At 46.7% G+C, this 71,687-nt stretch overlaps 2 protein-coding genes and 1 long non-coding RNA gene across 3 annotated transcripts in view; all 3 read left to right on the forward strand.

Moving 5' to 3' along the window:
• The first annotated feature begins 13,630 nt into the window (after positions 1 to 13,630).
• LOC142046277 (GTPase IMAP family member 1-like) lies at positions 13,631 to 40,917 on the forward strand. Its single transcript, XM_075062047.1, has 3 exons — positions 13,631 to 13,672; positions 13,856 to 13,994; positions 40,097 to 40,917. Exons 1-3 carry the CDS (start codon positions 13,631 to 13,633, stop codon positions 40,915 to 40,917), a joined length of 1,002 nt encoding a protein of 333 aa, XP_074918148.1.
• An 857-nt stretch (positions 40,918 to 41,774) lies between these two features.
• LOC142046286 (uncharacterized) lies at positions 41,775 to 42,418 on the forward strand. The gene is made up of 3 exons (XR_012655151.1): positions 41,775 to 41,882; positions 42,131 to 42,174; positions 42,365 to 42,418. It is a non-coding gene; the product is annotated as an uncharacterized LOC142046286 (long non-coding RNA).
• A 23,592-nt stretch (positions 42,419 to 66,010) lies between these two features.
• The window catches only part of LOC116828000 (GTPase IMAP family member 8-like), a 30,223-nt gene continuing 24,546 nt past the window's right edge, over positions 66,011 to 71,687 (forward strand). The window contains exon 1 of the mRNA XM_075062108.1: positions 66,011 to 66,462. Coding sequence (XP_074918209.1) covers positions 66,096 to 66,462 — 367 coding nt within the window. The 5' untranslated portion in view covers positions 66,011 to 66,095. The remainder of the gene's footprint in view (positions 66,463 to 71,687) is intronic.

The following is a 71,687-nucleotide window of genomic DNA, read 5'->3' on the forward strand; positions in this document are numbered from 1 at the left end:
TCCTCCCTTGGTTTTCACACCTCAACTGCTAGAACAGGGTCTCATGCTCCCTGATGAACTAACCTCGTTATCTCTAGCTTGCTTGCTAGCAATATATACCTGCCCTGGAAATTTCCACTACATGCATCTGACGAAGTGGGTATTCACCCACGAAAGCTCATGCTCCAAAACGTCTGTTAGTCTATAAGGTGCCACAGGATCCTCTCCTGCTTTTACAGATCCAAACTAACACGGCTACCCTCTGATACTTGACACTATGGAAACTGACAGGAGAACGCTGCAGAGCAGCCGGCCACTGGGGCAGGAAGGACAAATGGACCCAGGGATCAAACTCCAAACACACTTGTAACCCCATCCTGAGCACAGTGCCCCGTAACAGTCTCCCCAGTGCTGTATGCAGAGAGCTTGTCCTGCCCATGGCATCTCACTGAGCTGAAATGGCTGCTTATAACCGTCTGGAGAAAGACTCATAGACTTTAAGTCAGAAGGGACCATTATGATCATCTAGTCTGACCTCCTGACAATGCAGGCCACAGAATGTCACCCACCCACTCCTGGACAAACCCCTAACCTATGTCCGAGTCCTCAAATTGTGGTTTGAAGACCTAAGCTGCAGAGATCCTCCAGCAAGTGACCCATGGACTCATGCGTCTCAATGCTCCTGGTGAGCGAGAAGAAGCAGAGGGCAGGAACTAGCCGTGTAAGTAAAACGCTTTCCTGCATCATGGACCAGTGTCCTTATTACTGGCTTCATCATGTTCATATTCCACTTGTAAAGGGCTTTCCTCCACTCCCCATCCCCTCTGGGATCACTGCTGGTGTTCCACCACCTTGGGAACCATCATTAGTCCTTTGTAATACTAAATACCCCATTCGATGCTGTCCCTGATTCTGGCCATTTTCCTCTGGACATCATCTAGCATCATCTCAACTCCTTCCTTTTGACAGGAATTATTTCTGTGCAATATGATTTAGCTGCTTTGTGCCAAGGGATGAGGGTAGAGCCAGCTGGTCACTGTAACCTTGTCTGTGTGTTTATGATTTCCCGAAAACAGAACGTGTTCTTCTAAGCATTCGCTGTGCACCTTCCCCAGCCCCATCCACGCACATGGGGCAGCATCTGGCTGAGGCCTGACTCTGCACTTCAAAGTTAGGTCAACGTAGCCACCTTGCGTCAACCTAGGTGTGCAAGTGTTCACTTAAATTTGTGTCCCACCAAAGTAAGTCCCCCATTACAGGAACACAGTCACAGCAGCGCTCGAGCAGTGCTGAGCCAGGGTCAATTGACGGAGGTCGACGCAGCGTGAGTGGAGACACCGAGTTACTTGTCGACCTAACCCACGGGGGGGATGAACTGCGGGCTTGTGGGAGGCCACACCCCATTCATGGCTGGCCTGCTCCTTCTGCCTGGGCTTTCCCTCCCACCCTCTTCCCCCGATGGAGCCCGGAGACTCCCCCACCCTCCGCCATCCCCGGGCTGCCCAAGCACTCCACCCTGGAGCACGCCAGCAGAGCGGCCCATAGCCATGGCCCCAGGGCAGCAGGGTGGGGAATGAGCAGCACAGCCTCCCCCTCGGCCCGGGAGTGAATGCAGCTGAATGCAGCCCCCAGGCCCCAGATTACCAGATGGGTGGCAGCGCAAGCCCCCGGCTCAGCCACCTGGACTCCCTCTCTGCAGACTACCCCATCAGCCCCAGCCCTGCCCCTGTCAATCCCAGCCCAGGGCAAGGGCACCTAGGCCCTCCCCAAAGTGGGCTGGAGGTTCCCGCATCCCCCCCCAGCCTGAGATGGAGGCAAAAGCAGCCCCCTGCCCTGTCCAGGCCCCCACCCAGGGCAGGTAGAGGGTCCGCGAGTCTCTGGCCCCTCACAGCTGCCTGCCCGGCTCTTACCATGGCTGGGCTGCAGCACCGAGCCCCTCCTCCCCCCTCAACTGGAGCCTGATTGGGGCAGATGTGGAGCCGCATGTGGAGTCACAGACCTCTACTTGCCCTGGTCTGGGTGGGGGAGCCTGGGGGGCTGGGACATGGATCCACTCTCAGCCCCTCCTCCCCCGCACCCCAGCAGGTGGAGGGGTCATCGCAGTTTCCACACAGGTGCCCAGGCTCCCTGGCTGGTGTCCATGCCAAACAGGGACGTGTGTGCCGTCCTTTGCCGCACTGAAGGTCGGGTACCCCCCATCGCTGCAAATCCATCCACATGGGCTTTGGATCTGTCACAGCTCAGCAGTCTGCGTTCCTGTCTCCACTGCGTGCAGGTTCTCAGGGGTGTATGAAGTCTTGTTTCATTATAGCGGCAGCTAAGGTTAAGACTCGCTTACTGTTTAACAGAGAATTTTCTAAGTGCTCTGAAATGTACCTGCTGAATCAGATTGTCTTAAAAACTGCTGTGCCTCCTGCGGGTGCCAGGCAGGGTTAGTGGTCCATATTTGGGATTTTTGACTAAGAGGGTCCTGAGATGAAGCCTCCTATAAATCACATGACATCTCAATTTCCTAGCACTCACAGTGTTTTTTTGTTTGCCTCTGAAACTCAAATGGCTCGGTTTCCTCTCTCCCTCCCTCCCACCCCAACCCCTAACCCCTAACCCCACTCCCACGCCTCCCCCTCCCCCCCAGGTGTTCTCACCATCTTTGGATTGATCTCACCGAGTGTCTGCCCCTTTCAGGAAGCAATAGTCCCAAAATTCTTCAGGCTAAAGTTTGGAACTACAACATAGGTGGAGCCAAACTGACATACCAAAGAGAGTCAATGGCACATACGCTATAGACCCATAAGCCTTACAGCTCCTCCTGGCAAATTGGTTGAATCACTCATGAAAGAAAGAACATCAGGAAGGTCACGATCCCAGTGGCGTAGCCAGGTTCTAACATCAGGGGGAGCGAACACATAAAAAAAGGCGCCTCCCGACATATCAAATTACACCTCTACCTCGATATAACGCGACCCGATATAACAAGAATTTGGATATAATGGGACAAAGCAGTGCTCCGGGGGGCTGCACATGCACCCAGTGGGACAGCCCCTCTCATCTCTCCTGAGGGGGCTGCTCTGCAATCTGTGGCCCCCGGAAGCAGGCAGCACACAGGAGCGGCGGGGGCACAGTCCCCCGCATAAGAGAGACAATCGGACGGAGATGGGCAGGGTCTGCTGGGGGTTTGCATGGGGGAGAGGGGGTGGGGGGCTGCACTGGGAGACCCCAATGCAGCAGCTAGCCACGCTGGCTCTGTGTATCATGAGCCACTCAGGAAAAGGAGACAGCAAGAGAGAGAGGCCAAGGAGGAGGTGTCCTTCCCCTCCCAGCTGGGTCTGTGAGTCCCTGATCTCAGAGTCTCAGTGCTGCAGGCCCCCAGACCCCAGGTACTGGGCTGCAGTGCAAGCTAGAGGGGCTGATACAGAGAAGTCAGGACCAGTCAGAGCACTTCCCATGTCATCATGAAAGCTCACTCCTGGAAAGCTGGGTGAGGTAATATGGGTGTGTGTGGGGGGGTAAATATATATCAAGGTGGGTGAGGTAGAATATTTTATTGGACCAGCTTCTGTTGGTGAGAGAGAGAGACCGACCCCCTTCTTCCCCAAGGCCCCAGCCTCTCCTCCTCCCCAGGAGCCCGGCTTGCTGGAGCTCAGTTCTTTCCCCCTGCCCTCCCCTCACTGATTAGCTGTCTGTCCCGCTCCTGCCGGGAGACAGCTAATCCGCGAGGCAGGGAGGGGGCAGGATTTATGCAGCACACTAGGGAAGCCAGCAAAGCCTGCCTGCAGGAGCCCAGCTTGCTGGAGCTCAGTTCTTCCCCTCCCCTCCCTGCCACGGGTTCAGCTGTCTCCCTCCTGCTGGGAGACACAGCTGGGGGGGAGGGGGGGAGGGGGGTATGCAGCACGCTAGGGGATGCCAGGCAGGCCAAGCTTCAGAGGAGAGCGTGGGCCCCGCTCCTGGCACCATGGTAACCCTGCCTAAGGCTCCACTTTTTTGAAAATGTGCTGCTTCCCCTGCACCTCTGCTTCCCCTGCACCCCACTAGCTACGCTACTGCATGATCCTATAGGGTCTAACCAGCATGGATTCTGCCAACCAGCATCGTGTCTCACTAGTCTCAGAATTCTTTGCTTTATTGACATGTCCCCTGGACAGAGGAGAGCCACCGGAGCCTGCTCTGGCTTTCTTCCTCCTAGCCATTGTTTGATCCACGATGACCCTTTGCCTCTCACCCCACGACTGCTTAGCTTGTCTGGGAGCCTCCTGTGCAGGACTTTCTCGAAGGCCCTTTGGAAGTCTGAGTGTCTGTGCACACGGCAAAAGCTGTGCAGGGGCTCCCCTCCCCAAGCTAGCTTGAATCCAACCAGCGCAGGTAACAGTAGCTGTGTAAACAGTGCAGTGCAGCCCTCAGAGGGGCTAGCGCATAGAGTCCACACTCCCAGGCCATGCCACACCAGAGGCCACCTTCCATCATGGCAAAAGGTTCCATGCTAGGTCCTGTGTGGTTTAACATATTTATTAATCATCTGCTCAGGGCTGGGGGTGAGCAGGAATGGAGCAAAATCTGCAGCTGACAAAAAGGTATTTAGATTAGTCAGGTTCAGAGGGGGCTGGAAGGAACTCGAGAGAGACCTAAAGAAGCTCTAGGAACAGTCAAAGAGTAAAGCTCACTGTTGATAAATGCAGAGTGATGCCCACTGGAGGGAAAGATTTAAACTCCTCAGACACTTTGCAGGTTCCTAGGCTAATTGTACTGACTCATCAAAGGGTCCTGAGCGTCACTCTAAGCAGCTCGGTGACGACCTCTGCTCAGGGTGCTGCTGTGGTCAAAAAACCTAGCAAGACGTTAGGATCCATAAGGAACGGGCTAATGCAAAGAATATCACAGTGCCTTTATCCCAACTGACAGTGTGGGATAATGGGATATTGTGGGCACTGGTCACCCAATCTCTAACAGGCGATTGCAGACCTGGTGGGGGGCTCAGAAAGGCAATGAGAATAGTCACTATCCCGTGTAGTTTTAATTCAAGCTGACAAATTTGGGGCAGCATATTAAACCTCGTACTTCTGGGCTTAAGCAAAGCTCTGTTAGAGACTAGGATGAGATGTATCAGCCTGGGCAGAGGAGGGGCAGGGATTGTCCCACATCTGCTCCTTGGGAGGTTCTTACACCTTCCTGTGAATCATGAGGGGCTGGGCTTTGTCAGAGACAGGCTGCTGAACTAGATTGCAGAAAAAGGGAGCTGAGGACAGAGTCTTCTTTCAAACTGTTAAATGTCCCCAGTCACCCAACCCCAGACCCTGGGGTTTCAGCACATGGGGAAAGAGAGAATCTATCAAATGTTGCAGACTTGGGGAAAAAGCTGATCAATTTGACTGCAGCCCGATGGGGGAGAGGTACCAGCACTTTAGTTCTCCGGTTCACACACTGCTCTGTTTCCGATGCTGGGGCAGGTTGAGAGCTGTCAGGTTACCAAGTTCCTATAAAGCACATCTGGAGTTCAGAGTGGTTGCCATGTGGTCGCTTGCTAATCAGGTTCCAACTCCACCCCACACAAATTACATACATCAATAATTGATTCTATCTCTGTTTTTCCATAAGCACTTAGTTTCAGTTTTACTTTCTATCGGTGACATAACAGAAGCATCCCTATAAATTGCTCTCAGTCCTGTCAGAGCCCCAGTAGCCTAGCAGGACAGCACAGCAGTTGGAAGGGGCTCCAGAGGCTGCAGGAGGAGGTTCTCCAGGCACACAGGTATTGTTGGCTGATTGTCCTATACTTGGTTGCAATGTCTGACTAAGGAATTTGTATATCTGAAGATCTGTCACTGAAAATGCTCCTGGGTTACAGGAAGAAGTATTTGACTGGCAGATCTTTCTCTGTGTCTTTCTCTGTCTGTCTGTACAAGATCCAGCTGACACCAATTCCCAAGAGAGATGGAATCACCCAGAAGGTGATCCTTGAGAGCTTTGATTGAACTTGGTTAATAATCTCATGCTAATCTGAAAGCATCTCAATACATTTAGTATCTTTAGCATCATATTGCAGAGGATGCCCTCCTCTATAAACATGAATTTTCATAGTGTTCAGGTTTTTCTGGTCTATAGGTCATTACCTGATGATAATTACAGCTGGTCAGATATTATGTGTCAAATGAATGATGAACTTGTCACATTTTTGGTTGGTGAATCACTCCCAACTTCTGCAAATCTATTCACGATTTGTAAACTATTCCGAATACTCTGGATGAAATGCTTTCTGGCAGTGTAGGTGTTTGCAACCTCTTCACTTTGAATGTTATTCATTCCAATAGGTTTTCAAAGAATATTCATTAGTGCTAAAACTCATTGAGCTTTTGTGATTTGTGAACTTTTCAATAAATAACCAGCAATTGTCTGAATACTTGTAACGAGTGACATAACATCATGAATCCTAGCCAGCTGAAATTGGGGCTTTTAATCAAAGCTCTGAAATACCCCCGACCCAGCTATCTTGGAGACCAGCTTCTTTAAGATGGTACCCAGGTATCAGGTAAACTCAGCTGGGAAGACCCTTATGTTGCTGAATCTATACTAGTAGCTGAAAGCCCCAGGCTGTCACACAAATGTAATTTGTAAAGTCATGTGTAGAAAAGCCAAAAATGGTTGAAAACTTAAAAATTGGACCATAACAGACTGTGAATCCCAGTGAGAATTGAACTGGGTGATATCTGGAACAAGAGAAGCTCTCAGCCAGGCTCATAGGAGTTTCCATCACTTCACATGGGCTCAAACATAGAGTCTAGATTTCAGAGTGATGTCTGAAGCCATGGGAAGTGGGTGAAGGTCCCCAGCCCACCTTTTCTGCCTGTGGCCCTGCCCATGATCCACCCCTGCTCTACCTCAGGCCCCACCCCTCCTACTTTTTCCCTCCTCTCTTCCCTCACCTCCTTCCAACCAAATCCCTGAACCCAAATGAAGCAAATGACATTTGAAAAAGCACTCCGCTGCAATTTCTTTCTAAAGAAAATGGAGAATGTTTCCACTGCAAGTCAGATGGTGAAGACTGGACATGCAGAAAGTACATAATTAAAAGCACTAAATTTGGAAATAAAAAATGTCAGTCACAGGTTTTTTGATATACTCTGAAGTTTGTCAGAGATTTATTTGCAAAAAGTTGGTAGCAAGCAGAGCTGTAACTAGGTATTTTTGCGCCTGAGGCAAGAATATAAAATTGCACCCTTCTACAGGGCTGACTCTTCAGCGGCAATTCGGCAGCGGATCCCTCAGTCCCTCTTGGAGGGAAGGGCCTGTCGCTGAATTGTTGCCAAAGAATGAAGCAGAGACTGCAGAGCCTGTGATTTTGGGGGGTCATCTTATGATTTTTGACTGCGTGGGCTGGTAATGTTGCTTCCAAGATGGTCTTCCAGTCCAGTTCCAATCCAGAGAGAGACTCACAGGTTAAGAGACGAGGGAGGAGCTGGATATCAGCAGTGGCCACTAAGGATTAGCAAGTGTCCTGAGAATGCTGGGAGTTCAAGTCTGCAGGGCAGGATCAGGGGTGGCAGGTTTGTAGAAATTTTGGCGGTGCCCAGAACCTGCCCCCCCCTACGCTCTAGGAGGGAGTTTGGGTGAGGGAGGAGGTCTATGGTGAATCTGTTTTTTCACTTCAACAGGTGGGTATTGTAGTTTTAAGAACGCTTGATAGAGATCTTTGACTGTTCCTAGAGCTTCTTTAGGTCTCTCTCGAGTTCCTTCCAGCCCCCTCTGAACCTGACTAATCTAAATACCTTTTTGTCAGCTGCAGATTTTGCTCCATTCCTGCTCACCCCCAGCCCTGAGCAGATGATTAATAAATATGTTAAACCACACAGGACCTAGCATGGAACCTTTAGCCATGATGGAAGGTGGCCTCTGGTGTGGCATGGCCTGGGAGTGTGGACTCTGTGCGCTAGCCCCTCTGAGGGCTGCACTGCACTGTTTACACAGCTACTGTTACCTGCGCTGGTTGGATTCAAGCTAGCTTGGGGAGGGGAGCCCCTGCACAGCTTTTGCCGTGTGCACAGACACTCGCTTCCCCTATGGTGGGTACGGGGGGCGGCGGGGTTGCCATCACGTGTGGCCTCCCCTGCTGCTGCCCCTCACTATAGCCTCACTGGGGATGGGGGATGGGCTGCCCCTTGCCCAGCATGGGGCAGGAGTGAGGACTGCTGGGAGGGGTCACAAAATTCACCCAAGCCCTAGCTGCTCAGGTCTAGGAAGCCCCTCCACACATCTCCCCTGTGGTGGGTGGGTGCTGGGGGGAACTGCCATCACATGTGGCTTCCTTCCTCCCCTTCTGCCCCTCACTCATGCCTCACTGGGGATGGGGCTGCCCCCTGCCGAGCACTGGGCAGGAGTAGGGGCTGCGGCGGGGAGAGTCAAACCTCACTGAAGCCCCAGCAGTTGCTCAGGTGAATGAGGTCCACTTCAGATGTCCATTTCCTGGCCGGAAGTCCTCTTGGCGTCTCCTCCAGGTGGGTGCCGGTGACGGGAGAGAGGGCTTCCAAGCACGTGCGTGCCTCCTTCCCCCTCCTCTCTCCCGTTCCCCCTCCCGAGGTGCTCCAACAGGCTGCCAGCTGCTGCTCTCTATAGCCTTAGGCAGAAGCAGCGGCAGGCAGCCGGCAGCACAAGCAAGGAAGAGAGGCACCAGCTGTTTTTTTTTTCAGGCAGGGAAGCTCGGAGGGGTAGGGGAGGGGGGCGCTCCAGGCAGGGCCTGAGGAGAAACCCAGCTCCAAATATTGGTGGAGCACAGCCAGTGATTTCCCTACACCCTTCCCAGGGGGGGTGTACACTCCCCCCTGAATTTCCTCAACACCCCCCCTCCCAGTTTTGTGAGCTAGTTACATACCAATTTAGTGACTGTTTGGAAATCTGAATTTAAACTGAAACATTAATACACACTTTAAAAGCTTTTACAGTGTATGATAAAATATGTGTATCTGAAAAAGTATAATAGATTTGAAAAGTACGAACACAGACTAGCTTCCTTGCTTCCTTATGCAGCTGTTGTTTTTTATGATGTCAGTGCATTCATTTCGATGATGTTGGCCAACCTAATAATTTCAAATGATGATTTGTAAGCAAAGTCTAAATGAGCTCTCCCTGACAGCTAGTGATGAGCTGGGGCTGGGGAAAGGCTTCAGGGCCAGATTATATTTACATTCACACCTAATCTAGCCTAGGTATCCAGCAAACAGAGCTGTGTTGTCCAAGTGATAGATTTTGGCTGGGGTGGGTTACAAACCACTTGAATGTGGAAGAATGGGGGGATGAAATGTTGTTCTTATTGTATGAGTAAAGGGCAGTAGAACTGTACTTAGCCTGTGATGATTTGAAGGCATCAAGAGAGAGGTGGGGACCTGTCCCTCTCCACTGTTTAAAGACAGAGCTGATTAGGCTCCATAGATAGTCTTTTGTTCTGTTAAGTGACCACTGCAGCTGAAATCACTGACAATCAGGTCTAAGTGCTTAGTCCTGTTGTGGGGACAGTGTTCCTGTGGTACAAGTGTTTTGTGTAAGAGACAGCCCAGACTGCACTAGCAGCGAGAGAGGTTCCTGCACTGAGAGCTCAGCTGAAATCACTGAGAGCTGGTGGAACCTCAAGAGACCAACTCACAGAGGTCACAGTGGCAGGTGGCAGCAAGAAGGTGACTGTGCAGGGCCATTGGCACAGAGCAGTGGAGTGAACGGTGGCACAACGAAACAGACGTGGCCAGAGCGAACAGTGAGAAGCTGGAGGAACAAGCAAGATGCTTCTTGTCCCCCACCTGGAAGGTGTACTCACATGAAAGCACCTCTGAACTCTGAGTCTACTCTCCACTGACCAAGGACAACACCAGTGAGTGGAGTGTGGTGGAGGGAAAAGTGAAGGGCATGTTAAATAAACATTTGTTTGTTGGACTATATTTTAGTCACTTTGCTCCAGAATGCTAGATTTGTGACTGGGAATGGAAACTTATATAAATATGTTTCCTAGTAGGCCAAGATTTTAAAATGCATTATTTGCCAAGGTTGTTATCTCACATTGTTGCTATCTTGGGAGGTCATTATGTTGGGGAGTTTCTGTACTAAACATTTTTATTATTATAATTAATTTTTACATAAGAATGGTCATACTGGTCAGACCAATGGTCCATATAGCCCAGTACCCTGTCTTACAACAGTGGTCAAGGCCAGGTGCTTCAGAGGGAATGAACAGAACAGGTAATCATCAAGTGACCATCCCCTGTTGCCCATTTCCAGCTTCTGGCAAAACAGGCTAGGGACACTCAGAGCATGGTGTTGCATCCCTCCCCATCCTGGCTAATAGCCACAGATGGACCTGTTCTCTAGAAATTTATCTAGTTCTTTTTATAATCCTGTTATAGTTTTGGTCTTCACAGCATCCCCTGGCAAAGAGTTCCCTGGGTTGACTTTATAATGTGTGAAGAAGTACTTCCTTTGTTTTTTAAAACCTGCTGCCTATTAATTTCATTGGGTGACTGCTAGTTCTTGTGTTATGTGAAGGATTAAATAAAATTTCCTTATTCACTTTCTTCGCACCAGTCAAGATTTTGTAGACCTCTATCATATCCCCCTTAGTCATCTCTTTCTAAGCTGAAAATTCCCAGTCATTTTAATCTCTCCTCCTGTTTCATACCCCTGATCATTTTAGTTGCCCATCTCTGTACCTTTTCCATTTCCAATATATATATTTTTAGGATGGGTGACCAGATCTGCACACAGACTATTCAAAGGTGTGCACATACCATGGATTTATATAGAGGCAATGTGATATTTTCTGTCTTATTATCTATCCCTTTCTTAATGATTCCCAACATTGTTTGCTTTTGTGACTGCTGCTGCACATTGAGTGGATGTTTTCAGAGAACTATCCACAATGACTCCAAGATCTCTTTCATGAGTGTTAACAGCTAATTCAGATGCCATCATTTTGTATGTATAGTTGAGATTGCTTTCCAATGTGCATTACTTTGCATTTATCAACATTTGAAATTTCATTTGCCATTTTGTTGCCCAGTCACCCAGTTTTTGAGATCCCTTTGTAGCTCTTTGCAGTCTGCCTGGGACTTAACTATCTTGAATAGTTTTGTATCATCTGCAAATTTTGCCACCTCACTGTTTACCCATTTTTCCAGATGAATATGTTGAACAGTACTGGTCCCAGTACTGACCCCTCAAGGATACCACTATTTATCTCTCTCCATTCTGAAAACTGATAATTTATTCCTACCCTTTGTTTCCCATCTTTTAACCAGTTACTGATCCATGAGAGGACTGCCCTCTTATCCCATGATGGCTTACTTTTCAAAAGTCAATTTAAATTAAATACATTTTTTTACATTTTTTTTTTTTTTAGAATCTAGATCTGTTATGTGTTTGGTGTAACTTGCATTTTCCTTATGTTAAATTTGCATTATCCTAACAAAACATTTACTTTATTCACTTTCTTCACATCAGTCAAGATTTTATAGACCTTAGGCATATTCCACATATCCCCCCTTAGTTGTCTCTTTTCTAAGCTGAAAATTCCCAGTCATTTTAATTTCTCCTCCTGTTTCATACTCCTAATCATTTTAGTTGCCCATCTCTGTACTTTCTGCATTTCCAGTATGTCTTTTTTGGGATGGGGTGACCAGATCTGCACACACTATTCAAGGTGTGCACGTACCATGGATTTATATAGAGGCAATGTGATATTTTCTGTCTTATTATCTATCCCTTTCTTTAAAAAGCAAAGGTTTCAGAGTAGCAGCCGTGTCAGTCTGTACCCGCAAAAAGAACATAAGTTTTGTGGGCTACATCTGAAGAAGTGAGCTGTAGCCCACGAAAGCTTATGCTCAAATAAATTTGTTAGTCTCTAAGGCGCCACAAGTACGCCTGTTCTTTTTGAAAAAAGCAAACAGAATGCTGGGAACCATTGGCTGCCGCTGCACATTGAGTGGATGTTTTCAGAGAACTATCCACACTGACTCCAAGAGCTCTCTTGAGTGTTAACAGCTCAGACTCCTTCATTTTGTATGTATAGTTGAGATTGTTTTCCAATGTGCATTACTTTGCATTTATCAGCACTGAAATTCATCTGCCATTTTGTTGCCCAGTCACCCAGTTTTGTGAGATCCCCTTTGTAACTCTTTGCAGTCTGCCTGGGACTTAACTAGCTTGAGTAGTTTTGTACCTTCTGCAAATTTTGCCACCTCACTGGTTACCCATTTTTCCAGATCATTTATGAGCATGTTGAACAGTAATAGTCCCAGTACTGGGTACCCCTCAGGGATACCACTATTTATCTCTCTCCAGTCTGACAACTGATAATTTATTCCTACCCTTTGTTTCCCATCTTTTAACCAGTTACCGATCCATGAGAGGACCTGCCCTCTTACCCCAGGATGGCTCACTTTACAAAAGTCAATTTAAATTAAACACATTTTTAAATGTATATTTTTTTTAGAAATCTAGACCTGTTATGTGCTTTGGTGTAACTTGCATTATTCTTATGTTAAATTTGCATTATCCTAACAGAACATTTACTTTATTCATCTCTCTTTTATATAGCTCATTGGTCCTGACACCCCCCACCCCCATTTCAATTCCTGGGGAAACCACTGAGCACAGCCCCCAGCCTTGAATATTCCTGGTGCTCCAGCACCACAAACCCATATAACCTGCCGCCCCTGTCTTTGTGGTGAAGTGTCTGCAGTGAGATCGTTCTGTGCAGGGATCTGTAGCAGTCCAGCTTGCGGCTGGTTTTAATTTGTTGCTCCCACTGACTGGCCTGGTGTGTTTCAAGGGCTGGTCCAGCTTTTCATTCCGATTGTTCGCTCTGCTGCTTGGGGCTGGGGTCGCTGAGCCCAGGGAAGATGATAAATAGGGGAGTGGATCGTGTTTTCATGTGGGTTTAGTTTTCATTCCCTAGCGCTGTGCAGGGGGCAGTGCGCCCGCTGCTTTGGGTGTGGCTGCACCAGAAGTCAAATATCCGTTCTCTGTCTCACCCAGCTGTGATGTGCAGTTGCTGCTGCAGGGTCCAGTGCTCAATGGAGCATCGGCGGGTGTAGGGAGCTGCCACCCTGGAGCTCTCCGCAAACCGCACTGGGGGAGGGAGCTGCAGCATCTGTTTGCTGCCTGAGAAGACCCTTATGTTCCAGGCTTAGTGCATCTCCTGCTTCTTTTCTTGCTGGGACTCCTGCACCTCTCCTGCCCGTTCCGCCCTTCTCCGCGCTGTCCGCCAAGCAGGAGCGGCGCCAGGCTTTCTGGCGCCCTAGGCAGAATTTGGGGGGCGGCACTTTGTGCGCTCCCCATGGGGCGTGGGAGCTTCCGCTTCCACTCCCGTCGCGCTGCCGAAGGACCCTCCGCCCAAACGCCGCAGGCGACAGCGGCAGTTATTGAGCCGCTCAATTGCCCGCCGCTGTTTCCCGCAGCACGTCGGCTGAAGGGCCTTGGGCAGCGCGACGGGAGCGGAATCGGAAGCTCCCGCGGGCCCCATGGGGAGCGCACAAAATGCCGCTCCTGGCACCTCGGTTTGCAGAACAGGCGGGTGCTTTTCCTGTGGCCTCCCAGCTCCCTCCAGCCTCTGCAGCGTCCTCCCAGGCTGCTGGGGTTTGACAGGACAGGTCCACCATTACAGGGCTGTGTCTGTTTCGTAATGCGGTTCCGTTTTACTCCGGATCAGACGCAGCGCTCGCAGGTAGACGGCAGGTGCTGCTGGTCCGGGCACATCTCTCACTTTTCAGAGACCTGGCTGGCTCACCGGCCCCTCTGCTTTCCCCTCACCCGGACCAACGGCAGAAGCACAGAATGAGCTGAACTCGCGCTGTCTTCCTGCGAGCGCTGCGTCTGATCCGGAGTAAAACTGAAGCGCATTACGTAGCCGAGACGGCGCAATACATGTGTGTACTCGTCCTGTTCGAACCCCGGTAGCCTGGGAGGACTCTGCAGAGGCTGCAGGGAGCTCGAAGGCTACAGGAAAAGCACCCGCTTGTTCTGCAAACCGAGGCGGCAGCACAGAGGTATTGTTGGCTAATGTGATTTAAACTTTGCTCTAGTGTGTGGGCAGAGAATTTTGTCAGTGGAAATTTTTAGTCACTGACAACACTCCGGTTTGTAGGTAACAGGCTGGTGTGTGTGTGTCCCTACCTACATGTAGGAGCCAGGGATACCAGTTTCTGAGAGAGGAAAGCAGGAGGAGCTGATGATTAAGAGCTTTAGTTGAATCTGGTCAGGGAGATTTTAAAAGCATCTGCTAATTTCCAGGCTAGTCCATTAATTTCGTGTCTTTGGCATCCCAGTGGGGAGATGTCCTAGAAATGTGTTCAGGGTGTTCAGGCTTCCAGTTCTCCCCCTGGTTTAACCTGCAGCTGGTAAAACTTCTCATTAAGGATCAAACGAGTTGGGAACCGAGCTCCTTTTCTGGCTAAGGGGTCCCTCCCAAACCAATTCTGCCTGCTGCAAATGCAGCTGTTATTTGCAAGGAGGCTCCCAATAGTTTCTATGGGTTTAGTCACAAACTCTTAGTCTTTGGAATATTTGTCAGTCATGTGACAGGTTTTCAGGTGAATGTTCATTTGTGTAAAAACTCATTTAGCTTTTGGGATTCACACGGCGGTTACTGAAGAGCTCAGTCTCTTGTGTCCTTGTGAACTAGGCCCCCGTGAACAGTAGCAGGTCGAACTCAGTGTTTTTATTCAAAGCCCAGAATTACCAGGGATCCGGTGATCCCAGATACCAGCGTCTTAACTGCTGTGACTAGCAGTCGGGTACAATCTGCTGGGAAGTCTGACTGGTGGCTAAGAAGATAATGGGGGGAGCAGGATCATTTCATAGAGACAATTGCAATGGAGTTTTGATTGTAAACTCTTGGGTCAGCCCCAGAATCCACAATGGGTTGACTATGCCTGGGACCAGGGCGAAACATCTCTATTGATTTTGAAGTGAGTCATCAGTAGGTTCCTGAATTACAACATGCTAAGAATAGAAGTGCTCCTAGAGGTGTTTTGTTTTGTTTTTTTCGGGTGGGGAGGGGCTAGTGTCCTGTGGCCTCCATTCTCCAGCTGTTAAATGGGGATAATGGAACTGCTCTAGTGCATGGGAGTAGTACGGGTAAAAACAAAGAAAAGACCATTGTGAGGCACTCAGGCCCAGATCCACAAAGGTACTTAGGTGCCACTGTGATCCCTACACAAAATCCCCACTCAGCTGCCACCCATCCCTGTAGGGACCTAAACTCACCTGGTGCCTGAATTTTCACTTAAAGAGTCATTGGGCCAGACAGTGACTCTGTAGCCCAGTGGTCTGGGCATCCCCAGGAGGCAAGAGACTCCTGGTTTAGTCCCTCTGCTTCAGTGAGTCTTTTGTTGTTAGAACAGCTCCCCATCTGAATGTCCCTCGCTCAGTGGTCAGAGCCACCCTCCTGAGAGGTAGGATTTGAACAGGGGTTTCTTTCTCCCTGTCTGAGCAGGGAATGGAACCTGGGTCTCCCCCACCTGTTCTCTAATCACTGAGCTAAAGGCTGTAACAAGGAAACTTCCTCCTCCTCAATTTGGTGAGGAGTCAGGCAGACACCTAACTCATTCTTGCAAGAAAGGATGTAGGCATCTAAGCTAAGATGACTCCAGAGGCAGGCTCCTGGCTGTGGATCCCAAGCAGAGCTGGCACCTCCCTGCTGCCCGGACTTGGGTGCTGAATCTGTGAGGGGGTGGGGCTTAGAAACCTCCTACTTTGGCATGTCTCTGACTAGTTTAGGCAGCTCACTACCTACTGTGCTGGTTTCTGGGGATCCCATTCTAAAGGGCTGATCTCTCCCCACCATTGGACAGGCAGCCTAGGGCCCAGATCCCCAGAGATAGTGAGGGTCCTAGTGTCCATTTGAATCAATGGAAGTTAGGAACCTAAAATAACTTTGGGATCTGAGCCAAGGGGTGTAGCTCAGGCTGTGCGGTTCCCATAGTTGTTCCAGTGACTGTCTGAGTGTCTGAAAGTTCAGAGTTGTGATGCTCAGTGTCTCCATTCATAAATCCCTTTATGGATCTTGGCCTCAAATACTGCAGTAATAGGTGCCAGATAAATACCCCAGACAGATGTGACATTTTATGCAACTTATTTAATAAACTAATGTGGTGATTTAATGAACTAAACTTAAACTGTCTGACTTTGTTGTAAGACGAAGTGCTGGCTCACTGGCCCTGGTGAGCGAGGCCCTCTGTTTATTTACACAGACCGGGCCCTGGCAGCTGCCACAGCCTGAGCCGGGCAGGGCCGTCCTGTGAGAGCAGTGGTCACCAGGGCCGGCTCCAGGCCCAGCGAAGGAAGCAGGTGCTTGGAGCAGCTAATGGAACGGGGCGGCATGTCTGGGTCTTTGGTGGTGGGTCCCTCAGTCCCTCTCCTCCTCTTTGAGCTGCCACTGAAGTGCTGCCGACGAGGAAGAGAGGGAGTGAATTGCCATGGAAGAATGAAGCTATGCGATTTAGCTGCTGCCAATCAGCTTTAATTATTTTTTCAGCTTAGCTGCTTGGGGCGGCAAAAAAGCTGGAGCCGGCCTTGGTGGTCACTTTCCATGGCAATTCTTGGCCGAGCTGAGTTTGCCAACCAGTGCAAAGCCTGCTGGTGAGTTTGTGATGTGGGACCTGGGACTGAGACTCCCCAAACACCACCCGTTATCTGGGAACAGCACTTAGTCATCTCTGAGCCGGGCTGGATTCAATAACGGTTCATTTAAGTGGGGGAAAGGGGTGGACACTGATCACTCTTGCAGCACTGGGGAAGTTCCAGGAGACTGGCAGAAAGCTAATGTTGTTCCAGGGCTTTTGAAAAGGTAAATGGGACAACGTGGGTAATTCTAGGCCTGTCAGTCTGACATCGATCCTGGGAAAGATCATGGAGTCGTTGATTGCCATAAATTATATTGCTCCCCTTTAATTCTTCATTAATCAAGTGCTGATTGGTTAATAAAGAATGAAAGGAGGGCTATATAATTTATGGCAATCAACATGGGTTTATGGAAAATGGATCTTGTCAAACTCACTTAATACCTTTTTAGGATGAGATTACAAGTAAGGAAGATAAAGACAATAGTGTTGGTGTAATAGATTTCTGTAAGGTGTTGGTACTGGGGGGATGGAGGGGGCTTACAGGTACTATAGCTACCCCAAAATGCACCTTAGCCCTCCTGTCACCGCTCCCCAATGCAAAGATCAGAGCTGGCACCTGGAGGGTGGGAGAGGGCACCCCAGAGCCCCTCCTGGAGCTCCCTGTTTGCGCTCCCCTCCCAGGTCTACTTAGCACAAGCTCTGCGTGCTGCTGCTCTGCTTGCTGGGATCCATTCTGGGGGTGCAAGAGGCCATCTGGGACTTGCGACTAGGAGCAGTGGTGGTGGTGGCTCACCGGTGCCTTTGTCTTGTGAGGGCACCTTGGTGTTAGCAGCTCCGGCCCTGCGAAGCGCCAGCTGTGATGGAGTAGGGGCTGTCTGCATGGGGGATGGGAGAGCAGGGGAGGACTTTAGGGAATGGACTATACCTGAGCCTGTAACCTGAGCTAGGCAAGGGGGGTGGGAGGTCAACACTTTTGCCCGGGAAGCTAGACAAAGGAAGGGGCTGGCTGCAGGGGGTTAGTTTCAGTTTTGGGCTGTGTGGGTGGAATTCAGGGTATCCTAAGCTGGGATCCAAGCACCCTGAAACTCCAGAAGACTTGATTGAGGAGTCCTGACTGTGCCTGCAAGCTCTGCTGTAACCTGTGTTCCTGTTGTCCAATAAACCTTCTGTTTTACTGGCTGGCTGAGAGTCACTGTGAGTCCCAGGAAGAGGGGTGCAGGGCCCAACTCCCCCATACTCCGTGACACCAGCACAGGGTTAAAGCGGTGTCAGGCTGCTCGCTGACACTGACTGATGTGGCAGGAGGCTTTGGGGGAATAGGGGGGACTGAAGGGAGGAAGCGTCCAGCACCCCCCGCCCCTTTCTGAGAGCAGGTGCCCTTTGGGTAATGCATCTCCCAGTGCTGTGAGCATGGCCTCTCTGGCTTGGAGTGGTGCTGCTGGGGGAGGGGGCAATAGGATCAGCAGATGCCTCCCGAGGGGGCAGGGTGCTATGAGGGTGGAGCAGCCTTGGAGCAATCCCTGGAGCAGAAAGTCCAAAGGCCAGGACAGACTGGGACCACCTAAATATAAGGAAGGGGGCACCACCATCCTGGAGTCCCCACTCATGTGCTACTCAGGTGGGAAACCCCCACCCCCGCTGTTTCCCCTGTTTTCTCAAGTCCTTTCTTGTACCATGAGCTGTTTCCCCCCTTTACTTAATACTTTGTCCAGAAGTTTTAACCTCCCTCCTGTGATCTCTGCCAGTTCTCTCTGAAAGCCAGGCTTTGCCAGGAGCAACCAGCTTCTGTTTTGTTCAGCAGGCTCCAGGGTGGCAAGTACTTGCTCCTGTTCTTTGCTGGGGAGGAGGGGTTATGTCTCCAATGCTGGGGCAGGGCTGGCCCACAACATTTTGGCACCTGAGGCGGGGAGCTCAAATGATACCCCCTTGCCTACTCACTTGGGCCAAAACTTTGAAAGGTCTCAATTCTGCCTTCCTGTTCTACTCCTCTCATGGCCCTGCTCTGCTACCTACCCCAATAAAGAAGAACTAACAACTTAAAATGCCTTGTTCAAAAATTTTAAGTAACACTTAACTTTCAAACACCTGAACAGCAAATGTAACTTTTCCGGTCCGCATAGTAAACCGGGGCAGGCAAACTTTTTGGCCTCAGGGCTGCATGGGGTTTCCGAAATTGTATGGACGGCTGGTTAGGGGAGGCTGAGCCTCCTCAAACAGCCAGGCGTGGCCCGCCCCCCAACCCCTATCCAACCCCCTCTCTTCTCGCCCCTTGACAGCTGCCCCAGGACTCCTGCCCCATCCACCCCCTGCTCCTTGTCCCCTGTCTTCCCCCGGAACACCCACTCCTGACTGCCCCCTGCCAACCCATCCAACCCCTCTTCTCATTCCTGACCCCCCCCCGGAACTCCTGCCTCATCCATCCACCCCTTCTCCCTGATCCCTGCCCCACCCACGAAAGCTCACGCTCCAAAACGTCTGTTAGTCTATAAGGTGCCAAAGGTTTCTCTGCTGCTTTTACAGATCCAGACTAACACGGCTACCCCTCTGATACTTGACACCATGCAAGGCACTGCATTTAGCCGTACGGAGTGGAAATCCATCAACAAGCTGCGTCTGACGAAGTGGGTATTCACCCACGAAAGCTCACGCTCCAAAACGTCTGTTAGCCTAACCATTTTAGTTGCCCTTCTCTGAACCTTTTCTAGTGCCAGTATATCCTTTTTGGGATGAGGAGACCACATCTGTACACAGTGTTCGAGATGTGGGCATACCATGGATTTATATAAGGGCAATAACATATTCTCCATCTTATTCTCTATCCCCTTTTTCATGATTCCTAACATCCTATTTGCTTTTTTGACTGTCGCTGCACACTGCGTGGACATCTTCAGAGAACTATCCATGATAACTCCAAGATCTTTTTCCTGATTAGTTGTAGCTAAATTAGCCCCCATCATATTGTATGTATAGTTGGGGTTATTTTTTCCAATGTGCATTACTTTACATTTATCCACATAAATTTCATTTGCCATTTTGTTGCCCAATCACTTAGTTTTGTGAGATCTTTTTGAAGTTCTTCACGGTCTGCTTTGATCTTATCTATCTTGAGCAGTTTAGTATCGTCTGCAAACTTTGCCACCTCACAGTTTACCCCTTTCTTCAGATTATTTATGAATAAGTTGAATAGGATTGGTCCTAGGACTGACCCTTGGGGAACAACACTAGTTACCCCTCTACATTGTAATAGCAATATAAAATCAACATTCACCATTCTTAACTTCTCCCAACTCTTTTCTTAAATTTGCTGTATTATTAATTATTGCAATACATATGGCATGTATTGTCATATCCTGGCCTAAGACCTCTGCAAAACCAAGAGTTAAGCATTGTTGTGAGTTTCAAGATGTCTTAGGGGAAAATCTACATAAAGAGTTGATAGAATAGTATGTTATCTGCTGAACCATTACACAGTATTATGTAAACACGATTACACATTTTTAAAAGTGTCTTTTAGAATCATAGAACTGGAAGTGACCTCGAGAGGTCATCTAGTCCAATCCATTGCACTTAAGGCAGGACTAAGTATTATCTAGACCATCCCTGACAGGTGTTTGTCCAACCTGCTCTTAAAAATCTCCAGTGACGGAGATTTCACAAGCTCCCTAGGCAATTTATTGCCATACTTAACCACTCTGACAGGAAGTTTTTCCTAATGTCCAACCTAAACATCTCCATGCTGCAATTTAACCCCATTGCTTCTGGTCCTATCATCAGAGGCTAAGGAGAACGTCTTCCTTGTAACTACCTTTTATGTACTTGAGAACTCTTATCATATCCCATCTCAGTCTTCTCTTTTCCAGACTAAACAAACCCAATTTTTTGAATCTTTCATCTTAGATCAAATTTTCTAGACCTTTAATAATTTTTGTTGCTCTTCTTTGGACTTTCTACAATTTGTCCACATCTTTTCTGAAATGTGGTGCCCAGAAATGGACACAATACTCCAGTCGAGGCCTGGAGCTCAGAATAGAACAGAAGAATTACTTCTCATATCTTGCTTACAACATTCCTGCTAATATATTCCAGAAACATTTGTTGACTCATATTTAGCTTGTGGTCCACTCTGACCCCCAGATCCCTTTCCACAGTGCTCCTTCCTAGGCAGTCATTTCCCATTTTGTATGTGTGCAACTGATTGTTCCGTCCTAAGTGGAGTGTTTTGCATTTGTTCTTATTGAATTTCATCCTCTTTACTTCAGACCATTTCTCCAGTTTGTCCAGATCATTTTGAATTTTCATCCTATCCTCCAAAGCACTTGAAATCCCTCCCAGCTTGGTATCATCCAGAGACCTTATAAGTGTACTCTCTGTGCCATTATCTAAATCATTGGTGAAGATATTGAACAGAACCAGATCCAGAACTGTTTCCAACGGGACCCCACTTGACATGCCCTTTTGATTTGACTGTGAACCACTGATAACTCCGCTCTGGGAATGGTTTTCCAACCAGTTCTGCATCCACCTTATAGTAGCTCCATTTAGGTTGCATTTCCCTAGTTTGTTTATGAGACGATCCTGTCAGACAGTATCAAAAGCCTTACTAAAGTCAAGCTATATCACATCTGCTGCTTCCTCCACATCCACAAGGCTTGTAACCCTGTCAAAGAAAGCGATCAGGTTGGTTTGACACAATTTGTTCTTGACAAAGCCATGCTGACTGTTACTTATCACCTTATTATCTTCTAGGTGTTTGCAGATTTATTTTTTGATTATTTGTTCCATTGTCTTTCCCGGTGCTGAAGTTAAGATGACTGGTCTGTAATTCCCCGAGTTGGCCTTATTTCCCCTTTTTATAGATTGGCACTATATATGTCCTTTTCTAGTCCTCTGTAATCTCTCCCATCTTCCATGACTTTTTGAAGATAATCACTGATGACTCACGTAGGCGTGCGCAACACATTTCATTAGGGTGTGTGCCCAGGGAGCCCCACCCTAGCTCCACTCTGCCCTAGCCCCGCCCCTATCCACTCCCTCCTACTTCCCGCCCTTTGACTGCCCCCTCTCAGAATCCCCAACCACCCCCTGCTCCTTGTCCTCTGACTACCATCTCCTGGGACCCCTGCCCCTAACTACCCCCCAGGACTCCATCCCCTATCTAAGCCTCCCTGCTCCTTGTCCCCTGACTGCCTCTCTAGGACTCTACCCCCTACCTGCCCTGACCCTTATCCACACCCCCACCCCCAGACAGACCTCTGGGACTCCCACGCCTATCCAACCACTCCCCGCCCGCTGACGGGACCCCCAGAACTCCTGACCCATACAACCGCCCCGCTCCCTGCCTGCCCCAACCCCTCTTCACACTCCTACCTTCTGACAGGCCCTCCCCAGAACTCCCAACTCATCCAAACCTCGCCCAGCTCCTTGTCCCCTGATCACCCCCTCCAGAGACCCCCCCCCAACTGCCCCCCAGGATTCTCCTTGCTCCCTGTCCCCTGACTGCTCTGATCCCTATCCATCCCCCGCCCCCTAACAGACTCTGGGACTCCCATGCCCCATTCCAACCCCCCGATCCCTGAATGCCCCCTCCAGAGACCCCCACCCCTAACCACTCCCTCAGGATCCCCCCACTATCCAACCCACCCTGCTCCCTGTCCCCTGGATGCTCCCCCTTATCCAACCCACGGCCCCAGATCCCTTACCATGAGCTCTTAGTAACATGTTTTGCTCCCTGCAGAGCAGACATGCTGCCCCACGCATGGATGGCAGGTTTGTAGAAATTTTGGTGGTGCCCAGAACCCCCCCCCAACTACGCCCCCCACCTGCCTAAGGCTCTGGGATGGAGTTGGGTGATGGGTGCAGACTCCAGGCTGGTGGCAGGGGGTGGTCAGGAGGGGGTGAAGGTGCAGGCTCTGAGACGGAATTTGGGTGCAGGCTCTTGTCGTAGCTTTCCTACTCAGAGCTGAACCTTAGCGTTCATAAACTGAGAAGCTAGCATGACCCTTTTAAGCTTAATTACAGCTTAGATCTGATAGGCTGCCACCAACAAGAATTTCCAGTGTCTTGGCTTACACGGGTCTCCCCAAAACCTTCCCTAGGGGACCCCAAGAACCAAATCCCTTGGATTCTTAAAACAAGGAGAAATAAACATTTCCTTCCTGCTCTTTACTTCCTCCCAGATTTTCCTGCCTGGGTATACTAGGAGATTCCCTGCTTCAATCCTTGAAACACAAAACCGAGAGACAATTTGCCTTCCCTCCTTCTTTTCCCCCTCCCAGTCTTTCCCTGAGAGAGCAGTACCTGGCACAGAGATTCCTATCCCCTTGCCATAACTAGAAAAAGAAAAGTCAACAAGTTTTTAAAAAAGAAAGCTTTCTATAAAAAGAAAGAAAAAGACAAAAAAAATTAATCTCTGCATAAAGGTGACAATACACAGGGCTATTGCTTAAAAGAAAAATATGAATAAACAGCCTTATTCAAAAGAGATACAATTGAAACATTCCAGCAACTACACACATGTAAATACAAAACAAACAATAAAAGCTTACTGTCTTTTCTACCTTTGTGCTCACAACTTGGAAACTGAAGATTAGAAGCTTGAAGATAGGAAGATCCCTCTCATAGCCGAGAGCCAGACCGGAGAACAGAGAGAGCAGACAAAAGGGACCCAGACCCAAACATTCCCATCCTGAGCTTTGAAAAATCCGGTTTCCTGATTGGTCCTCTAGTCAGGTGTGTGGTTCCCTTTGTTAACCCTTTACAGGTAAAAGAAACATTAACCCTTAGCTATCTGTTGGACAGCTCTGGGCTAGGGCTGGGGGCATAGGAGGAGGTGAGGGGTGCAGGCTCTGGGAGGGAGTTTGGGGATAGGAGGGTGTGCAGGGTAAGGGCTGCGGGGCTGAAGATGAGGGGTTCATGATGCAGGAGAGGGCTGAGGGCTGGGGCAATTTTGGGGACCCCTTCCATAAAAAAGGTGTAATACTATAGTAACATGTATTTGGGAATATAGAAAATAACCAGTGAAATACATTCAAAATTATTGTAATAATTTGAAAATACACAAAATACATTATTTAAAAACATTAAATGCTTTAATGGTCTGTATATATTTGCAATTACATAATGAGCTGTCACTGGGTGATGGTTGCTGGGTGATGGTGATGGTGATGGTTGGTGCCAATGGGCTGTAGCTGCCTGGGGGTGGCACAGCTGTTGCCCAGGGCTGGGTGGGGAGTTGGCTCTCGGTCAGGAGGTGCCCAGCTCACAGGGGCTGGGCTCGGAGCTGAGGGTTACGGCTGTGGGGGGATGGGGTCAGGGGGTGCCTGGCTCAGAGGGGTGGGCTCAGAACTGGGATGGGGTCAGGGAGTGCCAGCTCAGAGGGGCTTACCATGCTGATTAGTCCTGCCTCCCCCCTCCCTGAGCCCAGTGAGCCGCATCCAGGAGTGGCCCTGGGCAGTGCTGAAGCAGCCTGGCTTCAATGAGGGGTTCATGATGCAGAAGGGGGCTCAGGCCTGGGGCTGAGGATTAGAGTGCAGGAGGATAAGGGATGGGGATGGGAATGAAGGGGCTCAGGGCTGGGGCAGCGGATCAGAGTGTAGGGGGATGAGGGCTGGGATTGAGGGGTTTGGGACGTTGGAGAGGCTCAGAAATAGGGCAGCCTGCCCTGCTATTAGGGAATGGGGGACACTACGACCCTGGGGCAGCAGACAGCAGTTGAGCAGGAATGTGCAGCACAAGCAGGCGCGGGAGAGGCCCGCGCCACTTTCTTTCAGGCAGGGACACTCTGGGACGGGGGAGGTGGCAGGCGGGGGCTGGCCCTGGAAAGCGGCGGAGGGGCTGGCGGCTTGCTGCGCCGGGAGAGTGGAGCCATTTGCCCACCCCTGCATTAGGGTGTGCCTGTGCACACCCGGCACACCCCATGTGCACACCTATGATGACTCAGTATCTCCTCAGTCAGCTCCTTGAGTATCCTAGGATGTATTTCATCAGGCCCTGGTGACTGTAACTTTATGTAAATGTTTAAGAACTTTAAATTCTCAGGTTGTTACTGTGATGGGTTGGAAGAATTTGAACATCTGTAACCATTTAATTCATAATTAAAACAAGCACAATAACTATTTTTATATATCTCACTTTTCATATTTTGAAAGAGTGAGTTTAAGGAACTAGGTATTATTTCAGCTCCATTGCATAACAGTGCTGCTATGATTAAAGGCTCTGTAACTGTTCTATTTTATATATCTTAGCCATTAGGAGCTTCTCTTTTAAGTAAAGATATTTGCTCCAGGCTGCATTTTTGGATTAAAGAATCTTAGCTCAAATGATATTTTTAGTACAGTTTTCAAAAAAAAAAAAAGTCTTGATGTGTTTTCAGAGTTTCGTAAATGTAAGACGAAAAGATAAATGAATTCATTTCTGTATTCTTATGTGAAAAGCAAGATTATTTTAAATATATATATATATGCAGCCTGATTCTCATTTACATGAAGTCCTTTTTACACAACTCAGTCAGCATAAAGGGGCCATGATTTAGGAGTGAACGATGTTTATTCCCACTGTAAAGGCCCCCAGCCAGAGCAGTGTAAAAGGGCCCTTAATGTGAGACTCAGTCCCTAAAGGTTTTCCTGTCACTTAACCATTAAGCAGAGGCTCCAGCCAGTTCCCCCAGCTCCCCAACCTAGGACCTCAGAGCTGCACCACCTTGACCTTGTCAAAAGCCTGACCAGTGTGTGCTTAATACCCAGGGTGCCCCTCCCTCCATGTGGAGAGGACAATGTACTATCCATGATATCAGAATGTTTTGGTACTATTTAATATCGGGATGTGTTTGCGTGAGTGCTCTGTGACTAGCACTTCTTAGTCAGAGTCTGTGAGCAGGTTTTTTTATACCAGGTGTCTGATATACGGGCTTCTGTCTTTGTCTCTCTGCTTATTACATCTTCATTGTCCCACTGCCCAGGTCCCATGCCTGGGCCTCCTACTCTTGCTCAGTGCACATCCCTCCAGCATCCACCCTGTTGCTTCCAAACTCGGCTTCCCCTGACCAAACTGGATTTTCCCCTTTTCACAAAGGGCCACTGCCTGAGCTTTCTGCTTGTTCAGGGTCCCTGGCTCTGGTCAGTTCTGACCTGCAGGTCTGTTCCAGCTCTCCTCAGAACCTGCGTCTCTCTAATGGGTCTCCTGCAACTTTCTCCAGCTGCATCCTGAGTCTCTTGTTCTCCGCAGCTCTCACCTGCCAATCTCCTCCCACTGCAGCCCAGATGCCTTCTTAAGTCCTGTTGAAGGTCAGCTGACAAATCGCAGGTGCATTGGCCGCTTTCATCTTTAACCATCAGTGTCACCCTGTGACACGTTATCTAAACTGCGTATTAGCAAAGCAGTAATGTGAAAAATAGAGAAATGCTTTTGTTTCATGAAAGACACAACTGCACACACGCAATGTTTTGCTTGGTGCTAAACTGAAACTGTTATGACTATACCCTTTAACACAGGATGTAAATAACTATGTTCTCCTCTTTCTTCTATTCAGAAATCCAGTGAGATACTGAGTATTATATTGAGACTGAACATCTTGCCGGTTACAATGTCTTCAGAGGAATTTTTCTTCAACACACCTGGACAGCTTGAAGGTAAGGGTTTTATCACTTGTATTCAGGGAAATGGGACCAGGTGCACTCACCTCTCATGAGCACCTCCTGTCAGCTGGATGCGAACTTGCACGCTCTTTGTTCATGATGCACCTTATTGGCTATTGCCCTCGTCAGGTCTTTAGTGGCATGATCTGACTAAGTGCGTATTCACCCACGAAAGCTCATGCTCCAATACATCTGTTAGTCTTCAAGGTGCCACAGGACTCTCTGTTGCTTTTTACAGATCCAGACTAACACGGCCACCCCTCTGATGCTTTAGGGAGATGTAGTCCAGTCTGGAAGCCCAGCCCACAGGGAAGAGGCACTGGAACCGTGACCTCCATGAGGCAGTGCAGCTCCACAGAGAAATGCAGTTTACTGCTGAACTAACTTGAAATGGATTTTCCCAGGGACAGCCAAAGGCACTTCTCTGAAACTAGAACTATGCCCCAACTAAATGTCAAGTTCCTGCTGCAAATCATGGAGGCATTAAGGGTCTTTTTGGACAGACATTTTTTTTTTATACTGGGAAGTGTCGGGCAACCTAAACAGAGGGGGAAGAGCTGTATGTGGAATGGGCTGCAGTACTGAACATGGCAGGGGCTATTTTTCCCCCAAACCTCAGGCAAGATATCTGGCACGCAGACCTTTATCTGGCTCCGTTATTAATTGCTGTTAGGACTGAACATGCACAGAGGGAGAGCCCAGGCTATGCAATGCATTCTGTCTATTAGATCTGAAAGAGGCTGGAGTTACACAGCAGAGGGATAGATTTGCTGTAATGTTCCCCAGATCACTGGCCAGAATCCTGCCATGGAAGTTCCCGTAGCTTGTCTGAGGGTGGGGTTTGCTTGCCCACTCCGAGGGCAGGCTTACACTCAGTTTTGGCATCAATTAACTACATTGGTCAATTAAATGACTTAATTAAATTAATGCAGCTCCCTGGCACGGACACGGTGATTCTGGTGTAAAAGAGTCTATTGGGAAACTATCCTGATAAAACACACTTTTAAGTCCACCCCAGTGACAGCTCTAGCTAGGCTCCATGAGTACAGCTGCACCCACAGAAATCTGGGCCTGTCTCCTCCCTCTGGGCATTGCAGCCTGGAGCACAGGGTCACAGCATCACTCATGTTAGGCCCGGCTACCTCTCCATTGTAACGGAGGAGCAGCGGGGCCAAACCTGAGTGGTATTACAACCCCATGCACCATGTTACAAAGCCACTCCCTCTTATCTGTTCCAGCCAACCCTGCTCCCTCCCTCCTCCTCATGCTGGATGGCAGGGCAGCTGGGCCAAACCTGAGTGGTGCTGCAGCCCCACGTGACAGGTCACAACACCTGGAACAGGGAGTCAGGCCCAGCCCCGCTGGACAGGAACCACTGCATATCCTGATCTCCCTCACATCCACTCTCATCCTCTCTCTTACTCTTCTCCTCAACCTCTCATCTTCTCTGGCTCTTCCCCTCACTGTACAAACATGCTTAAATCTTTCCCATGTCAAAAGTACCCACCCTTGACACAACCTGACTCTCCAGTTATCACCCCATCTCCCTTTCATCTCTACACTCACTGAATGCACTGTTTACAATCACTGTGCAGAGTTCTTCTCATCCTAGACTCTGTACACTCCAACTGCTCCCTGCTGCGCTCAACCGAAAGTGCTCTTCACACACTCTCTAATGACCTCTTCTTGGCCAAAGCTCAGAACCAGGACTCTCTCCACCTCCTCAACTGGTTGACTGTCTTCAACACAGTCAATTGTGCTCTTCTTGAAATCTCATCTTCCCTTGGCACCTGTAACTCCATCCTGTTCTCCTACCCCTCTAATTGCTCTGAGTGTGTCATTCAGAGGATCTTCCCCCCCCACCCTCGCTTTCTCTTGGGGTACCACAAAGCTGTGTCCTCAAATCCCTCCTCTTTTCATTCTACACTTTGGCTCTGGGCAATCCGATCTGCAAACATGACTACCGCTACCTTCCCTGTGCTAACAACCCAAAAATCTATGTCTCTACTCCTGACCTATTTCCTTTGGCCCAGATTAAAACCTCAGCCCCTCTGACATCTCCTCGTGCACATCCACCTGAATCATAATATAATACCATTAGAATGCCACACTGGGTCAGACCAAAGGTCTGTCTAGCCCAGTATCCTGCCTTGCAACAGTGGCCAATCCCAGATCTTCAGAGGGAGTGAAGACAACAGGGCAATTTTAAGTGATCCACCTCATCATCCAGTGCCAGCTTCTGGCAGTTGGAGGTTCAAGAACACCCAGAGCATGGGGTTGCCTCTCTGACCATCTTTGCTAATAGCTGTTGATGGACCTGTCCTCCACAAACTTACCTAATGTTTTTCTGAACCCAGTTATACTTTCGGCCTTCACAACATCCCCTGGAAATGAGTTCTACAGTTTGACTGTGTGTTGTGTGAAGAAGCATTTCCTCTTCTTTGTTTTGAACCTCCTGCCTATTCATTTCACTCGGTGACCCCTGGTTCTTGTGTTATTTGAAGGGGTAAATAAGACTTCCTTATTCACTTTCTCCACGAGTCATGATTTTATAGACCTCTGCCATATCCCCCCTTATTTGTCTGTTTTCTAATCTAAACAGTCCCAGTCTTTTTAATCTCTTGTCATATGGAAGCTGTTCTCCTAATTATTTTTGTTGCGCTTTTCTGTACCTTTTCTTATTCTAGCATATCTTTTTTGAGCTTGGGCAAATAGACCTGCACACAGTATTTAAGATGTGAGTGAACCTTGCACTTATATAGTGGCATTGTAATATTTTCTGTTTTATTAACTATCTTTTTCCTAATGGTTCTTAACATTCTGTTTGTTTTTTTGACTGCTGCTGCACATTGAATGGATTTTTCAAAGAACTGTCCACAATGATGCCAAGATCTCCTTCTTGAGTAGTAACAGCTAATTTAAACCTCATCGTTTTGGAGTTTCCTGGATAATACAAGCTCATATAAAGTCTGTTATTTTGTTAGTAGAAAATGATATGCACAAATACTGCTATCCCCCAAATGGAGTTTCCCAAACACTTCAATCCAAACACACTGGTTTAGATAAAACAATATAACAAGTTTATTAACTACAAAAGGATAGCTTTTAGGTGAATATAAGTAATGAGGCATAAAAATCAGAATTGGTTACAAGAAAAATAAAAGTAAAACACAACTACTGTCTAACAACAAACTAGAGTGAGTTCAAAGCAAAATCTCTCACCACATCTTTCAGCGGTCCTTCTGGATGAACGTTTTCAGTCAGGATCCCCGCCCTCTCCCCCGCCCCAGTCCAGTGCTGCTTCCTTTGTTCTTCAAGTGTCATGGATGCCATAGGTAGAAAGAAAGGGAGGAAATCATTTGGGGTGTCTGCTCTCCCTTCTTATCGTTCTTTCTCTTCCTCAAGAAGCATCTCCAGCTGGGGTTTAGGAGACAGAAAGTCTGTGTGGATGGGAACCCTAAGCTTTTTCTTTGTCAAGATGTAGATTTTTTTGCCCAAGCCCTCCTTCCTGCCGAAGAGTGGCCACTTAACCAGGCAATGGCCTATTTGATTTTGCTAACACCTGGCTGAGGCATAAGCTTGCCTTTTGTGTCTGGAGAACTGGTTTATGGCTGCTCCCCAGACTTGGAAAATATTTTAGTAATACCATACAGAGGAATCTTATAACTTAACAGTGCTGCCACACATATTTCACCAGGACAGTAATGATCAGCAAATTATGAGGTTTCAAATGATACCTCTCAAGGCACACTTTATACAGATTTTATCATAATTCTCTAGAAGGGATGAAGACAGGGTACAGAGCTTCACAGGGAGAATCTTCCCATTCTGGGAGGGGGGGGGCGGGGCGGGGACGGGACTCATTATTGTCACAACTTTCCATGCATCAGTGTCCACAGTTACATTTTGTGATTCAGGGAGCAACCATGCTGAAATCCTGTCCCCCTGATATCTTCTCAGACTGTCCTTATAGGTAACTTTGGGTTTAGTCCTGGGATCCAACTGTATCCTGTACACCACTTCATTTATTTGGGTCCGTACTGTATAGGGTCTCTTCAAAGATTTATCAGCTTAGGGCTCCTACTCTTTTTTCTTCTAGGTTTATGGAAGCAGACCAGATGCCCTCTTTCAAATGTTTCTCCATGTGACCTTTCATCACATAGCCTTTTCATTTTATCAGAGACTATCCTGAAATTTTCCCTAGCTGAGGTGTGAAATTTTTCAGTTGGATTGTAGAACTTCTGCATAGTCCAAATCCCTTTGCTCCTCTTCAGGGACTCCATACAGGAGGTTTGCTGGGGTGCTGAACTCCTGCCCAACTCCGAGGAGTGCTGGGGTATGCTTCATGCTCTCATTGCCTGCTGTTCTATCAGCCATCACACGGAAGGGGACATGCTGTTCTGCAAGAGTAGCCAGCTGAGCCCCCAGTGCCCTATTGAACCTTCCCCCAATCCCATCAGACTGTGGGTGAGCTGGGTTGGGGCGAGTTTGGGGGATCCCTAGAATCTCACAAACCTGCTGAAACACTTTGGAGTCACAGTTTCTCTTTTGATCCATGTGACTCACCTTGGACTCTCGATCTAGTGAAGAGTTAATTCACTAGGGCCCCTGCTGCTGACACAGCAGGTCTGGATTACATATCCGATAAGCCTCAGGCCATCTTGTGATGTAGTCGATAGCACCAACAAATATTGATTGTTAGCCTCTGTCTCAGGCCAGGGCCCAAGCATATCAGTGGCAATGTGCTCCACTGATGCGCCTATGACACACGGCTGCAAAGGACCCTCTCTGTCTTCAGGGACCCTTCTTTGCATTGCTAGCATCACGTTTCCCACACCAGCTCTCATAATCCTGCCTGCATTTTACACACTGGCAATTCTCCCTTAGCTTGGCTAAGGTGTTTGCAACCCCAAAATGTCCACCAATTCTAAGCTCTTGATATAAAAATTCAGAACCTCCTTTGTCAATGTATCTAGTACAGTCATCTGGTACCTGTGCCCATCACTCACTGGTCTCTCCCATCTCCTGTACAATATTCCATCTTTAAACTCCAAGCTCTCCCACTGTGGCCAGAAAGCTTTGACCAAGGTATTGTGAAGGAAGGGACATACATTCCAGGTGTCTGAATTTCCAGTTGATTTTTCAGTCACACACTATCCTGACATCAGGACCCCCTCTTTGGGAAGTTTGTAGTTGCTCTGGGGTCCAGTCCTGCAGCAGTCCCACCCCCACTGTTCCAGTGGATGTGCCAGGAACATAGGCATTTCTATGCATTAGTGAAAGAGAGGCCCACCCATCTCCTTGAGCAACCAATTCCTTGCTCTCCTATTAGGGCAGCGTTTGCAACTAGCCACCCAACAAGACCATTTAGACAAGGTGCCAGCATTACCATGCCTATGGCCAGGCCTGTCTGTGATTGTGTGGGATCATAGCGTGGCAGTTCCTCCAACTGCCTGGCACGCTGTCCCTCAGGATTGCTGCATCAAAAGAGACCATGCTTCCCTGCAATCGCTGTCCTGACCATAAACTTCTTCCTATACAAACATTGATGGAAAAGTTCTATAGATTTAACCACTGCCAGTAATTTCTCTCAGGAGAACTTAAACTTTTACAATAATAAGCTTCTGCCCTCTGAAGTCCCTTTTATTGTTGTGTCAATACTTCCCCCAGACTGTGAGCACTAGCATCTGTGTCCAATAGGAAAGGGGTTTTGAAACATGGCTGGGCCAAGGCGGGAGCGGTCACCGGAGCCTTTCTCCACTCTCAGGATGCTCCATCACACTCTGCTGACACTGAACTCAGTTCCCTTCCTCACCCAACCTAGTCAGTGGTTTTCCAGTATTGGCAAACCCATAATTGAACCTTCTGTACTAGGAGCAGAGCCCTATAAAACTCTGCACATCTGGGCATGTCTGGGGCATTGGACAGCTCTGTACAGTCTCAGTTTCCTTTTGTCAGGGGAATTTCTCTCCCCACTAATTGAGTGCCCAAGGTAGGTTACCTCTTTATGGAACAACCAGGAGTGAAAGTGAGCCAGTACGGGCTGGTACTCCGTACTGGTAAGAACCCACACCGGCCCATACCCAGCCCACATAAAAGCGCTGCCACAGCAGTGCTTTAATGTCCCTGCCCCTTTTGCCTCCCCTGTCGGCAGCCCCGCCAGTAGGGTCCATACCGGCAGGGCCGCTGATGGGGGGTGGGGAGGGGAGTGTCAAAGGGAGAGGCTGCCCTGGGGCCGACGATTTAAAAGGACTTGGTGCTCCGGACACCACTGCTGCAGCGGGACAGGTGGGCGGGTGGCGCAGGACAGGTGGCTTGGAAAGGCTGGCTGGGGGATGCTGACCGTCCCAGCCCCGCCCCTTCTGCCTGAGGCCCCAGCCCTTCCAGGAGCCGGAGTCACCCCGCCCTGTACCGGTAAGTGTCCTCAGTTACTTTCACCCTGGGAACAACTCACATTTCTTTGGGTTCTGTTTCAAATTTCCACCTTCAGCTTACCAAAAACTATTTGTAAATGTTTTAGTTCCTGCTCAAATGTTTTAGCCTGCACCAGGCTATCCTCTAGGTATAACAGACAGGCTGAGAGGGGCATGCCACGTAATACTCTCTCCATTCGCCTCACAAATGTGGCTGGTGCATTGCTCAAGCCAAAAACCATCACTTTAAAGTGCCCTGCTATGAAATCAGCCTCTTCCCTGTCCTTTGGATCCACTTCCACTTGTCAATACCCACTTGTAATGTGGCACTGAAGCTGCCACAGCATCCAGGGTAGCATCTATTCATGGTAATGGATAAGAATCCTTTAAAGTGATTTCACTGAATTTTGCAATAGTCCACACAGAATCTGGTGCTGCTGTCCTTTGTCATAAGCAGAACTGTGGATGAGGCCCAAAGACTGTTTGAAAACTCAACGCCTTCCTCATACATTCTGATGGCCAGTAGTACTAGTGACAGCTCGAGGTTGCTGTTTAATAGGTCGGTTTCCCCCAGTATTAATCTTGTACTGGAACAGAAGAGCACAACTTATATCTTTGTTGGATGGGAGAACAACTCCTGATTCCTAACCAGAAGGTCTCTTACCCAGTTGCACTGTCCCCCGTTCGAGTGCACAGCTCTGCACTGAAGAAGTCCAATAGAACTCTAGCAGCTCACCGTCACCCATCACCACTGTAGTTTCTTCTATACCAATATTTACCAGATCCACTGGTTCACATTTCACATCCCCAGCTTCCTATTTACTATTTGCTGCTTGTCAGAAACATTCAGCAAATGACTAGGGATCAATTCTTGTTTCAGATCCACAAGAGCTTTTGCAGCTAAGATTCCTGTGAGACCCTGGGTCTGAAAACAGGTTCCAACCACTCCCCGTCTTTCCCTTACTGGAAAACTAACGCAGCATGTAGCAGTTATAGGGGTTTCTGTCCCTGAGGGCAGGACAATTTGTTCACGGCAAACCAGTTGCCCACACACCATTTGTCATACCTGGACCATGTCTTAAAAGAGAATTTACAGACTCTATTTGTAAGACACCTTTCTTGGCACTGATTGCACAGTTATCAGCCATAACAAATCTAAGTCAATTAATAGCTCTCTTCCTATTTCAGCCAGCCAGACATCTTGCCTGAATTCCAGAACTCCAATCTTCAAACCCAGTTTTTGGACTGGTGCCCTTACCCGAGTCCCTGTCTTCATTTGAGACCAATTAAGTGTCTCCGTTTTGGATCCCCTATTCTCCAGCCCCTTTAGTGTGTTGGTCTAATAACTTATGTTTGAGCCTGTGTCAATTATCCCCATACACATCACGGTTTCTATTATACACAATAGTCAAAACCCCATTATTTTTTAACTGCCCAGATTTAAACAAAACCTGTGGGGCTGATGCTTTAGTTTGCTGTCCCCCTCATTTCCCAAGCTGAGAGAGAGGATTTCACTAGACACTTGCACCAGTCTGTGTTGTCCTGTCTTAAAAAGGAGAATTGTTATAAGTTTGTGGCCAGTTTTGTTGTAGTACCAGCATTTAACTGAATTGTTTCCTTTCATTTTTGCATTTATTGCCAGTTTCCCTTCTCTTGCAAACCAAATGTATCATTTGTTCTAATTGTTCAATAAGGTTGTGAACCAGACAGAAATCCCTTCTTGCATCATATGTATTAGACACAGAGCTGTGCTCAGAGGGCTCATGGCGATCAGCTTCCATCTTCCTTTTATGATGCACGACCACATGGAAAGATTCAAGTTCTGTGGCAAACTCTGCGACCTCGCAAGTGTCTTTGCCCTCCTTTGCTGATTGTAATCTGCAAGTCTAAGTCCATCTGAGCATCTAGAAATTGGTCCCTCGGCTGCTTATCCAGGAAGGTCTTGTTTGTAGCTGGGTATGTCAGGAGCGCAAGTCCTCTGCTAGTTCAGTTGAGTTTCTGCTTTCCCTCTCCTTCCAGCTCTTAGCTGTGCCCTGGCCAGCTCAGATACATTGCTAGCTCCCAACCATATCTCAAGGACAGTACCAGGTCTGGATAACTCAGTCTCTCTTCTAGGGGTAAGTTCTGCAGCACCATCAGAGCTGGGCCTCCTAAGCTGCCTGCTCATAACCTCCCTTTCTGTCCCTGCTCCCAGCCATTCCTTTCAGCTGCAATGTTGAGTTGAGCCAAATAAGGCTTCCAGGGAGCATCATTTGAGCTGGGACAGCCCAACCTTTCCCCGTGGGCCTCTGTGGGTTCCAAACAGGGCAGAAATCTGTTGTAAATGTTCAGTCTTTCCCGAGTCCTCTGGCTGGCTCAATTCCCCATCCAGGAAGGTGCCTTCCCCTGTGGTCTGTGACTCTTTGATTTCCTTCTGCAGCTGAATTTTTAGTTTCATATGTCCTTGCTGCAGCTTTTCTTGTTTGGAAAGTTCCAAAGTGGCCAATGTCTGTTTAGTGTCTTCTATTTAACAGAAAAACTTCTTGTTTGTGTCAGTCACATTGTTGGTCACCTCATCATCTTTCAGAAAAGATGGGGACAAATTGGAGAAAACCCAGAGGAGAGAAACAAAAAGGATTGAAGGTCTAGAAAACATGACTTACAAGAAAGATTGAAAACATTGGGTTTGTTTAGTCTGGAGAAGAGAAGATGGAGCGGGGATATGATAACAGTTTTTAAGTTTATAAAATGTTGTTACAAGGAGAAGGGTGAAAAACTGTGCTCCATAACCTCTGAGGATAGGACAAGAGGTAATAGGCTTAAAGTGCAGCAAGAGAGATTTAGGTTCATAGACTCATAGACTTTAAGGTCAGAAGAGACCATTATGATCATCTGGTCTGACCTCCTGCACAACACAGGCCACAGAATCTCACCCACCCCCTTCTGTAACAAACCCCTAACCTATGTCTGAGTTACTGAAGTCCTCAAATCATGGTTTAAAGACTTCAAGGTGCAGAGAATCCTCCAGCAAGTGACCCATGCCCCACGCTGCAGAGGAAGGCGAAAAACCTCCAGGGTCTCTGCCAATCTGTCCTGGAGGAAAATTCTTTCCTGACCCCAAATATGGCGATGAGTTAAACCCTAAGCACATGGGCAAGACTCACCAGCCAGCACCCACGAAAGAATTCTCTGTAGTAACTCAGATTCCACCCCGTCTAACATCCCATCACAGACCATCGAGCATATTTACCTGCTAATAATCAAAGATGAATTAATTGCCAAAATTAGGCTATCCCATCATACCATCCCCTCTATAAACTTATCAAGCTTAGTCTTGAATCCAGGTTGAACCTTAAGGAAAACTTCCTAATTGTCAGGGTGGTTAAGCACTGGAATAAATTGCCCAGGGAGGTTGTGAAATCTCCATCATTGGAGATTTTTAATAACAGGTTAGACAAACATCTGTCAGGAATGGTCTGGTTATTACTTAGATCTGGCTTGAGTGCAGGAAACAGGACTAGATGACTTACTGGGGCCCCTTCCAATGCTAAATGTTGATAATTCTGTGAGCAATCAGTGTCACCATTCCAGCCTGGGGATGTTGCAGGTGGGTTTCACAATCTGTCCACTTTATAGCTGCTGTTGCAACAGGGATCTCACCTCTGCCTGCAAGTCACCTCTGAGCCCTTTTGGGAAAATCTGCAGATGCTGCGTTAATACCTTCTGTGAAGCCTCCAGCTCACGTTTCAGGTCGGTGTTTAAAACCCACTGGCCACTTCTGATTACTGCAATCACCTCCATCTTGTTCCATTGGGAATCTCACTCACAATCCCTCTCCTTGAAAACTGGATCCCACTGCTAACTCCAGTGTTGCCCCTTTTTGACCCCGGCAGCAAATCAAATTTCAAAGGCCTGGGGATTTTCCAGTTGGAAGTAGAAATGGATGGAGTGTAGTGTTCTCTTCCATACAGTCTTGTTTATTTACAAAGGAAGTACAAAGTCCTGCTTCCCTGCAGGAAGAACCAAGAACAAAGAGAACAGTTTTTTTAGCTTAAAACCCCGAGCCTCTTTAGCCAACAGACCCACAACTTCTCTCTCTAACTGTTCCCTGGGTCACACTGTGCTCACTCATTACTGCTTGGCTTTCATACCTCTCTCTCTCTCTGTCTCTGTCATTCTCACACACACACACACACACACACATATACACACACGCACGCACACATCACAAAAGCCAGTGGAACCCCCCACCACATGATGCTAGTTTCTCAGCGGATTCTATTAGGCCTTGTTAAAGGTGTGGCCCCTTAGATATTTCTTACAACAAACTTAAGATCAAAGTTTTAACTCAAACCACAGCAAAATTTAACCCAGCTCATAACAATAAACTCTGTTATGTGTTAACTCTAGGTGATGCATAAACTTTATGTGCAGCTGCGCATGACAGAGGAAGGTGACAAATCTGAGGAACGGTTCCAGATTGTGGTGTCATCAGAGGAGGTTTTGGAACAAACCGATAAATTAAACAGTAATAAGTCACCAGGACCAGATGGGATTCGCCCAAGAGTTCTAAAGGAACTCGAAAGTGAAATTGCAGGACTACAAACTGTAGTCTGTAACCTATCATTTAAATCAGCTTCTGTACCAAAAGATTGGAGGATAGGTAATGTGATGCTAATTTTTTTAAAAGGCTCTAGGAGTGATCCTAGCAGTTACAGGCTGGTAAGCCTGACTTCAGTACCAGGCAAATTGGTTGAAACTATAGTAAAGAACAGAATTATCAGACGCATAGATGAACACGATTTGTTGGGGAAGAGTCAGCATGGTTTTTGTAAAGGGAAATCATGCCTCAGTAATCTACTAAAATATTCTGAGGGGGCCAACAATCATGTGGGGAAGGGGAATCCAGTGGATATAGCGTATTTAAATTTCCAGAAAGCTTTTGACAAGGTCCCTCACCAAAGGCTCTTAAGCAAAGTAAGCTGTCAAGGGATAAGAGGGAAGGTCCTTTCATGGATCAGTAGCTGGTTAAAAGATTGGAAACAAAGGGTAGGAATACATGGTCAGTTTTCAGAATGGAGAGAGGTAAATAGCAGTGTCCCCCAGGGGTCTGTTTTGGGTCCAGTCGTAGTCAACATATTCATAAATGATCTGGGAAAAGTGGTAAACAGTGAAGTGGCAAAATTTGCAGATGATACAAAAGTACTGAAGACAGTTAAGTCCAAAGCAGACTGCAAAGAGCTACAAAGGGATCTCACAAAACCGGGTGCTGGGCAACAAAATGGCAGATGACATTCAATGTTGATAAATGCAAAGTAATGCACATTGGAAAACATTATCCCAACTGTACATATACAATGATGGGGTCTAAATTAGCTGTTCCCATCCATGAAAGAGATCTTGGAGTCATTGTGGATAGTTCTCTGAAAACATCCACCCAATGTGCAGTGGCGGTCAAAAAAGTGTTGGGAATCATAGGAAAGGGATAGATAATAAGACAGAAAATATCATGTTGCCTCTATATAAACCCACGGTACACTCACATCTTGAATACTGCGTGTAGATGTGGTTACCACATCTCAAAAATGACATACTGGAATTGTAAAAGGTTCAGAAAAGGGGAACAAAAATGATTAGGGGTATGGAACAGCTTCCATATGAGGAGAGATTAATGAGATAGGGACTTTTCAGCTTGGAAAAGAGATGACTAAGGGGGGAATATGATAGAGGCCTGTAAAATCATGACTGGTATGGAGAAAGTAAATGAGGAAGTGCTATTTATTTCTTCTCATAAACGCAAGTACTAGGGGCCATCAAATGAAATTAATATGCAGCAGGTTTAAAACAAACAAAAGGAAGTACTTCTTCACACAACGCACCGTCAACCTGTGGAACTCCTTGCCAGGGGATGTTGTGAAGGCCAAGACTATAACAGGGTTCAAAAAAGAACTAGATAAATTCATAGAGGATAGGTCCATCAATGGCTATTAGCCAGGATGGGCAGGGATGGGGTCCCTAGCCTCTGTTTGCCAGAAGCTGGGAATGGGCGACAGGTGATGGATCACTTGATGATTCCCTGTTCTGTTCATTCCATCGGGAGCACCTGGCATTGGCCTCTGTCAGAAGACAGGATACTGGGCTGGATGGACCATTGGTCTGACCCAGTGTGGCCGCTTTTATGTTCTTGAGGTTTATGTGCAGCTGCTGACATATAACATGTATCTCTTCTCCTTGGTATCTGCACCTCTAGCTTTCTCCTGAAAGGTCTGCGCTCCACTCCCACTTAAGCCTTTACAAACCTAGGACATTCATACACCAAAACATTTTGGTGAAACAGTTAGTTTCCTACACATAATATAACAGGCAAACTCACAAAAGCAAAAAAATTAGAAGTTAAACTACCTGCTAGTACATAATCTCTACTTCTCCAACCACAGCTACACTTTCCCATGACTTCAGCTCACACGTATAAACCTTAACACTACCCCACAGGCTGCCAGTCTTCTATCATCCTTTTTACCAAAGTACTCCTCGCAAACACAAGACACTGCTAAACAAAACATCCACCGCTTTACCCACAGTAATGGGCCAGTGCTCTCAAGTGATAAGCAACATTTTCTTGCAGCTTGGCTCAGGAACTTCAGTTTTCACCTGCCACCCAGCTTCCTATTTCAGTTCTTGGGCTTTCTACGGGGCTCTGCTTATGCACGTCAGTCTTGAACTAGTCTTGAACTGCAGTATCCCCTGTTCCCTCAGCTATTGGTTTATCTCTAACAGTTGGCCAGATATTGTATATTTTTGTACTTTTGCCAAGCAGTAGCAGAATTAATGGCCATGCATGCTGGTTTCATGTTTTGGAATTGAATACAATCCCGGGGATCTTTCACTTCTTACAATGGGCACGGAATCACGAGACATGCAAATGTATCTCCAAGATCCATTCATGAACGTCAGTCTGAACTCTCAACAACCCATCCTGTTTCAATCCTCAGGCTCCATATTTCCCTCCTTACCCCCAATTCACACTGTCCCAGCCCTCATTACAAACCAGCCCCAACTTGCTGCATCTTGCGCTTCTCCAGCCTTGGCCCCACAGCTGTGCCAATAAACTCCAGTCCTCATCTGCTGCTTCTGTCTGAGACCGAACACAGCTCCATTAACAGACCTCAGTCCTGACCTGCAGCACTCCCGAGTCCTCCAGTCCTAGGTTTGTCCTCACCAGGTGGTTCAGAGTGCTGTGCTGTGCAATGTTTTTCCAGTGTATAAAGGTTCACCAGGATGAGATGTAGGCTCACTTCACTTTCAGCAAGACTCGTTGGGATCCAAGACCTCTGGGATTTACTGACTTGATCAGTAGCCCCCTGGGCTGTTCATTTACCCTCCCATAGAAAGTCAAAGCATTAAGCAAAGTGTGAGCACAGGGCCACAATTCTTAGTTCTCTGCCAACTCTCTGGTACCTGTTCAGTGATGTTCTGAATCTGTCGCACTTGTTCCCAACAGGGCCAAGGAGCCACAGCCGACTCACTGGGGAATCAGAACTGAGGATCATCCTCATCGGTAAGAGTGGAGGTGGGAAAAGTGCCACAGGAAACACCATCCTCGAGGACAAGAAGTTTGAGTCTGTACTGGCCCCAACACCCACTACTCAGACATGTAGTGAAGGCAGCAGGGACTGGAAAGGAAGGAAAGTTGTGGTTATTGACACGCCTGCTATTTTTGACACCAAGGACTCTGATGAACAAACCACCCTTGAGATCAGTCACTGTGTCGCGCTTTCCTCCCCAGGCCCCCACGCTCTGGTGCTGGTGACCCAGCTGGGCCGTTTCACTGAGGAAGATCAGCTCGCCGTGAGGAGAGTACAAGAGATTTTTGGCCCCGAGATCATGAAGTTCACAATCGTCTTATTCACCCGCAGAGAAGACTTAAGGAGTGGAACCCTGGAGGAGTACATCTTCCACCCGGATAACAAACAGCTTCTGCAGCTGAACGAACAGTGTCAGGGCCGATACTGCGCTTTCAACAATAAAGCTACGTGGGTGGAACGGGCTGCCCAGGCTGACGAGCTGATGACTAGGATTGCTCATATAGTGCAGAGGAGGAATGACCAACAGTTCTACACCAATGAGGTGTATGAAAAGGCTGAGAAGCTTCCAAAGGTAAAAGCCATGTTTTGTGAGAAAGATGAAAGACCATGGTGTGCAGAAGGGGAGGCTGAGCTGAGAGAATTGATAGATACACAGAAATCCTTTGAGAAAAAACAAAAATCCAAGGTTAAGAAAAATAATTCTTCGTATGGCTCATCGCCATGTCTGATATCATAGTAACTGAGCTACATCTATTGTCTGGTTCTTCTGTGTTTTTACCAGGCTTTGTAGAGGCTCAGGAATTTGAGATGGAGGGGAAAGAACTTTTCACTTTTCTTAAGTAACATTTTCAAAGCACCTCAGGGTGTGTCTACACGGCATTTTGGAGTGCACAGGAGCACGTCTCTCAGCCCAGGTTGATAAACGCCCAACCAAACCCTTAGACTCCAGAACTCGAGCTTCAGCTCAAGCTGAAGCTTCCCAGAGACGTCTCTAAAGCTGGTTTTAGAGCACTAGTGCGAGACCTGCTAGTCCTGGCTGGGATGCTTGCTCCAAAATGCTGTGCAGACATAGTCCACGTGACTCCAAAGCCTGTGTCCCTTTTCTCCAGGTCTTGGGGGATTGAGACTTTGGGGGATTGTTCCCAACAGTATCTCCTCCAATGTGTTGTTCCATTCAGTCTTAAACAAATTACTGATGGAAATCATCTGTTTGTTGATGAAAGCCCCACTATCTGTTAGGAAAATGTCCTGCTACCATAATTGTTCTTTTCTTCAATTTTACCCAGTTCTACCTACGTATAAACCTTTGGCCCATGTTAAACGATTCAGTTCTTCCAAATGCCCAACCCATTTTACTGCTCGTCTCCAGCACCCTTATAATTCACCTTTTCTGGTCGTGAAATGTCAAGATCTGAAAGCACCATTCCAGGAATGATCGCTCCAAGAGTTCTCGCCGGCTCAGTCACCTCCCTGCTCGGGGACATGATGGCTCTGCAGCCCAAAAGCAGCTTGGCTTTGACTGCTAATACCTCACATGGCAAACTCATGTCTAATGTGTGTGTTTCCCTCACATCCCATAATCTCTAAAATGTCATTAAAAGAATTTCACTGTTTCATAACTCTACAAATTCCTAAGTCCTGCATCTCAACAGCTTATATGTCCTCACCCTATATTAGTGCAGAATGTTTATACAGAGATCAGTAAAAGCAGCAGAGAATCCTATGGCACCTTATAGACTAACAGACGTTTTGGAGCATGAGCTTTCGTGGGTGAATACCCACATCACCCACGAAAGCTCATGCTCCAAAACGTCTGTTAGTCTCTAAGGTGCCACAAGTACTCTTGTTNCATGCTCCAAAACGTCTGTTAGTCTATAAGGTGCCACAGGACTCTTTGCTGCTTTTACAGATCCAGACTAACACAGCTACCCCTCTGATACTATACAGAGATCAGTAAGTCAAACCATTAATTAGCATTTGTGCTTTACTAATAGTATGTACATCTCTACCCCGATATAATGCGACCCGATATAACACGAATTCAGATATAACTCGGTAAAGCAGTGCTCCGGGGAGGCGGGGCTGCGTGCTCCAGCGGATCAAAGCAAGTTCGATATAACGCGTTTTCACCTATAACGCAATAAGATTTTCTGGCTCCCGAGGACAGCATTATATCAAGGTAGAGGTGTACTGAGAAATCTGTACCAAAGACACCTTATTATGAAAGCATGTCTTAGGAGACCGCTGTAGTATAAACCTCTCAAAAGTAAACAAACATTGTTTAGAGACACGTCAGAATTATTTTATAGTCATGTTTTGATTTATAATGAAAATGAAATTGTGCAGGTAATCTTGGGCTCTGATGTATGAAATATTAGACAGTTGTAGTGAAAAATATATGAATAACCAGATTAATGGTAATTTTTACATCCTGGTAGAGTGAGACTTTTTTTTTAAGTTATTAATACATTGGTTGCCAGAGCTTGTAAAAGCCTGCAGAAGATACGTGCCATTTAAAGTGAGAGACCCTAACAAGCGTTCTCTGTGTTCTTCTAAAGTATTAGAAAAGTAATCGTTTCCTGGTAACAAATATTAGAATTGTACATGCAAGATCAGGTCTGGATTCTGCTTTCTCTAACTCTAAATTGGTTTGTCTTTAAAAACTACGCTTACAGTTTGTACTTGTATTTCAATGAGTTACAATAAAATATTTTCATCTCTATTTTATGTGTGGTTACAAATATGGGATTTTTTTTGTTTTGTTCCCTTAGGGTAAAAATCACTCTAGTGCAGAGAGTCAGCACCAGGCCAAGGCACCACTTTAAACCCACCTAAGTCTTTACAATACGTCTTTACATGGATTTAAATAACATAAGAACATAATGATGTGCTGTGTGTGTTGCCTCTGTACAGAGGTGAAATTCACCCGTAACATTTCATTTACAGGCCCCATCTCTAAACATGTTTATATGGACACTTAGATAAAAAAGAATTTAGACTTTTTAAAAATCAGAGAACTTATTAAAATATTTCAACTTGTTTGTAAAAATCATAAGCTGAAATTGAGCATCAGCCATAAAAACATAGGAACGGCCACACTGTGTCAGACCAATGGTCCATCTAACCCAGGATCCCATCTTCCAACAGCGGCCAGTGTCAGGTACTTAAGAGGGAATGAATAGAACAGGAATCATTGAGTGATCCTCCCCTCTTGTCCAGTCCCAGATTCTGGTGGTCAGAGTTTTAGGACACCCAGAGCATAGGGATTGAGTCACTGATCATCTTGGCTAACAGCCATTGATGAACTTATCCTCCATCAATTTATCTAATTCTTTTTTGAACCCTGGTATATTTTTGGCCTTCACAACATCCCCTGGCAATGAATTCCACAGGCTGTGTGTTGTGTGAAGAAATACTTCCTTTTGTTTGTTTTAAACCTACTGCCTATTAATTTCATCAGATGATTTCTAGTTCTGTGTTATGCAATGGGGTAAATAACATGGCCCTATTACCTTTCTCAATACCATTCATAATTGTACAGACTTAATTCATAGTCCCCTTAGTCATCTCTTTTTTAAATTGAACAATCCGTCTTTTCAATCTCTCCTTGCATGTAAACGGTTCCATGCATTTTTGTTAGCTTCTCTGTACATTTTCCATTCTGTTTTTTTTTGACTGCTTCTGAACATTGAGCAGATGTTTTCCGAGAACATGACTCAACATCCCCCTCATTTTGTATGTATAGTTGGGATTATGTTTTCCAACATGCATTGCTTTGTACTTATCAATACTGAATTTCATCTGGAATTTTGTTGCCCAGTCACCCAGTTTTGTTAGATCCCTTTGTAATTCTTTGCAGTCAATTTTGGACTTAATTACCTTGAGTAATTTTGCATCATCTGCAAACTTTGCCTTCTCATGTTTTACCCATTTTTCTAGGTCATTTATATATTCGTTAAAGGGGCCCCAGGTCCCAGTACAGATTGTTGGGAGACTCCACTATTTACTGCTTCCCATTGTGAAAACTGACCGTTTATTTCTACCCTTTGTTACCAGTTAATGATCCATGAAAGAAAGGACCTGCCCTCTTATCCCATGACTGAATACTTTGCTTAGGAGCCTTCAGTGTGAGACCTTGTCAAAGACTTTTTGAAAGTCCAAGTACTCTGTATCCACTGGATCCCCCTTGTCCACATGCTTGTTGAAACCCTCAAAAAATTCTAATAGATTGGTGAGGCATGATTTCCCTTTACAAAAACCATGTTGGTTCTTCCCCAACAAATCGTGTTCATCTCTGTGTCTGATAATTCCGCTCTTTACTATAGTTTCAACAGATTTGCCCGATACAGAAGTCAGGCTTATTGGTATGTCATTGCCAGGATCTCCTTTGGAGGTTTTTTAAAAAACTGGTGTCACCTTAGTTACCCTCCAGTTATCTGGTACAGAGGCTGCTTTAAGCAATAGTTTACATACCACAGTTAGTAGTTCTGCAGTTTCACATTTGAGTTCCTCCAAAATGCTTGGGTGATACCATCTGGTCCTGGTGACTTATTATTGTTTAATTTATCAATTTGTTCCTCAACCACCTCTACTGACACCTCAGTATGGGACAGTTGCTCAGATTTGTCACCTAAAAAGAATGGCTCGGTTGCAGGGATCACCTTCCTACCCTCTGCAGTGAAGGCCGATGCATATAATTCATTAAGTTTCTCTGTAATGGCCTTGAGTGCTTCTTTAGCACTTTGATTCTTCAGTGGGCCACTGATTGTTTGCCAGGCTTCCTGCTTCTGATGTACTTTAAAGGGTTTTCTCCAGTCTGTCTTCTCTGGGGGCGAGGTGAAGGGTTGGCTGTTGTGCATGATGGAGGGGGATCTGGGGGGCAAACAGCCCAGACACTCTGCCTCTTTCAGCCTGCATCCTGGGCTGTATCTCCTGCTGCTACAATTGTATCATGTGCTCTCCAGGCCTGGCACAGGAGTCGGGTGGGGAGCTCCTGGGCACTGGGGTTGGTTTCCTCATTTTGGTCCTTGTACCCCTTGGTTGGGTGAGCCCCGACTGTCTGTAGACTGTCCCCTGCCTCTGGAGCCCCTGGCACATCATCAGTTCATGCTGTGTCCTCTCTAGGCTGTGTTCATTCAATCTGGTCTGCACATTTGGCACAAGTACCCGAGGTGTCCAGCTAAGCACAGTAATTTGCTGGTGAGCCCAGCACCAAAGCACGGTCTCCTTATGCCATTGCTGGCTAGTAGTGTTTCCTTGCACTGCAGGCAAATGGCTGCATTTTCCACCTCTCTTTTCCCTTCTTGGTTTGAGCCATGGGTTGTGTTAGCACCACAGCAGCCAAGGCAGTGGGTCTCTGGGGGACTTGGCTTCTCTCTCTGTGTCAGTGATGTTCCCTTCTGTCCCCACTGTCACTATGGTAACCACATCCCTGTGGGAGGGGAGAGACAGCGGCCAGGGTTCCAGTCACAGCAGCCCATGCTCTGCTCTGCCCCAGAGCCGTTCTGCTGGGTAGGAGGGAGAGATCTGCTCCGACTGGATTTATTCCCCTTGTACCAGCCAGGCTGGAGGTCCATGGAATCACACAAGCTAGAGTTGGAAATGCCGCATTAGCTCCCAGATAGTCCAACCCCATGGTCACAGCAGGGTTGCCCCTGGTTTTGTCCTCAGCTCCGTGCTCCAGTAGCTCAGTGGTGAGATTAGAAATGTTCAGCTGGTGAAAGCTGCCCCCTCCTCTCCCAGGGAGCAGACCCCAGGGGAGGGAGCACAGGAGAAGTTCTTGGCTCGTGTCCCCTGCAGGGACAATGAACCCACCCAAACAACACACAGCACGAGGGCTCAGAGTGTAACGGGGGGAACAAACACCCAGACCCAGCTTGTAAAGGGCAAACTCTGACCCAGCCCCAGACACGGAGAGCAGAGTGACAAACAGCCCAGAAGGCTGGGTTGTTCCCATTCATTCCCAGCCATGCCATGTTCCTTCCATACCTTGGGCTAAATTATCCCCTGGGATAACTCCCTGGAGGCAATGGGGTTGTGTCAGCAGAATTTGCCCCTCACTGTTTGGCTTTGGTTTGGTACCAGTGTGTCGCTGTTGGGGGCAGGAATGGGTCTCCCCTGGCTCATGTGGTGCTGGCCCAGCTTTGGGTGCAGTGAGAGATTGAGCAAGTAATGGGGGAATTTTCACTGAACTGCCTGGGCCCCAGGGCAGGTAAATCCTGCCAGATGCCAGTGACAGCTCCGGGTCATATGGCAGGTCGGCCCAAATGAATCCCTTGGTGGAGATACACTAGTCATGACTCTAGGCCCTGCTGTGCGTGGTACGACCAACTCTTCTGGTTTTATTGCAACTTTCACAATTTTATCACGACTCTGGTGAGGTGGGGAGTTGCTTTCTTATCTGTCTCAGGAAAACACGATGGTAAAGGCCACACCTCAATTTTCCATTGTTCAAAATGGCTGCCATCTCCTATTACTGTCAGTGGGGCTGAAGCAGCAATGTGGTCGCCGTGACCCTATGGTCTGTAGCTGCATGGGGGAGTGTGAGTCTGCCCTTAGTAAAGATGGCTGACACCTCCAACTGTTTGCAGTGAGATTGAAGCCCCGCTCACAGGCCTGATGGCTGCCACTGCTGGGTTCAGGGGCTGGTCAGGGCACAGGGACTGTGAGGAGCAGCAGAGACCCAGTGAAAGAGGGATACGGAGAGTGAGGGGGCCCAGGGCACTGGGCAAATAAAAGACAGATTTAGGGGGTGTCAAGGTATGAACCCCCACTCTGAACCTTAGCGTCCAAAAGATGGGGTACCTGCATGAACCCCTCTAAGCTTAATTACTAGCTTAGAAATGGTAGAGCTGCCACCACCCAAAAATATAGAGTTTTGTGACACTTTCTGACTCCCCAAATCCTTCCCTGGAGACCCCAAGACCCAAACCTCTTGGGTCTCACAACAAAGGGAAATAAAAAATTCCCCCCTCCTTTCTTCCTCCCAGATCCTTCCCTCCCTGGGTACACTAGGAGATCGCTGTGATTCAACTCTTTGAATCTTAAAACAGAGAGGAAATCCACCTTCCCCCCCTTCTTTCCCTCTCCGAGACTCTCCCTAAGAGAGAAACAGTGACTCTAACACAGAGAGAAATCAGGCTTTTCCTCCCCGCTTCTCTCCTTTCTCCCACCAATTCCCTGGTGATATGTTGCATGGGAACACTTGCTGGACAGTGACGGTTCTGCTCGACATGTGGATACAGATGTCCCTCATGCGGATACTAGCACCTTGGGATATGCTCACTGAACATCATCGACTTAACATTTCTTCATGATTTTCTTATGGCGATTTTTCATGGCTAGGTGGTGTGTCACTCGGAGCCTGTGCTGCCTGGCTATTTTCTTTAGTAACACAGTTGGCTTCAATGACACAAATTATCACAGTAATACACGGGTCCATCCCAGGCATCTCTGGTTCCTCAGCCAAAGAAACTTAACACCTCACTTGCTACTTCTTTGATCATTTTTTTTTTCTAGGATTACTTCCATTCAGCACCCAGCTCCAGGTTTTCAGAACTGTGCCCTCAAAGGATTGTCTGGGTCTTGCGCATGCCTCTTACCAGGTCTGTGCACAATTTAATCAGACTTCTAGTGGTCTATGCATGGTCCTTGTGATGACCGCATTTATACTGTCGGTAATGGCCGTCCATTGTTTACACTTCCAGTTGCTCTTCTGCATTTGAAATCTGGATCCTACAAAACAAATAGCAGCAGTCGTGTTTGCCTGCCTGAGGTATGTTACACTTGAGTCTTTCAGGGTACGGATCTTTACGACTTCCCGCTCAGAGAACACTTTGCACTAGTGTTATTTGAGCTAGCCTTGCTAAAATAGTGTTTCCATGGTGGAAGGAGAGGCTAGCTGCCTGCGCCAAATGCAGTCCCAAAGAGTATAATGGCATTAAAATTAAATATCAACTTACATATGCTTCTCTCACTGAACTGCTCACAAGTTGTTATAAGCATTAGTCCAATTCTGAACCTTAGTGGTCCAAAATGTGGGGGCCTGATACTCTCCAAAGCTTATTACCCGTTGGATCCTTGATAGCGCTGCACAGCGATTTCCAGTGTCTGGCTCACTCTGGTTTCAACCTATCCTGGGCACCCCAGACTCAGTGCTGAAGTCTTCACCAGGAATAACGCCACTTCCTTCCCCTTTTATCTCTCCAGTTTCCGCCTGGTACATAGATGATCCGTGTTTCAAGTCCTTGAATGCAAAACAGAGGGATCAGTTTCTTTCCCCTCACTCAGAGGCCCTGCAAATGCAGCTTTGTAACTTACCGAAGAGACTCTCTCTTCCCCCAGTCTTTCTTCTCCCCCATTCCTGGTGAGCTGCGGACCCATCCCTTGAGCCCAACTAGGAAAAATCCAAGGTCTTAAAGAAACTTTATATAAAGAAAGAAAAGATCAAAATGTCTCTGTATCAGGTGGCAATAAGGGTCATTGGTTAAAGGAATAAATGAATAACAGCCTTATTCAAAAGAAATACATTTAATTTCCAGCAACTACACAATGTAAATACAGAACAAAATAAGCTGTTCTTTCTACCTTATGTACTTACTTGGAAACAGAATTAAAAGCCTGGAGATAGATGAGATCCTCTTCTCAGAGCCGACAGAAGGCACGGGATGCCAGACAGAGAAAACGACACAACTGCAAACAAAGATTCCCTCCACTTGAAGCTTTGAAAATCTTGTTCACCTGATTGGTCTTGTCAGGTGTAGCTGTTCATGAGCCTTGTTTACCCTTATAGGTAAAAGAACAATCCTTAACCTCTTTATTATGACACGCCCCCATCAGCAGTGGGAACGCCACTGGTGGTGATTTTTCTAGGACATTAGAACTAAACAGATTAATAACACCATGCAGCTTTTGATATACTACTACTACATTGACTGTAAAATTACAAGATTTTTACATTTTAAGAGACATTTTAACCTAAGTTATTTCTGGAAACTCTCAGGGGAGTGCATCGGTACTTTGTTAGAACCCTGAAATGTGATTGATTTCAAAAACAATCTGGAGAGCTATAACTCCATCGAAGAGTTTTTTGTTGTTCCCTTGGGCAGTATGAGCCATTTAGCAGCCTATCGGTCGGTTTGTAGCTGGAACGCTCCCAAAACTATGGGCGTAGCTTTCAGTGGCGTACACAATGCGAGCCATTCCTTTTCACTGACTGACAGTAGGACTTTCCACTCTGCAGTTTTCTTGCTGGAAACAGACGGATGGAGTTTTTGATACGGGTCGTTCCTAGATTGAGAACTGCTCTATCACCATGCTCAGATGCATTGGTGGTTACCAGAATGGTTTGTCAAAGTCAGGGCCCTTATGCACAGCGGTCGAATGAGTCGGCTTATTGCGGTAAAGGGCTTTTGACACTCATCAGTCCACTTAACTGCTATTCGGCTGGGTTTTTTGTCAGTCGGTCGTGGGGCAGCGATTGGCTGTTAGGGGTACAAATCCTGTAATACCTGGCCAACTAGAAGGTGGAATGTTTCTTTGTGATTTGGGACAAAGCCACTTTTGGATAGTCCACCTTGCCGTAGGGGTTTTATGGTCTCTCGACCACCTGGTGTCCAGGTAAGTCACCTGTTTTGCGCTGTTTGCACTTTTTTGGGCCTTTACATGTTAGTCTGGCTGCTGATAGCGTCTCAAAGACTTTTCAGGATGTTACTAGTGGTAATCGGGCCATGAGTCAGAAATGGCACATCATCGAGGTTAGGCAACTGCATTTTCTCCCAGTCCTGCTAGTAGACATCTACGCCTTTGGAAGGGTGGCGGGTGCATTATTCGCAGCCGAAAGGAAGTACATTCATTCATTACACCCCGGCATGGGTGAATGCTGACCTCTCCTTGGCAGTTCATCTAGCGGTATGCAGTACCACCTTTGGTTAGTCTTATTGTCAGAGATGAACTGGGCACGTACCCACTCTCCAAATAGTATCAGGTGCGTGTGGCATTGGATAGTTGTCTGGACGAGTTACCGCATTTTAGCTTACGTTAGTTCCACGAAAGTGTCTTTCCCTCTCTGGTTTGGGTACCGACCATCTGGAGATGCCCATGCAACTGGTAAGATGAGTGTATTATACCCATCTGTGCATGTTTTCTGGATCTCCCATTCTTTAGCAGCTGGGCTGAGGAGCACCCGGTCGGTGGGTTCTAATTTGGGTGATTACCTGTTGTCAATGGAGTGGTATGCCCCTTTCAGTCATCTTGGGTGGCTGAGAACAATTGGGGCGAAGCTAGTGCACGCTCCCTTGATTTTGCCGCTGAGAGCGTTCAGGGTGGAGAGGGTACCTCTTTCCACGCCACTTTTTCTCCTTCATGTAGGAACGTCACGCCACTCAGCGTCATCTCCTCCTGGACTGTACTTCGAAACTGTAAGTCTTGGATAAAAAGGGCTTGAGAGAATTAACATGGGTACACTCTGGGCTTTAGGGAGGAATTGGGAAATGCTATTGGGTAGTTAGCTTCCCAGTGTCTGGACGTGAATGGCCCTCCATGTGTTTCCACTTATGCCTATTGCGCCTTCAGCCTTATACCTGTCTCCTACTTAGGAACGCTCTCTGGGTATGTTATCGTACCGCTCTTTGCTTTCCTGAGATATCTTTAGTTTTCTTTGCAGGGCTAAGATGTTCAGAGGTGCTTTGTAAGGTTGCTTACAAGTCACGACATTGTTTCTGGAGAAGGCGTAACCCCTCCCATTGCTGCTTCACCACTGTAATTGCCCCTTAACTCGTGGGCCGTAACAAGTTTACAATGGTTGAAACCCTAACTGGGATGTGGTTAAGCCCTGTAGGCAAGAAGACTGCTGTCAACATAGGCCCCAATAATTTGGCGTGTTTGTTGGAGATTTACGTAGTGGCGCCAGTATCCATTAAAACTTATCGGACCGGCGCATTGGTTTTGATGGTGGTGGGTGGCACCAGTGATTCATCCCCATGGAGTTTCCGAGTCTTCATGTGCCTGCCGGAAATTTAGATCACTGAATCTGTAAGGATTCGAGAAGGGCCAACCTACCTGGTAAAATGTCTAGTTAGGGCCTGACACGCTTTAGCCCTGTATGTTGCTAGGCTATTGCTCGGCCACTTGCGGTAGCAAAAGTCCACAAAGTCAGTACGTACGTTCCTTGGGCGTCTTTTTTGGGAAAGGACCAGATATCAACAGCTACTGCTTTGAAGGGACTTCATTAGGGAGTGGTGGAGAGGGGCCTTGACCTGATCTTGGGGGCTTTCCCCTCTTTTGCCACTTCACAAGACCGAATTATGTCAACATCCTTGCATCCCTCCAGTGGAAGGACTTCCCACTGTCTTGGTTCTGTTCTCCAGACATGGCCATGGGCTGATCATGGGCTAGCTTAAGGAGCTTCACCGGTTACTTAGTTGGACACATGTTTTGTGGCTGCATTCTCTGGTGGTCCACCAGAAAGATTTCCTTGTATCTAGTCCTTGGTCTACTAACCGGATCGGTTAAGGCTGAGAGGCCAGTGGGGTGCTCGTGCCGCTGCCAGCTTTCTGAGGCTGTTGGCTTTCATGCTCAGTCTGGAACTGTTCCTTGAGGCTGGAGACACAGTTCTCTCAGACTGTGGATTGGGCTTGGTTCCTCTGGACGATGTGGTGATGGGGTGTTTCCGTTGGTGGTGATTGTCTCGCTGGGTGCACTAACCGCTCTCCGCTGGTGCACCTGGTGGTATTTCAGGCTCTGGCTGAGCCTCTTGAGTATGGTTGTTTGTTGCTTCTGCCAGTTCAGGCTTGCTGGTGCCCTCTGGCGTTGGGGTTGAAGACGTGGTTGCAATTGCTGGGGCTGGTGCTGGTTGCTTTTCCAGTTCCGGGCCTAGGACTGGAGGCGCGGTGGCTGGTTCAGCCATTGGCATGGGATCTGGGTCCACTACCTCTGTCTGGGTCTCTTGTAACACAGACGGGCCCTCTGTGGACAGCTCAGGAATGGGAATGGGTTGGGAAGCTTGCCTGGTTTGGCTGCGTGTAACCATTCCCACTCTCTTGGCCTGCTTCACCTGGTTGGCCAAGTCTTCCCTCAGTAGCATGGGGATGGAATAATTGTCATAGACTGCAAAAGTCCACATTCTTGACCAGCCTTTGTATTGGACAGGCAGTTCAGCTGTAGGTAAGTCTACAGCTTGTGACATGAAGGGGTAAATGGTCACTTAGGCCTTTGGGTTGATGAATTTGGGGTCCATGAAGGATTGGTGGATAGCTGACACATGTGCCCCCGTGTCTCTCCATGCAGTAACCTTTTTTCTGCCCACTCTCAAATTTTCCCTTTGCTCCAAGGGTATTTGAGAGGCATCTGGGCCTGGGGATCTTTGGTGTGATGGTGGTGTAACGACTTGCACTCGGTTTGGGTTCTTTGGGGAGTTGGCCTTTATGTGTCCCAGTTCATTACACTTAAAGCATCTTCCAGCTGACTGGACACTGGGTCGAGGTGGGTTACTGGAGACTGGTGAGATGGAAGAATAAGGCGTCTGTGGCTTTCCTTGGTTGGTAGGTGGGGTCTTTGGCTGCCCTTGGTTATAGGGTTTATTGTCGGTATGCCCTCTGGGGTATTCATTCCCCTTGACAGTAGCTTTTTTCTTTTCTGCCACTTCCATCCATTTGGCTCCAATCTCCCCCGCCTCGATTACCATTTTGGGTTTTCCATCTAGGATGTACCTCTCTATTTCCTCAGGAAGGGTGATCACCCTCCAGAGCCTAGAGAGCACACACACACAGAACAAAGGACCACACCCAAACTTCCCTCCACCAGAGTTGAAAGTATCTTGTCTCCTGATTGGTCCTCTGGTCAGGTGTTCCAGGTCCCTGTTTTGTTAACCCTTTACAGGTGAAAGAGACATTAACCCTTACTATTCGTTTATGACATACTTGAAAACTATTATCATGTCCCTTCTCAGTCTTCTCTTTTCCAGACTAACACACCCACATTTTCAGTCTTTCGTCATAGCTCAAATTTTCTAGACCTTTAATCATTTTTGTTGCAATTCTTTAGACTTTCTACAATTTGCCACATCTTTCCTGAAATGTGGCTTCCCAGAACTGGACACAATACTCCGGCTGAGGCCTAATCAGTGCAGAGTATAGCAGAAGAATCTCTTCTCGTGTCTTTGGCTCACAATACTCCTGCTAATAGTATTCCAGAATGATGTTTGTGGGTTTTGTTTTTTTTTGGTTGCAATAGCGTTACACTGAACTCCTCTTTAGCTTGTGATCCACTATGACCCCCAGATCCCTTTCCGCAGTGCTCCTTCCTAGGCATTCATTTCCCATTGTGTGTGTGAAACTGATTATTCCTTCCTAAGGGGAGCACTTTGCATTTAGCCTTATGAATTTCATCCTATTTACCTCAGACTATTTCTCCAGTTTGTCCAGATCATTTTGAATTTTTATCCTATCCTCCAAAGCACTTGCAGCCCCTCCCAGCTTGGTATCATCCACAGACCTTAAAGTATACTCTCTGTGCATGACTAATCATTGATGAAGATATTGAACAGAACCAGATCCAGAACTGATCCAGCAGGATTCCACTTGATATGCGGTTTGACTGTGAACCGCTGATAACTCCACTCTGGAATGGTTTTCCAACCAGTTTGCACTCATCTTATAGTAGCTCCATCTAGATTGTATTTCCCTAGTTTGTTTATGGAAGGTCATGAGAGACAGTATCAAAAACTTGCTAAAGTCAAGCTATACTAATCTACTGCTTTCCCTCCGCATCCACAAGGCTTGTTACCCTATCAAAGAAGCGATCAGGTTGGTTTTGACACGGTTTGTTCTTGACAAAGCCATGCTGACTTATTACTTATTACCTTATTATCTTCTAGGTGTTTGCCAATGATTGCTTGATTATTTGTTCCATTATCTTCTGGTGCTGAAGTTAAGCTGAGTGGTCTGTAATTCCTCGGTTGCCCTTATTTCCTTTTTATAGATAGGCACTAGATTTGCCCTTTTCCAGTTTTCTGGAATGTCTTCAGTCTTCCATGACTTTTGAAGATAATCACTAACGGCTCAGATATCTGCCCAGTCAGCTCCTTGAGTTATTCTAGGAATGGTTTGTCATATCAGGCCCTGGTGAGTTGAACTTTATGTACATATTTAAGAACTTTAAATTCTCAGGTTGTTACTGTGATGGGTTGCAAGAATTTGAACATCTGTAATAATTTAATTTATAATTAAAACAAGCAGAATAACTATTTTTATATATCTCACTTCTCATATTCTGAAAGAATGAGTTTAAGGAACTAGGTATTTCAGCTCCATTGCATAACAGTGCTGCTACGATTAAAGGCTCTATAACTGTTCTATTTTATATATCTTAGCCATTAGGAGCTTTTCTTTTATGTATAGATATTTGCTCAGGTTGCATTTTTGGATTACAGAATCTTAGCCCAAATGATATTTTTAGTACAACTTTCAAAAAGAGTCTTGATCTGTTTTCAGAGTTTTGTAAATGCAAAATGAAAATAACTCATTTCTATATTCTTATATAAAAAGCAAGTGTTGTGTTTTGATGTTTTTAAAATATGCAGCCTGATTCTCATTTACATGAAATCCTTTTTACACAACTCAATCAGCATAAAGGGGCCTTGATTTAGGAGTAAATGATGTTTATTCCCACTGTAAAGACCCACTTCACACAGCCAGAGCAGTGTAAAAGGGCCCTTAACACGAGTGAGACTCGATCCCTAAAGGTTTTCTTGTCATTTGAACATTATGCAGAGGCTCCAGCCTGTTTTTCTCCCCCACCCCAGCTCCCCAGCCTAGAACCCCAGAGCTGCACCATCCTGACCTGGTCAAAAGCCTGACCAGTGTGTGCTTAATACCCAGTGCTCCCCTCCCTCAGTGTGGAGAGGACAATGCATCAGCCCCTGTTCCTGAGCAGATTTCCCTTTGCACTTCAAACAAAACACTGTTTTAGGTTTTTAAAAAAATAAAGCAGCTTTATTATCTATCAAAAGATAGAATTTAAGTGATTGTAATAGTGTACAGATCAAAGTTGTTTACCTAAGAAATAAAATAAAATTGAAATCTAAGTTCTAGTCGCTAGATAGGATTTGAATCAAGCAGTGTGTCACCCTGATGGTACAATCAGTCCTCCAAGCTTCCATACACTGGCTAGAAATCCCTTCAGCCTGAGACCACATCCCCAGTTCAGTCTTAGTTCCTAAGGTGTTTCCAGGTGTTGAGCTGTGGTAGGAGTGAGGCTAAGTGACTTCACTTCCCCCTTTTATAGCTTCTTCCATGTGGGGGGAGCTTCACTGTTTCAGACAAAGTCCCCAGCAGAGTTTGTGGAAAAGTAAAGACATAAGATGGAGTCCAGTATCACATGATCTAGTCACATGCCCTTCCATTCTTCAATGAGTTGTAGCTGCCATTATTCATATACTGAAGCATCTACAGGAAAATCCATCAGGTGAGGATAAAATTCTTCCATGGATGGATCATTTAATTTGAATAGTCCATTCACAAAGTGCTGGCTAGGCTGGATGTAAACTACTGTGTGGGTGTTACCCAGGAGCAAACACATTTGAAATATTAGTACATAGTCAGTATTCCTAACTTCAGATATAAAAATGAAACTTACATACAAATAAGATAATCACATTCAGCAAACCATAACTTTTCCATTGACACCTTACATGACATAGTTTGGACAAGATTTGTTGCAATTATAGAACACTGGTGAACATGGGGGTGCCAGGGTGTTACTTTGGGGTACAAAATGCCACACTTTGGATAAACAATTTTTAGCTTTGAGTTTTTGCAAATTGTTCTGTTTGCTATTAACTATTTGTTACTACTGGTGTGGGTTTTGTCACCTGTCACATGATAGTGTTTCTGCTCCTTGACAGAATGACTTCTTTTTCTGAAAGAAGAATATACAGCAAAAATGTTCATCCACAAATACCTTGGTTTACATGTGAATTTGTCTGTTTGGCCAATGGCTGTTGTTCATACACTTAGGCAACCAAAATCTGTTCACATTTATGTTCACAAATATCAAAATGGCTTGAACATGTTTGAATCAAGCAGCATTTCCGAATTTGAAGGAATTTTTCCAAACTGTCCTGCAGTATTCAACTAACACTAGTTTACAGACTTTCATCTCTCCCTGAGCTTGAACTCATATTAGGATTTTACTACTTCATCAGTAGAACTAGCTGACAAAGAATCACTACTAGTCTTCTAAAGTTGGTCTGAATTAAGCATTTTAGATCCATCTGCTTCCCCAGTCCTGAGCAAACAGCTGGCACAGCAGACCTTGACCAAACCACCCAATAACCACAAGATCCATTAAGGGACAAAGGCATCAGGTCAGGTTTATTGCTGATGAACCACAACAGGCATCCTTTATAAGGATACTAAGACATGTCTGCCCTTGACAATGGAAGCAGCTCAGTCAGTGGTGGGACTTTCCACTGCCTCCTAGGCCGGCCAGAGATACTCCTCTGAGACACATCTTTATACCCTGATACAAACAAGTTAGTATTGTTCCCTGATGTCACCTTGTGCATGTTGGTTTGATCAAAACATTTGTATTGTATCCTATCATCCTGATCTTATCTTTTAGGAGGGGTCAGTGTGTCCCTGTTATCCTTGGGGGATGTTTTTGTACCATCCTTGATATCGGAAAGCTTTGTACCACTTAATATCGGGATGTGTTTGCATGAGTGCTCTGTGACTGGCACTTCTTAATCAGAGTCTGTGAACAGGTCCTGCCTTATACCAGGCTTCTGATACAAGGACTTCTGTCTTTGGCTCTCTTCTTACTACATCTTCTCCCTGAGCCATAGGTGCCAACTGGGACATTGCACTCTCTATGATTTTATGAAAGTATGCTAATGAGTGTGAATATAATGTAAGTGGAATATGCTTCATGCAAAACATCTCTTGTAAGGTATCATTACAAACCTTATAATCTACTGAGTATGATCATCCTATTTGTATCTGAAACTAGGAGTATGAAATATAAATCTGAGGGCCTATTGTAATTATGCAAAGTGTGGGCCATTAATGGTGGTTTGGAATCTTAATGGCTCCCATTGACTAGGACAAGGGAGCCATTAAGGTAAGGTTTTATCCGTTGTAATAACTTTCCCTGAATACAATATTGAGTTGCTGGACAACTGGGCACTTGCTCAATATGGGCTTGATCCACTGGCCACTGAAATCAGTCAAGGGGAGTCTTTCCACTTGGCCCAAGTACTGGGTTTATATCTAAAATGGGACACATGGTCACTGCAGCTCTCACAGCAGAGATTCAGTGATGACTAGAATTCAGACACTGGTTCACTCTGCCTGGACTAGATTCTGCTTGAGCAGAGAGAGATGAAAACCGATCAGGATTAGCACTCAGCCTGGCAAGCCAGTATATAACAACTCCCCTCACCCCCTGCCCCCTTCCTCCAGTCTGTTCTCTCTGGACAGAGGAGGAGGATCACTCTTGGTCAGCAATTCCTTCTCAGGCAGACTCGGAAGGGAAGGGGGAAAGAACTCCCAGTGGCCTTCCCCCATGAAAAGAAATAAAGAATACTGAGCTAGCCATGTGTCTCCTAGTAGCTTACAGCCCAAGTGGGAGGCCTGGTGGCCTGCTGCCCACTCTGATGGCTTCAAAAATAATCTCATCCTTCTTTCTCCTCTCCCAGGATTTCTCCCCTTGCTGTCCTCTTCCACTGTTCTTTGTTTTATGCCACTTGAATTCTGACCCACTCTGTCTTTTCCCCTTCCCAGCCTCCATCTGTCTCCTCCCTTTCTTTCCTTCTGTTCCCTTAATTAATTTTTAATAAGGGGTTAGATAAACATCTCTCAGGAATGGTCTACTGTTACTTAGGACTGGCTTGAGTGCAGGAAAGTGGACCAGAAGCCTTATTGGGGCCCCTTCCAATGCTACACGGCTATCCTTCTGTGAGCAATCAGTGTCACCATTCCAGCCTGGGGATGCTGCAGGTGGGTTTCACAATCTGTCCACTTTGTAGTTGCTGTTGCAATAGGGATCTCACCTCTGCCTGCAAGTCACCTCTGAGCCCTTTCGGGAAAATCTGCAGATGCTGCATTAATACCTTCTGTGAAGCTTCCAGCTCATGTTTCAGGTTGGGGTTTATTTTGGCCAATTTTGATTACTGCAATCGCCTCCATCTTGATTCAATGGGAATATCACTCACAATCCCTCTCCTTGGAAACTGGATCCCACTGCTAACTCCAGTGTTGCCCCTTTTTGACCCTGGCAACTCATCAAATTTCAGGGCTCTGGGGATGTTCCAGTTGGAAGTAGAAATTGGTGGGGTGTAGTGTTCTCTTTTGTACGGTCTTGTTTGTTTACGAGTGTTGTCAGACGCTACCGATGTGGTGCTCTGCTTTGTTCAATGCTGATAACAGTCGGCTGCGTGTGTGTTCCCTCTGTGTGCTGCCCCAGCTCTGCAGATCGCTGGCACAGCAGACCCCGAGAGAACCTCCAGTGACCACAGACTCCGATAAGGTACGAAGGCATCCGGCCAGGTTTATTGTCAAACGAAGCACAGTAATAGTTTCCCGCACACTCTACAGGACATACTATGACTATGTGCCCCTGACAATGGACTGGCTCAGTCAGTGGCGGGAGTTGCCACTACCCCCTAGGCCAGACAAAGATGTCCACTCAGGGATACATTCTTATACACAGGTGCAAACATATTACTCATCACTCCTGATGCAGTGAGGTACAGCCTCTATCCACCACGTTGTCCTTTTATACTGTCTTTAGGCTGGGTCTGCCTGTTCCTTGTTATCTGTGTGGGTTGTGTTCGTACCCAGCTGTTCTGGTGCTGTCCTGGCACACGTTCATCTTACTAGCGCTTATACGTGTGTACAGGCTTTTAGCAGCCTTCCTCCTGCCAAATTCTATGAGCAAGGCCTGCTTCTGGCTCACAGCCTAACTTTGCTTAGCAACGTCTTGACCATTACTTCAGTTCAGGCCTCATCTTACTACAACAAGGAGTGTACAAAGTCCTGCTTCCCTGAATGCAGGAGGAACCAAGAACAGGAGAAGTTTCTTAGCTTAATACCCAAAGCCTCTTTAGCCAACGTACCCACAGCTTCTCTCTTTAACTGTTCCCTCGGTCACACTATGCTTACACATTACTGCTTGGCTTTCATACCCCTCTCTCTCTGTGGTATTTGTCTGTTCCAATTTCTGTGTGCTTGCTCGCACGTACACACACACACACACACACACACACACACACACACACATACACATCTGGTCACAAAAGCCAGTGGAATCTACATAGTGCTCATTTCTGAGCAGATTCTATTACGCCTTGTTATAGGTATGGACCCTTAGATATTTCTTACAACAATCTTAAGAGCAAGGTTTTAACTCGAACCACAGCAAAGTTTAACCCAGCTCACAACAATAAACTGTTAAATTTTATGCATCAACAACATATATGTTCAGCTGTGCATGACAGAGGAAAGTGACAAATCTGAGGAACTGTTCCAGACCGAGGTGTCATTAGAGGAGGTTTTGGAACAAATCGATAAATAAACAGCAATAAGTCACCCAGGACCAGATGGGAATCACCCAAGAGTTCTGAAGGAACTCAAAGGTGAAACTGCAGAACTACTAACTGTAGTCTGTAACCTATCATTTAAATCAGCTTCTGTACCAGATGACTGGAGGATAGCTAATGTGATGCTGATTTTTTTTTTTTTAAAGGCTCCAGGGGCAATCCTGGCAATTACAGGCTGGTAAGCCTGACTTCAGTACCAGGCAAATTGGTAGAAACTATAGTAAAGAACAGAATTATTAGACACATAGTTGAATATGATTTGTTGGGGAAGAGTCAACATGGTTGGTTTGTTTGTTTTTGTTTTTTTAAGGGAAATCATGCCTCACCAATCTGCTAGAATTCTTTGAGGGGGTCAACAAGCATGTGGACAAAGGGGATCCAGTGGATATAGAGTACTTAGATTTTCAGAAGGACTTTGACAATGACCCTCACTAAAAGCTCTTATGCAAAGTAAGCTGTCATGGGATAAGAGGAAAGGTTCTCTCATGGATCAGTTACTGGTGAAAAGATAGGAAACAAGGGGTAGGTATAAATGGTGAGTTTTCAGAATGGAAAGAGGTAAACAGTGATGTTCCCCAGGGATCTGTACTGGACCCAGTCCTATTCAACATATTCATAAATGATCTGGAAAAAGGAGTAAACAGTGAGGTGGCAAAATTTGCAGATGATACAAAAGTACTCAAGATAGTTATGACCCAGGCAGACTGCGAAGAGCTACAAAGAGATCTCACAAAACTGGGTGACTGGGCAACAAAATGGCAGATGAAATTCAAAGTTGATAAATACAAAGTAATGCACATTGGAAAACATAATCCCAACTATACATACAAAATGGAGTCTAAATTAGCTGTTACCACTCAAGAAAGATCTTATAGTCATTGTGGATAGTTCTTGGAAAACGTGCACTCTATATGTAGCAGCAGTCAAAAAAGCAAACAAAATGCCGAGAAGAGTTAAGAAAGGGATAGATTATAGGACAGAAATCACGTTACTGCTATATAAATACATGATATACCCACATGTTGAATACTGTGTGCAGATCTGGTCACCCTGTCTTTAAAAATGTGTATTGGAATTGGAAAAGATACAGAAAAGGACAACAAAAATGATGAGGGGTATGGAACAGCTTCCACATGAAGAGAGATTAATAAGACTGGGACTTTTCAGCTTGAAAAAGAGACGACAAAGGGGAGATATGATAGAGATCTATAAAATCATGACTGGTGTGGAGAAAGTAAATAAGGAAATGCTAGTTATTCCTTCTCATAAACACAAGAACTAGGGGTCACCAAATGAAATTAATAGGCAGCAGGTTTAAAACACACAAGAAAGTGTTTCTTCACACAACACAGTCAACCCGTGGAACTCCTTGCCAGAGGATGTTGTGAAGGCCAAGACTATAACAGCTTTCAAAAAGAGCTAGATAAGTTCATGGAAGAGAGGTCCATCAATGGCTGTTAGCCAGGATGGGCAGGGATGGTGTCTCTAGCCTCTGTTTGCCAGAAGCTGGAAAACAGTGACCCAGGATGGATCACTCAATGATCCCCTGTTCTGTTCATTTCCTCTGGGGCACCTGGCACTGGCCACTGTCAGCAGACAGGATACTAGGCTAGATGGACCATTGGTCTGACCCAATATGGCCGTTCTTAAGTTCTTAAGAGTCATGTGCAGCTGCTGACATATAACCTCTTCTCCTTGGCATCTGCACCTCTAGCTTTCTCCTGAAAGGTCTGCGCACCACTCCACTCCCACTTAAGCCTTTACAAACCTCGAGATTCATACACAAAAACATTTCAGTGAAGCAGTTCCTTTCCTACACACAGTATAACTGACAAACCCACAAAAGCAAACAAATGAAAAGTTAAACCACCTGCCACTACATAATATCTACTCCTCCAACCATAGATACACACTTCGCCATGACTCCAGCTCACATGTATCTACCTTAACACAACCCCACAGACTGCCAGTCTTCCATCATCCTTTTACCAACACAAGACACTGCTAAACAAAACATCCACCGCTGTACCAAGAGTAATGGGCCAGTGCTCTCAGGTGATAAGCAAAATTTTCTTGCAGCTTGGCTTATGAACTTCAGTTCTCACCTGCCACCCAGCTTCCTGTTTCAGTTCTTGGGCTTCCTATGTGGCTCTGCCTACGCACATGAGTCTTGAACTGCAGTCCCCCCTGTTCCCTTGGCCATCGGTTTATCCTAAACAGCTGGCTAGATACTGTATATTTTTGTACTCTTGCCAAGCAGTAGCAGAATTCATAGATTCATAGACTCTAGGACTGGAAGGGATCTCGAGAGGTCATCGAGTCCAGTCCCCTGCCCTCATGGCAGGACCAAATACTGTCTAGACCATCCCTGATAGACATTTATCTAACCTACTCTTAAATATCTCCAGAGATGGAGATGACCATCCCTGACAGGACATGTTTATCTAACCTACTCTAATATCTCCAGAGATGGAGATTCCCACAATCCTCCCTAGGGAAATTTATATTCAAGTGTTTAAACTACCTGACAGTTGAGGAACTTTTTTCCTAATGTCCTAACCCTAAATCTCCTTTGCTGCAGTTTAAGCCCCATTGCTTCTTGTTCTATCCTTAGAGGTAAGGTGAACAAGTTTTCTCCTCTTCCTCATGACATACAGCCAATGACACCTTTTTAGATACACTGAAACTGCTATCAATGTCCCTTCTCAGTCTTCTCTTTTCCAAAGGTCAATAAAACCCAATTTTTTTCAGCCTTATCCTTCAGAAGCTCATGTTCTCCGAAAGACATTTAATCATCTTTTGTTGCTCTTTCTCTGCCTACACCCTCTCCAATTCTCGCACCCAATCTTTCTGAAATGCGGTGACCCAGCAGAACTCGGACAATGCAATACTCCAGTTGCAGGCTCTAACCAGCACACCGAGATAAAGGGGAAGAATGACTTCTCGTGTCTTGTTTACACACACACCTGTTAATGCATCCCAGAATCACGTTTGCTTTTTTTGGCAACAGTATCACTCACAACTGCTGTGACTCATATTTAGCTTGAATGGTCGCACTATGACCCCTAGACTCTCTCTGCCCATACTTCCTTCCTAGAACAGTCTGTTCTCATTTCTGTATGTGTGAAACTGATTGTTCCCATTCCTAAGTGGAGTAAGGGAGTTTGCATTTGTCTTTATTGAAAATTTCATCCGTTTACCTCAGACCATTCTCCAATTTGCCCAGATCATTTTGAAAATTTGAACGGATTGGAACCTGTCCTCCAAAGCAGTTGCAATCCCTCCCCAGTTTGGTATCGTTCCACAAACTATAATAAGCATACTTTTCTATGTGCCAAATCTAAGTCGTTGATGCAAGATGTTGAAACAGAGCTTGGTCCAAAACAGACCCCTGCGAAAACCGTACCACTTGTTATCCCGGCCAGGGACTTTTTTATAGCTTTCCAGCCGGATTGGGAGCTCCAAAATAAGCATTACAAGATCATGTCTCTGAGTACGGTTATAACTTTCAGCCAGTTATGCGCACCCACCTTATAGTAGCCGCCATCTAAATTGTATTTGCCTAGTTTATCGATAAGGATATCATGCGAGACCTGTATCAAATGCCTTACTAAAGTCTAGGTATCACCACATCCACTGCTTCTTCCCCTTATCCACAAGACTCGTTATCGCGTGCACTATCAAAGAAAGCTATCAGATTGGTTTGACACGATTGTTCTTTACCAAATCCATGCTGGCTATTCCCTATCACCTTTACCACCTTCCAAGTGTTTGCAGATGATTTTCTTTAAATTACTTGCTCCATTATCTTCCCTGGCACAGAAGTTAACTAACTGGTCTGTAGTTTCCGTGGTTGTTTTTATTTCCTTTTTTATAGATGGGCACTAGATTTGCCCTTTTCCAGTCTTCTGGAATCTCTCCCATCTCCCATGACTTTCCAAAGATAATAGCTAGAGGCTCAGATACCTCCTCTATTAACTCCTTGAGTATTCTGGGATGCATTTCATCAGGCCCTGGTGACTTGCAGGCATCTAACTTTTCTAAGTGATTTTTAACTTGCTTTTTTTTTTATTTTATCCTTCTAAACCTACCCCTTCCCATAAGCATTCACTATGTTTGACATTCCTTCAGACTTCTCAGTGAAGACTGAAACAAAGAAGTCGTTAAGCCCATCTCTGCCATTTCCAAGTTCCTGTTACTGTTTCTCCCTCCTCACTGAAGCAGGGGGCCTACCCTGTCCTTGGTCTTCCTCTTGTTTCTAATGTATTGATAAAAAGTCTTCTTGTTTCCCTTTACTCCCATAGCTAGTATGAGCTCATTTTGTGCCTTTGCCTTTCTAATCTTTGGCCCTCGCATTCCTGTGTTGTTTGCCTATATTGCCATCCTTTATAATCTGACCTAGTTTCCATTTTTTATATGACTCCTTTTTATTTTGTAGGTCATGCAAGATCTCATGGTTAAGCCAAGGTGGTCTTTTGCACATTTTCTCTCTTTCCTACCCATCAGAATAGCTTGCTTTTGGCCTTAATAGTGTCCTTTGAAAAACTGCCAACTCTCCTTAGTTGTTTTTCCCCAGTCTTGATTCCCATGGGACCTTACCTATCAGCTTGCTGAGCTTTACCAAAATTCACCTTCCTGAAATCCATTGTCTCTATTTTTTTGCTGTCCTTCTACCCTTCCTTAGAATTGCAAACTCTCCTGATTTCATGATCACTTTCACCCAAGCTTCCTTCCTACTTTCAATTTCTTCAGCGACTTCTTCCCTATTTGTTTAAAATGAAGTCTAGAACAGCTTCCCCCCTAGTAGCTTTTTTCAACCTTCTGAAATAAAAAGTTGTCTGCAATGCAGTCCAAGAACTTATTGGATAGTCTGTGCCCCGCGGTGTTATTTTCCCAACATATATCTGAATAGTTGAAGTCCCCCATCACCATCAATCATGGGCTTTGGATGGATTTTGTTAGTTGCTGGTTTCATGTTTGGAACTGAATACAATCCTGGGAATCTTTCACTTCCTACAATGGGCACGGAATCATGTGAGAAGCAAATGTTTGTGTCAAAGATCCATTCATGAACCTCAGTCTGAACTCTCAGCAACCCTCCTGTTTCAGTCCTGGGGATCCATACTTCCCTTCTCACCCCAATTCACCCTGTTCCGGGCCTCATTACAAACCAGTCCCAACTTGCTGCATCCGGCGCTTCTCCAGTCTTAGCCCCATGGTTGTGCCACTAAACTCCCAGTTGTCATCTGCTGCTTCTGTCCTGGGACCGAACACAGCTCCATTAACAGGCCTCAGTCGTGAACTGCAGCACTCCTAGTCCTCCTAGGTCTGTCCTATTCCAGATGGTGCACTAAAGTGCTGTGTTGTGTGAGGTTTTTTTCCAGTGTATAAAGGTTCACCTCAGGATGAGACGTAGGCACAGAGTCAAGTGGCATGCACACGTATCCCTCCCAAAGATCCGCTCCATGAACCCTCAATCTGATTTCATAGCACCTCTCCCCTTCTAATCCTGGGGCTGCAGCCTTTCCCTCCCCATCCACTCTTTATCTCCAGTGTAGTCCCTGTTCCAGCCTCATTTCAAATTGATCCCAACTTGCTGCATCCTGCCCTTCTCCAGTCTGGGCCCATGGCTGTGCCAATAAACTCCAGTCTTCGTCCATCTGTTTCTGTCTGGAACTGAACACAGCTCCATTGACGGGCCTCAGACCTGAATGCAGCACTCCCTAGTCCTCTAGTCCCAGGTCTGTCCTATCCAGATGGTGCAAAGTGCTGTGTTGTGCGATGTTTTCCCAGTGTATAAAGGTTCACTAGGATGAGACGTGAGCTCACTTCACTTTCAGCAGGAGTCATTTGGAGCCACAAATCTTTGTTCTCTGCCCCCTCTCTGGTACCTGCGCAGTGATATTTTGAATCTGTCGCACTTGTTCCCAACAGGGCCGGGGAGCAGCAGCCGATGCACTTGGGAATCAGAACTGAGGCTCATCCTCGTCGGTAAGACTGGAGGTGGGAAAAGTGCGACAGGAAACACCATCCTTGGGCAGGACGAATTTGAGTCTGTACTGGCAGCAGTGCCCGTAACTCAGACATGTAGCAAAGGCAGCAGGACCTGGAATGGAAGGAAGGTTGTGGTTATCGACACGCCTGCTATTTTTGACACCAAGGACTCTGATGGACAAACTACCCGTGAGATCTGTCGCTGTGTCGCGCTCTCCTCCCCAGACCCCCACGCTCTGGTGCTGGTGACCCAGCTGGGCCATTTCACTGAGGAAGACCAGCTCGCCGTGAGGAGAGTACAAGAGATTTTTGGCCCCGAGGCCATGAAGTGCACAATCGTCTTATTCACCCACAAAGAAGACTTCAGGAGTGGAACCCTGGAGCAGTATATCTCCCACCCGGATAACAAACAGCTTCAGGAGCTGATCCAACAGTGTCAGGGCCGATACTGCGCTTTCAACAATAAAGCTACATGGGTGGAACGGGATGCCCAGGCTGACGAGCTGATGACTAGGATTGTTCATGTGGTGGAGGAGGAGAATAAATATCAGGTGTGTGAAGCACCTGAGAAGCTTCTAAAAAAAGATGAGATGGATAAAAGTAAAGATGACATGGATGAGGTGGAAGATGGAATGGAAATGGGTATGCAGGAAGGATCTCAAGAGGAAGAGCACTCATCGGGGGAACCAGGTAAATCCCATTTGGCGGGTGCCGGGGGAACAACACTGCTGACAGAAGTAAACAAAAGTAGGTTTTATTGTATGTTAGGTACCTTAGGGCTTGTCTACACTATCGCGTGGGGTCGATCTAAGATGCGTAACTCCAGCTACGTAAATAGCATAGCTGAAGTCGATGTACTTAGATCTCCTTAGTGTAGTGTCTTTACTGCAATAAATCATCAGCTGATGCTCTCTCGTCTACTATGCTTATGCTCCTCGTTCTGGTGAAGTACCGGAGTTGACAGGAGAGCGCTCGGCAGTCAATTATCACGATCCAGTGGGTAGTGTAGACAAGCCCAATCTTTCAGGTGCTTAGCACCATCCCGGTGATCGGGATTGAGTTGCATCCATTTTGTAGTTCTCCTGTGTGTTTTTACCAGATTTCACAGTGTAAATGAAATTAGAGGTGGATGGAAGAGACCTTCTAATTCACATTGAATGTATATATTGGGGAAATGTTGAATTGTTCCCTACTCTACATCCTCCATTTTTTTTTCAGATTAGTTTTATGCAATTTTTTGATGGGGTGCTTATCACTTATGAGATGGTTCCATCTGTTCGGAAGGCTTCCTGTTACCTTACAGTTTCTTTTGGTTCAGTATAATACCATTATTCTTGGTTATAAATCCTTGAGCCACCCAACAAGTCCATCTTTCCAAAACGCCAATCAGTTTTATTGCTGTTCTCTAGAACCCCTGTAACTTACCCTGACTTGTGATGAAGTGTTCAGATCTGAATGAAATATTCCAATTGTAATCACTCTCCGAGCCCTAGGGGCTCTCTCTCCCCTCTCTGCTCTAGAACATTATGCCTCTGCAGCCCAAAGTCATATTGGCTTTTTCTGCTGACATGTCAGATTACGAACTGACTTATAAATAGTTTCCCTGGCACCCTCACAGACTCTAGAAAGTCATGAAAGGAATTTTGCTGCTCTGTCACCCTACAGACTCATAAGCATTTGTTTTCCTCTAGTACCTGGAGACTAAGGGTAAAATTTTCAAAATTGCTTAAGTCTTAAATCCTGCATCTGAGCCACTGAGACCCACACCTATCTCAGGCTGTGTCTACACTAGAAATGCGACAGCGGCAGTATAGGCACTTACTGCACTGAGAGGAGGGGTTTTTCCATCATTACGGAAAATCCACCTCTCTGAGAGGTGGTCACTAGGTCAATGGAAGAATCCTTCTGTTGGCTTAGCGCTGTCTACACTGGAGCTCAGGTCAGCTTAACTACCTCTCTCTAAGGTGTGAATTTTTCATGCCCTTGAGCAATGGAGCTGGGTCAACCTAACTTTCTAGTGTAGAGCAGCCCAGTATACAACATTTGATAAGTGTCAGTAAATGAAATTAGCAATTGCTCTTTATCAACATCACATACAGTGAAACCTTGACAGGAGATCAATTTATCAGGCAAACAGGTCTTGAAATTACCCCCAAAGTATTCCCAAACGTACTGAATCCAATTTAACTCCACCAATAGTAAATGACTATTTCCATTAAGCAACCAGTTTGTCACACTCCTGAGAGGCTTTTAATTGAAGTGTCCTTCACTTTGATGTCACTTACTTGTAGACAGGCCTGTGAAGTTAATTTCATTGCCTGCAGAGGTAAATTCATTTCTATTTGGCGGGGAGGAGACAAGGATCTTCTCTAATGAAATATAAAGGTGAGATGCTGGAGAGAGAACTATTAGACTGGATCATCCTACCACTTCCCTGACTCTGTACTCCATTATATGAGGCCTTCCAGTGAACTGAGGCCCTTGTACTGAAATTGTTTTAGAGCACACATGGCCAGTTGTCATACCCAGGCTCACTCTCCTTGCTTGTCTCCTCCTTCCCCATTTCATCTTCTAGTCTAATTATAAAAATGAGAAAACTAGGGCTCTCAAGGGACTAAAAAAATTAATCACAGTTAAGCGCATTGTAAATAATAGAATACATTTATTTAAATATTTTTGGATGTTTTTCCACATTTTTCAAATATATCAATTTAAATTAAAACACAGAATACAAAATGTACAGTGCTCGCTTTATATTTTTATTACAAATGTTTGCACTGTAAAAAAGAAACAAAAGAAATAAAATTTCAGTTCAACTCAACTCATACAAGCACTTTAGTGCAATCTCTTTATCATGAAAGTTGAACTACAAATGTGGAATTATGCACTCAAAACTGAAACAATGTAAAACTTTAGAGTCCAATGTAAAACTGAGTCCACTCAGTTTTTTTGTTCAGCCAATGGCTCAGACAAATAAGTTTGTTTACATTTGCAGGAGATAATGCTGCCTGCTTCTTATTTCCAGTGTCACCTCAAAGTGAGAACAGGTATTTGCATGGCACTGTTGCAGCCGGCATCACAAGGTATTTATGTGCCAGATGTGCTAAAGATTCATATGTCCCTTCACGCTTTAACCACCATTATAGAGGACATGTGTCCATGCTGATGGTGGATTCTGCTCAATAACAATCCAAAGCAGTTTGGGCTTGCACACATTCATTTTCATCATCTGAGTCAGATGCTACCAGCAGAAGGTCGATTTTTCTTTTTTGGTGGTTTGGGTTCTGTAGTTTCTACGTCAGCGTGCTGTTCTTTTAAGCATGCTTCACACCTCATCCCTCTTGGATTTTGGAAGGCACTTCAGATTCTTAAACCTTGAGTCGACTGCTGTAGTTATATAGAAACTTCACATTGGTACCTTCTTTGTGTGTTGTCAGATCTGCAGTGAAAGTGTTCTTAAAATGAACAACGTGCTGGGTCATCATCTGAGACAGCTATAACATGAAATATATGACAGAATGCAGGTAAAAACAGAGCAGGAGACATACAATTCTTCCCTGAGGAGTTCAGTCACAACTGTAATTAATGCATTTTTTTTAACAAGGATAATCAACATGGAAGCATGTTCTCTGGAATGATGGCTGAAGCATGAAGAGGCATACAAATTTGTAGCATTCTGACATGTAAATATCTTGCAAGACCAGCTACACAGGTGCCATGAGAACACCTGTTCTCACTTTCTGGTGATGTAAGTAAGAAGCAGGCAGCATTATCTCCCATAAATGTAAACAAACTTGTTTGAGCAATTGGCTGAACAAGAAGTAGGCCTGAGTGGACTTGTAAAACTTTAGAGCCTACATTGTTTTAGTTTTGAGTGCAGTTAGATAACACAATAATTCTATATTTGTATGTTGCACTCTCACAGTTAAGAGATTGCACTGCAGTACTTGTATGAGGGGAAGTTCTTTTGTTATGCAGTTTCCCCTCTCTTGGTTTAATGCTTGTCTCCCTCTTTCCCCCCTGTGCCATGGCCCTGCTGCTGCTGCTGTGCCCAGGTGTAGGGTGGTGAGGGTGGGGCCACACAAGGGCTGGGTGCTGGGCTGGTGGGGTCCTGCCATTGCTCCTCTTCGTGCAGGCTGGGGCCTCCCTCCTCTCTGGATCACTGCAGCCAGCCTTCAGGCAGCTGGGTCCTGCCCAGGATGGATCCTGCACCTAACGCCCTGCTGAGTAGAGCACCTACCACCACCACTCAGGGACAGATCTGTGCCTTATGCACCTCTAGGCACAGCATCTTCAGCACCCATCTCCCCTAACACTGATCCTGGCATGTTCCATAAAAATTGAAAACTTTTAACCCACTTTTAACTTGTAGGCACCCCTAGAATGCCAGCCCCCCAGGCATGTGCCTACTGTGCCTAACTGGAAATCCGGCCCTATCACCACCCCAGCCCAGGACCCTGGGTGCAGGGTCTCGCCACCACCCTCATAGAGCTGACATGGAGTGGCAGCAGATGACACACAGGACGTGCCCCCACCCCCGACCCACAGAGCTCTGTCAGCAGGGACCCCCCAGGCAGGAACCCAGGGGAGTGGGAGCAGCAGCCAGCAGTCTCTGTTTTATTCTGTGTGCAGAATGAGTGCTCGAGCTCAAATCTCAGACCGACAGCCTCCCCTTCCCCTTTCCTCTCCTCTTACTGTGTCCCTGACCTCCTTCCAGTGACCCCTGCAGTCACTGCGACCCCCTCCTCCCTCCTCACTCATTCCAGCCCCATGCTCACTGCCACCTCCTCTCCCTCCCAACCTTTCATTCTCTCGTCCTCCCCCTCCTGGCTCTCAGGTATCAGCTGAACTCTGGTTCACGTGCTCCACACCCTCATGAGGGGAGCTCCTCACAGGGCCCCATTTCCTCCTCCAGCTTCCCCTTGGCCCTTTGCTACCTGCAGGAGCTCAGGCCACACCCCAGCCCTTCCTGTGAGCAATGGCAGCAGGACTCACTCTACCCTGGTGGTGGGACTGGGACCTGGCAGCTCCTCTCAGCCCTATGTTTCTCCTGCACTCCCTATTCCCTCTACTGTCCATTCCTGTGAGCTCCCCACCCTCATACCGGTTACCAGCCCAGCCCCCTGCCCCTCTGCTTTTCTGCTAAGGCCCCTCCCTCCCATCCATCACCCTCCCCTCTGCCTTCTCCCTTCTCTGCCCTGACCCTGGGAGCCAAGCAGCAGGTGCCCAGTGAGGGTGAGAAGCAGCAGTTCAGCACACTCCCCATTGGCACACGGAGCTACCAGCATCGAGTCTGGAGACAGCCTATGCTGTGGTCAGTGACCTCCAACCCCACAGACAGACCCATGTGTCCCCATTCTGTGCATGGGAGGAGGTCCCTGACACCAGCTGTCTCTGCTCCATGGCCGGGCCTGATCCCTGGCTGGGAGGAGTCCAGCACATTGGATGTCGACAGCTGTGTGTTGGCTTAGGGATGTTGCTAGTTCCTTGATCTTAGTGAGATATGGGACACTGCGCCTACTGGTAATTCAGAGAATCTGCTCAGTCTATAGATTCAGGGGTCGGCAACTGAGTGTCAAAGGTTGCTGACCCCTTCCATAGACATTGTTAGTGAGAACTGGCTGGATTAGTTGTGCTGCAGGGTGGGCACTGGGATTACCTCCTCTTGGGGATGCTGCCAATCTCTCCGAAAGGGCTCGGCCTGCTACTGGGGATCTGAGTCAAGTGACATGCACACGTATCCCAAAGATCCGCCCATGAACCTCAATCTGATTTCATAGCACCTCTCCCCTTCAAATCCTGGGGCTGCAGCCTTCCCTCCCCATCCACCTCTTTATCACCAGTGTACCCTGTTCCAGCCTCATTTCAAATCGACCCCAACTTGCTGCATCCTGCGCTTCTCCAGTCTTGGCCCC

This window comes from Chelonoidis abingdonii, chromosome 2, assembly GCF_003597395.2.
Source record: "Chelonoidis abingdonii isolate Lonesome George chromosome 2, CheloAbing_2.0, whole genome shotgun sequence".
Lineage (NCBI taxonomy): Eukaryota > Metazoa > Chordata > Testudines > Testudinidae > Chelonoidis > Chelonoidis abingdonii.

Coding starts and splice junctions, on each gene's coding strand:
- LOC142046277 (XM_075062047.1), top strand. CDS start 13,631: ATGCGGTTCCGTTTTACTCCGGATCAGACGCAGCGCTCGCAG. Junction 13,673..13,855: donor ATCAGACGCAGCGCTCGCAG/GTAGACGGCAGG, acceptor CGCATTACGTAG/CCGAGACGGCGCAATACATG. Junction 13,995..40,096: donor ACCGAGGCGGCAGCACAGAG/GTATTGTTGGCT, acceptor TGTTCCCAACAG/GGCCAAGGAGCCACAGCCGA.